Source organism: Amblyomma mixtum, chromosome 1 (genome assembly GCF_055824585.1).
Source record: "Amblyomma mixtum isolate Tamu chromosome 1, ASM5582458v1, whole genome shotgun sequence".
Lineage (NCBI taxonomy): Eukaryota > Metazoa > Arthropoda > Arachnida > Ixodida > Ixodidae > Amblyomma > Amblyomma mixtum.
The window spans coordinates 247,674,029-247,746,117 of NC_143012.1; positions in this window are offsets into that span (position 1 = coordinate 247,674,029).

Below are 72,089 nucleotides of genomic sequence, written 5' to 3' on the forward strand. Positions count from 1 at the left end.
CTCATTGACATCCACCCGAGCGCAGCCATACGGCTACAAAGGAAAGCTATACAGCTTTGTCAGAAACTTCGTAGTTGAAGAAAAATTCGTCCTGGTCCGGGGTTCGAACCCGGGACCACCGCTTCACCGGAGCAGTCGCTCTACCAACTGAGCTAACCGGGACAGCAAGTTTATGGTAGGGCGAGAGCGAATTGTAGCCGTATGGCTGCGCTTGGGTGAATGCCAATGAGTAATTACTCCCTTATTACAAATTTACTCCACCTTGGGGAATTCCCCTAAACATTTGACCAGGAAAGCAAAGACAGTAAAAAAAGAGCAAAAAGAAGAGAAAGTAGACCGATTTCATAAACTTGATTGCCGAATGAGGCAGATTTTCTCATTATGGCTGGGATATATTTTTGTCAAAAATATACTCCTTACCACAGCTCTAAATTATTGGAGGCATAACAGAAGTTCTCAGTAGAAATTCAGGATCCATGCACAGTGTTGGCGCAAGTACTTTAGCCAGATCGTATTAATGCGTGCGCATCCTTCGCACACACGGAAGTGTAGGTCCAACACAACGTGAGGAACAGACGCTGAAGAATAACGGTGCAAAGGATGGAAGACGTTGTTTGCACAAAATTCCTCGACATGCTTTTTGTTTATAAAACCTTAAAGCCGACATTTGCTGCTGCCTGCTTTAAGAGCCACTATTTAAAAAACCAGCGTGTCCGGTGGGACTTTCTCATAGCTGACGCTTTCAGTTATAATAATAAAAAAAAACAGCTGCAACAGAGAACTGGCACATTCAGCATTTCTATTCAGCCGAGTTGCTGTTCGCCGCCTCTCCCAATTAATAGAATCAGACCGTGCCAACTCCAGGTCCGAGTGGTCACGCAGGCGTTCCTGGCATCGATGCCCGAAAGTGCGCGTGTGAGAGATCAGAGCGGAAAATGAACGCCGATGAAGGCAATGCCAATGAAACAACACGTTATCTTATCAGTTTTTGAAATCACGAAAATGTCGTTCTCTAAAGCCTTCGTTTCTCTGATGATGATGGCGAAAGCAGCGGCTAGTCTATAAATGTGTTTTTAGAAATTTATGGCGTTGCTTCGAGGAGACTTTACTTAGCCTCCAATGTCTATAAACGGGTATCACCACTTTATTAGCGCTATATTTTTTGTTCACTTTCAGTGCCCTAAAGTGTACATGGTCTTTTCTTCTTGTATTCTTCACTTTCCTACTGAAGCCGCTGAACACCTCACGGCATACTCAATTAGTGCCGGCTCCAGCTCCGTGTCCAAGCCAATTACTCAAAGCTATGTCGTGATCCGCTTCCGTCAGCGATAACGTCCGCGCACCACTTACGTCTTTGGGCTTGAGACAAGACGTTAAAGCGGGGCGCACACGCTGATTACAGGATTTTCACCCATGCAATTTATCTAAGCCTTTCTTTTCAACACCTATGCTTCTTTCGTGGTCTTTGCGCAACACTTTTCCTCTTTAAAAGGTAGGACTGCGCGAATAAGACAGGTACAGGACACATAGGAACGAAAACAGCACCAATAGAGCAATCTTCCAACTATTAATTGATGAGTGCAAGCGAAAGCTATATATGCGCGGATCTGAGGCATGCAAAAAATTTTGTCTCACCTTGTTTGAGTAGCCTCGGAACTAGATGTCTGATTTTTTTGTTCGTTCACAACAGCATGTCTCCTCAGCCTTTATACAGCCCTGTAGAATGATCAGCCGATTTTTACTAATTACCCGGCAGTCGTGCCTCGTGGCAAGTTGTTCATCGTCTCCACGGTCCAGCCAGTAGAAACATGCATGCACTCATGTTTGCGCAATTTTTTTCGTTTTAAAACGGTAGTGTTGCACTTCGAGAAAGGTCTTATAATAACAAAAATTGTCGAATCCTCCTTCCTTCTTGTGTTTCGTTATTGCTGCTCAACTCTGGTGGAGTGGTACTGCATACTGCGATGTTTTAGATTTTGAACATATCGTTTCCCTCCCGCAGCAAGGCTTCTTCTTACTGGCCTTAGTAAAAGCTGCATTTTTGTTAAGTGTGCATGGCTTACTCTAATTGCTTCTTTTTTTCAGCATATTAGCAATTATTATCGTTCTTGGCAGAAACCGGCACAGATCTGGCCACTATGATCTGTTTCAAATAGGAACAAAGTTGTCCCATGTCATTTTGCTACGAAATGCAGCAGTAGGTCCTTGTTGGCTTTCTGATGTAGCGAAGAGTTTAAAAAGTCGTCATTGTTATTATTGCACTTATTGCAAAATGATAGGGTCTCGAAGCAAGCCTGACGGACACCCGCACACTTTTTCGATCAAGAGCAATACTCTTCGCATTCCTCTCCGTGTAAGCAAAAGAGCGCATGTGCGATTTGAACGTGTGCTGTGAGCAGCTAGTGTGGGCTCTTCTTTTCAGGAGAAGACATTTTATTACTATGAGCAAGCTTTATCATATACTATAGAAACTGGAGAGGCTAGTAAACCCGGGGCCCAGTATACCTGCTTCTCAAAAGGCACTTTCAGCAAAAAAAGCTGGAACCGTGGTTTGTGTAACCATTCATTTATTGTAGCAGGAATGGAATTGAGGAACTAAACCAGGGCAGGAGACTTTAGTATTAACAGGAGATAGTAGGTGGTCTGTTTCTGAAATAAAATTAACTCCAAAGGAAAGAACACTTAGCCAGATGGCGGCACTGTGGTGGACAGGAAACATCGAAAAAATTTGCTACTTATTCTGCCCACCCCTGGTGGATGACAGGAATAGTTGGGGATCATTTGTAGAGGTGTTTCTGATGATATTAGGAGAACGTTCATGCGGGCTAGTCAGTTCATGATTGAAAAAAGGAAAAACCACTCAAAGAGACAAAGACGTAAGGCAAGGGAAGGAACACAACACCACGGGCGCAGTGTGTTCGTTCCTTTGCCTTTCGTCCTTGTCATTTTGCGCGGTTTTTCCTTCCTTCAATTTCTGCTGAAGTCAACTGAGCCAAGGTCACGAGCAGTGTACTTATCCTAGGCATAATCATTTTGCTCACGAAAGCTTTTCTCATAAGTTTCGAACGTACTTGGGATACAGCTTTAAACCATAAGCATCTTGTTAGTTTCAAGAATATGAGCTGACCGCGGCTCTGGAGTCAAAAAGAGACAAGAATTAAAGTTGCACCCTCTGAAACCTTTTAGACCATTGGAATCTTGCCTGCCGTTAAAAGTGCCGTCGTTCTTTTGGTGACGCAAAGGGTATCCAGCGGTCCCTTTACCTGAAAGTAAAAACAACGTAATATGAGCCGCGCCGATCTCGGAAGCGCGTCGCTGACTGTTTTTCCTCTCACCGTAAGAGGAGGCAAACAAGAACGAAAAAAAAATTGAGGATGATCAGTCGTGCCGTGAAAAATCTTCGTTAGCCATATTGGTTTTACGCTTGAAGTTTGCAGTAATTGCTTTCCTTTTGGTTCTTTGAATTTCATTTCATCGTCGCTGCCTGGGCTCATACGGGGTGTAGGCCTATAGAGGCAGTCCGTGAGTAGAGGGTGTAGGACGGTGGTGGGTGCAGCTTCTTGAAGCTGGGGTAGGGCGGAGGCTGGCGAAGGATTGGTAGAGACTTCAGTTTACCGTCGATTAGTTTGCTTCTGGCAAGCTTCTGGAGATTTGTGCAAGGTGAAAATGGAAATGAGGGCGTGGTTGTGGCTAGACCATCTGGAGGAAGGTGGATGCAGGCTCGTAAATTGGAGGCGCCTTTCTGGCGGTTATTGGTCTGATGTGCACCCAACTGAGGCTGCTTACTTCTGAATGTGGTGCTTCCGGAAGGTGGAGACTTCACATACACACACATACACACACACACACACACACAGCGGCATATTCGCTGAAAACGGACAGTTCTGCTCATGCAGTCACAAAAAGTGATTCTGCACGTGTCACTTGTTTAGTCTTTTTCTTTATATGGTACGAACGAAGAAATTAATCATGGATAGGCAGACAAAAGAGTCTAATGTTTGCCCTTGGTGCACAATCAAGGGCTGTTTGTTGACTTTGAAAGAAAGCCGCAGGAAGCACGTGAACGAAACACCCATATAACTGTTGTTTCAATGTAGACACCTTTCGCTCGGCTGTAAAACTGTGCCAATAGTAAACAACGCTGAATTTGTGGGTCAGCAACAAAGACCTAGCATTCTCTTTTCCGTCTCTGTTTACTCGAAATCAAGTTGCTGGCTTACGGCTGGTGATCTACATGAGCTCATGCATCCGTGCATGTGTGCGTGCGTACACGTGGACACGAGTTTGTGTCCGTGTGTATGTATTCGTGTATGTTTTGCGTGTGCTGGTCGGAATGCACAAGAACCGAAATGCAGGTTTCATAGCCATCTGCATTTTTCTTCTTTTTATTTGTTTTCCTTTCACGGGGCCCAAAACCGCGAGCAATTTCTCTGAAATTGAAAAATCACCCACATATGCCGGCAGCACCGAAAATTGCTTGGCGTGGTTGAACACAGAACGACGAGGTTGGCTCCCGGCAACAGCTGCTGAACTTTGACGAGGAAAATACACGCATGCGTCAAGTACAAAGAACAAAAGAAGGTTAACCGACGTGCTTAAGATACTTTGCACTGCTGCATGCCACACGTTGCTTCATATGGGCTGTTTACTTCGCGTATCGTGTGCTGAGCGCAGCATTAATTAACACATAATTTGGTACTGGTTCAAAAAATTATTCCTTCTTTGGTCATACATGCTGTTCGTCCCAAAAGTATTCTTTCAACACCGCATTCCTTACCGCAGTTTCCTCATGCAAATGCATCAGACAGGAAGAGAAAATGCAAATTGCTGCTGAAACACCACGGACTCTTCTCAATAAAAGCCAGTAAAAACTCATCAAAGATTTATACAAGTGCAAAGAAAGTCGATATGTTATTAGTTCAACGATATACGGTGAAAACTCTCCAGGCAGGCAGTTTCTTCCTGAAAGCGCGAAGAGTGCATTTTGCTTTCAACAAAGAAGACATGAGCTCGCCCAAAACCCGAGAATTAAGGAGGCGACAGCGCGAAACCTCGAAAAAAAAAATGCGCTGACTCCAGCTGCCTCCCATACGAGGTTGAAAATTGCGTTCTTTTTTCTTACTGTTCAGTTTTTAACAGTTTCTGGCGGCCTGGAGTCCCTCTTTCTCATAATAGTTAATCTGAAGACATAAAGCCACGCAGGAGACAGGACACACAAAAGATGCAGACAGGACGAGCGTAGTCCTGTCTCCATTTCGCAGTCCTGTCTGCATTCATTTCTTCTACATGGGGCTCTGTTTTATGTCAATGTTCCTTCGAAAAGCAATGAAAATCTACGCTCGTCCTGTCTGCATCTTTTCTGTGTCCTGTCTCCTGCGTAGTTTTATGTCTTCAGAATGCCTTACCAACTAGCCTCTCATCGCACACTTCAAGAGTTAATCGTTCAAGGATTAACTCCTCCTCCTCCCAAATCTGTTTCATGGGCAACTGTGCATTTAACCCCACAACCCTTCGGATTCAGTTGATCGCGTTCAGGGAGTAAACAAATCAGAACAACAGTTTACTTTAATTCTCAGTGGATAACAGTTGTTCCGATGCACGTCGTTTGTTGAATTGTGCACGGTTTCTGCTGCTGCGAACTACCTGCACAACGTTTATGAGAGCCACGTTCTGACTTGGATTGCCTACAGCGCTTACAGAAACAGCATTCTATGTGAGCAGGGCAGTTTCCATAGTTGCTTGACTGGCATACCAATAAATCTAAAGCATGAATTATGGTTCATCATGTATAAGCAGTGAAGCGTTGCAGTCATGCAGTGAGCTCTCTGCTAAAGCGATCATTTGTTCTAGACCCAATGGCAAAAAAATTGGCAGTGCTGTAGCTCTGGTTAAACCTGGAGGATTGCGAAAGCAACGAGGAGAGAGACAGAGGCGATGGAGAGCGCGCGGCAGCGGCGGCGGCCCCGGCACGCTAGCTATGCGCCGCTAATGCGCAAGCGCAACTGGCTAGAGTGGTGGCGGCACCTTTGAGTCACCCACGCAGCGACGGCGGCGGCGCGCCAGCTGTGCGCCGTGTGACGTCGCTGCTCCTCGCGCATGCGCAGTATGGCCTGTCCTCTCCTCCGCGAAATGGTTCGGCGACTCGCGTAGTGTTGCTTTCGCAACAAAACCTCGCCCCTTTCAGCAGCTCAGCCCAAGATAGCGGGATGAAATCTCGGTGGTGTTTCGATCAAGGCAAATTGAAAAGGTCCCTGTGTGTTTTGCGAGAACCTCAGGCGACGAAATTTTTCCAGAGCCATCCACTTCGGCGTCTGTCACAGCTCACATGCGTTTTGAAGCGTTAAACCCTGCGTATCACTCCATACCATACCAATCAGACAAAAGACGCCATCCAGAGTAAAGGACACGCGCCCTCGCGCGCGCGCGCGTGTGTGTGTGTGTGTGTGTGTGTGTGTGTGTGTGTGTGTGTGTGTGTGTGTGTGTGTGTGTGTGTGTGTGTGTGTGTGTGTGTGTGTGTGCGTGTGCGTGCGTGTGCGTGTGCGTGCGTGCGTGCGCGTGCGTGCGTGCGCGTGCGTGCGTGTGCGTGTATGCGTGTGTGGGTGTGTGCGTGCGGGCGTGCGTGTGTGTGTGTGCATGTGCGTGTGTGTGTGTGTGTGTTTCGTGGGTCAAAAATTTTCAATATTGGAATATAGTAAGTAATGGTTATGGAAATATTCAAGGAAATGGTCCATTCAACTGATATGTTGCGAAATCTTTATTTTAAATGTTTCCAACGATCGTATCGAACAGGTAAGACTGCCAAAAAAACACTGGTGACCGCTTTTCGAAATAGCAAAATCCATTAATACAAAAGAATACAAGACTGCCATCGGGTTATGTGCGGATATGTTGTTTGCAATTGTGAAATCTAACATTATATGAAAAAATTTCGTTCATAAACGGCTTCCCGCTGAAAAAAGTTGGCAGTGGCGTAGCTCTGCTATGCCAGTAAATACGTAGAGTGAGCAGTGACACCACGTGCCTCTGCGCCGGCGGCACCAGCGGCAGTGGCGAGCGCGCGCGGGGAGGCGCGCCAGCTGTGCGCAGTGACGTCACACTCTCCTCGCGCATACGCAGTATGGTCGACGGAGTGAGTACGCGAAACTGCGATATTGTGGCCATTGTAGCTCGCACTACAAAATGCTTTTTTCCAAAATTGCTTGGTATGTCTTCGATCCTAACCAACGACTGGTTCTGTGCGAAACGTCTACTCAAAGCAAATCTCAGTCTATCTAAATCGTTTCTCATCCTCGAATTTCACCTCTAACGACCAATCACGATTATTTTCTGTGACACAGATATATGAACTTTTTTTCAATGAACGCTATTTAATCTTAGAAACAAGACCAGCTATTGCAACTCAGAATTTTCTATGAGGTGAACTACCAGTTTCACATAACAAGACTACTAACATAACTATTAGGAAGATGTGACATAAGAGCACATTTTTGTTTATTTCATTTTTCCAGCTCATTTTCTTTTTTTTGTTTTATCTTTTATTTGTTTTTACTTTTGTTTTCGTTGCTTTTTATTTTGTTGTTTTTGTTATTGTTTTTGTTTCTTTTTTTCCAAAAGAAAGGAGTGTTTAGCCAGTTTAGTCAATGTATGGATTTTTATACGGCTAGTGTTGGATTGGCTATGGATCGGTCTCGTTGGATGAAAGTCACTGATGAGCCAACAAATGCTTTCGCATTAAAATCCATCGAGTTTCCAGACTGCACAATTTTTGTCTGCGGCCGTGGGGCCCGAAGTTTCCTCACAAAGAATTTTTCTGCACCACATTGCAGCAGAGAGTGATTGGATGCCGGTGTGAGTTTGTAGGCTTCCAAACCTGCCTGCAAATTGATTCCAGCACAAGTGGGGCTGACTCATGTCGGATACAGGTGCGTGTATATGGATTCACCGTTCGCTGCCTATAACACATGTATCGGACTTCAGATATCACGTGCCAGCCACACTCGGTGTATCCGTAAAGGGACAAATCGATGACGGGTGCAATGATTTGGTACAAGACGCGGAGGATACTAGTTAAGGACATGACATGAAAGCGAAATAAAGTGCTCCCTCATGATTTTATAGCGGGCAGTTGTATGTTTTTACGTAATGCCGATTCTCCTTCCCCCCTTTGTTAAGGCTCACTACTAGAAGCCACGTCTCCCAAAAAACTCATCACCCCGTCCGGTCGATCTCGCGTGACCAACAACAGCATCTCGAGATCTATCCAACAAGCACATTACGCAAACACTGACTAACCAGCGAGGTTTTAGTTAGGCAGATTTCCTAAGAGGTTTCGGCAAATTGCGTAGGTATATTTTGCACATTTCTATCTTATATTTTTTTACTTATGATTCACAATCCCTGGCAAATAATTCATCAGTATTATATTGCACGCAAATTCCATTCAACAGTCTGTCATGAATGGATGCGTTATACGCCTCCGAAACTAAAATCACCTTCCCTCACTGTTCCTAGAACAGTGTGAGAGCTTGAAAGCCTGTGAGCGCGTCGATAAAGTTTACCTGTCGTAATTCTTTCGCGTATCACTGTTGAAGTAACGGCCATCTTATAACAACAAAACAGTTTAATCTCGATATTTTCAGATAATCAGCCGCAAATCAGTGATATTACAGATTTCTCTCTGAACCTTATGTGCTGTAATTCGCGATATTATATTCTGGCCCTGGAAATGCCGGATTTCAGATATTTTGCTCACTCTCAAATATCTTGAAACCATATGATACGAAACATTTTGGATCTTAAATGCAAGTCGCTACTGATTTCTGCAATATTGCTCTTAAGAACCATAGCGCCAACGTTTTCTATCACCTACTCCTTCCACGTAGCCCATTTCTACGGCGACCTCGACTTCCAAAATTCGTGCGTACCATGGGACACCACTTCCGTGTGTGATGACACATACTGCATTGCAAATGTTTCACTGGCTTGGCGTCCTGACGCAAAATTCCCATCATACATGGCGTGCTTGTGTGACTTTTTGTGCTTCATCTCTTTGGCTCGCCTGTAACGTCATTGTGCGCACGGAAGAGGTCACGACGGCACCAAAGTCGTTGCATCTCGCCGTGTAGCCAGAAGTGGCCCTCTAACAAGCGGCGAGGTCGCCGGACTGCAAAGTGCTTCGTTATTAGAGACGCCGCAGCATTATTACCTGCGACACCATAAAAAGAGCTGGAGGGAAGAGAGGTGGGGAACTTCGTGTATTGGAAGCTTCAAACCTCGTTCTCGTGCCAGTACAAATAAGCATAATTTTTTTTTCATAGCTGAACAAAAATCCAAAATAAAAAACGAGTGCATCGTTGGCATGCATGTGAAATTTTATTATGAACTCCACGCCACCTAAACAAACATATTTTTTGTTATTCCTGTTCCATACCCCTATGGAAAACCAAATAAATGTAACAAGAAAAATCTTGGCCTGTCGACTCAAAACATGCTTAATTTTCCTTGACGTGTTTTAGTGATGAGTAGTCTTTCATTTACACAAAGGCGTCCACCCAGGATGTGTGCACTGAATTTTTGTTTTAATTTATCTGTAGTCACAACGCATCGTTTCTTTTCAAACATTTCATGCTGAAAAACAGAAACCTTAGAAATTCCTAGTAGAGGAACGACGCGAAAAAAAAACGTCCTTTTTCTGGCACCCGTACTAAGAAGGGGGCCTTATGTAAGCAGGAAGCTATTAAGAAGAGTCGAAACAAATAAAACTTAGCATTAATTGCGCAGGGAATTCTTGTCAAAACTTCCTTTCTTATAATACCTCTCAAAAACACCCAGATAAAGTGTGGAAGGTTCCTAACCAAGCTCTAGCTAGGTAGAACACAAAAGACCACACGATGCACCTGACAGCAAAAAACAAGGTTCTTTGCGACGCATGTTTCACCGAACACTTGATTGCACACTGGGTGAATATGGTACGGCCCATAATTACTAACGCTCTTTTGTCACTTCATTACCAATGTCGAGCCAACCAATAAAACAAATTGTCGGATAATTACAAGTTCAAGAAAACAGCAACTCTACTGCTATTTGCAGCCTTCAGATGAGGCCCATGGTGTACGCAATGGGCGTTACTGCACCGTGCATTAAGTATATAATTAATCTGCTTCTGAATGGAGATTGTATCCCAGGTAAGGTCAAGAAGCGAAAGGTTTCCTTCATTTTTAAAGGTGGCGACAAAAATTACGTAAACGATTATACCAAATGGCGTAGCACTTCCGCTGGCCGCTATGCTGGCTTCATTAATGTGTTTCAGTTAACTAGATGCCTCACGGTCACAACGGACATCTGACTTTCTCTCCCCCTGCAGGCATAATTGATGTGCACAGGCGAATTTCATTCACTACTCAGTGCCGATTTTTCGGAAATCTAGAAAATTTCATTTCGATTCCCCTGTATATTGTCTTTAACGGCGTATAGCAAACCCACGCTGAAGTTTTATTGTACAAAGAGAGCGCCACGCTCCTACCTTAGCGACGAAATTCAACGGCGTTCATCGGGGTGCACGACGCCGCAGTGGCGCTTTGGGCCATGCCCAACGGCTGTAACATGAGCCGATGATGTTAATTAGTGGGCATTTTCAGCCACGACTGAAGAAGCGGCGAGGCTGCATAAAGGCGCAATGGCGTCTTGATTACATCATAGGCTTCCCTCACATGACGCATTCGCTTACAGGAGTGTGTGCTGCGAAAACAAATTCTACGCAGATGACAGAAATTGTACAATACAGTGAACAATCGTTGCGGTTAGATAGGGGGCTGCTGTAGTGATTAGAAAACGATAGGTATGACTGATCTTATGCGGAGACAGGAAGGAGTGTGCCGGTCGGCGTCTAAGATGTGCGCATTTACTCGGTCGGCGCCTTGAAAACGAGGTGGCAAACGCTATTCCAGACATTAAGTATCCATGTCTTGTACGCATGCATTAGCAGTGCGGCACTGCAGACTACAGCCCATACACTTTGCAGACACCTGCGCGGCCGCGCAATAGCGGTGCCCCAACGAGGCGCAGCAAAACTGTTGAGAGATGGTAGTTTGGGAGATTAATGTCCTGCGCCTTCTTGTATAGTGCGAAAAACACCAAATTATAGGGCTGCGGATTGACAGAGATATTTTAGAACACTGCGTACGGTAAATACGATGACTTCGGAGGCGCTCGGCTCCTGACTCGAAAGACGCGGGTTTGATCCCGGCCGCGGCGGTCGAATTTCGATGGAGGCGAATATCTAGAAGCCCGTATACTGTGCGATATCAGTGCACTTTAAAGAATCCCAGGTGGTCGAAATTTTCGTAGCCCTTCACTACGGCGTCCGTCATAGCATGAGTCGCTTTGGGACATTAAACCCCATAAACCATATATTCATACTGTACGCCTGTAGTGGCTAAGCAACCATGACAACGGTAGGAACGGCAGCCCGTTACCGTGTTGGCCATACCAGCAGTACAGCTGTGATGAAATAGTCTAGTTTCAAACCCCTGTGATTCAATAATGTGCACCGGCATCGCGAAATCTGCTTTCGTATTTCGTCCAAATCATAATGCGGCGAGATGGCTCCCGCGACAGAGGAATCAGCAGTCTTAGGATCAAACCCTTGTCAAAGCTGAAGACTCAGGGACAAAAACTTAAACTAAGCATAAAAGGAAACAAATTAACACGAGGTGTAAACAGCATACGCGGCGGAAGGAAGCAGTGCGGCCCGAGGCTGTACAATGTGAAAACGCCAAAAAACAAGAAGCGCGTTCACTTCGTACACAACATGATCATTCACCAACGGCAGAAAATTGTGCTTGACGAGAACGCCGCTCTTTTGCGTGTGGTTTGCTTAACGCCGCCCACACGAGCTGCCTTTCTCTATGTTTGCATCGAGAAAATTGCTGTATGGCTGACAGGAGCGCACACATAACCTTTCGGTCCGTTTGTCGATTACACACGCGGCTGAGTCCAAACGAGCGCGAGAAAGGCTCGGTCGAACGCTCGAAACAGGATTTATCCGCACGTGCGGAAACGTACGTGGACCCAGGGAAGTTCGTTGGCCTCCAACTGCTTCCCTGTTCGCTGGAGTCCGAGCGCCGCACTGAGAAGGCATTGGTCGCTAAAGAAGTTCTGTAACGCCGGAAGATGGCCAGCATCTTACAAACGCAGCGGCTACATGTTGCAGTTCCTTAAAAATAGGTTTCATTTTGTACTAAATGCATTTCCAGAACAAGGTGTCAACTTGACTACTGCTGCCAGAAAACAAATGCGCGTAATATGTTTAACTCATCACGTGCTTTATATTTCGGCCTGTTTAATTTGTTAGAGCCCATGCGGCTCACTAATGATACCTCAATGTGAAACATGTTTCATAGCGGTATCTATTAATTCTACTTGTTGCTTCCACTCTTGCTCTACGTACTCAAGAAACTGACTCTTTTTTTATGTGAAACAAAAATTGACTGCAGTGGTCTGATTATTGTCGTATTGTACGTTCCCCTGGCACTCTCAAACTCTTTCTCAACACTTTTTCGGCTGGGGACACCATTGATATGTTGGAAATAAAATCTATTTCTGTGTGTGTTCAACCATGCTTTCATATGCTTTACTGCGGCGAAACCTGCAGAGGTGGCTGGATTTTGCGTACAACGAACAACCGGCTGGTCAAATTATTCCTCACGCACTGCCTTAAGCATTTGTAGGCAGTAAGAAATTGTGAGCGTGACGCATCTGCGAGCACTCGCGGCGCCAGCATGTTTCTTATTTATGTTGAATGACCGTAATCCTCATTACGGTAAGTTCGCCATATAAGGGAACTTTTATTTCGTTTTTTTCGTTTCGAGCAGTTGATAACATTAAAATTTCAATCGCTCGGGAGCCTGCTTTACCAAATCAGACACAGGTTGCGAAGTCCGTCGGAACGATAAATGAAATTTATTACTGCGTGCTGTGACTTCCGCTTTGTAAATAACCATCCGCAACACCGCGCCACATTGTATAACCCTGCGGTTGTAATGAGGTACTTTTGGACGGGCTTACGCTGTCATCGCTGTTGATTTCTGTTGAGGGCGCTTTGTTACACTACCCGAGGAGCCACTCGTGTTTGCGCCGCTTATATGTTCGGTATGTTTTCGAAATATCGATGCCTGTACTTCAACTGTTCGGTGGAACATCCTCCCGCGCTCAGTCAAACTTTTCTTTCTTGGGGTCAGCCCGCGATTATTTGGTTATCGGTTGCCATCTCGGGTATGCTATTTTTCTGTAGACGTCAGGAAACCATAGACCATAAATTCTTGCGTAGGAACACCTTTTATTATTTGGATCCATGCAGCTACCGCAAGAATATCCTGGTGTCCCACTGATGTCAGATTCGTAACATAAAATGAATACGTTGGTTTTTTGAGACATCTTTGAAACCCAACGGCATAGCCTAGAGACACGTACGGTCGGTCGTAAATGTTCACAATCCACCGCTTCTCACGGATCAAATAAAACATTAACAAAGAACAGAGCCCCTATAAACGATTTTCCCATGATATACAAAGAACATTGGTCACAATCTTAGTTCAATAGTGGGGTGAACTGCAAGCTTTTGCAGCAGACGGAGCATGCATCCGCGCGAAGCAAAGAGGACTGCCAACACTTTTCTTGATAAAATTATGATCGGCGCCTGAAAATGTTTTGCAGACTGACGCACCCAGGAGGCTATTGATTCATATATTCTCGCCTCACATTTTGTGTTTGTTTGTTTGTTTATTGATACTGTTAACCCTATTGAAGGGTTATTACAGGAGTGGTGGGAAAAAAAAGAAAGCAAAAATACCAACAAATCTGTCATCAAGCGCATTGTACACGTAACAAGTTATTAAAGAGGACAAGAGAAGTGTACACAGTGCCCTATTGCATTGTAGAAGACAGCAACAAAAAACACAATCACGCACACTCAAGAGCATCTACACAGTAAAACACTATATAAAGACACGAAACACAATACACGGACTTAACCCAGTCATGTTAACACACCGCGCTCCCGGAATAAATAAAAGAGTCTAAATTAACCAAAAATGCACTGAGCGAATAAGATTGAACTACGGAATCGGGAAGCATGTTCCATTCTTTTATTGCTCTGGGAAAGAAACTGTATTTAAATGCATTGTTACGAGTTACTGGAGGCGGAATATACATGCTATGGCGATGTCTAGATGATTTATTAGAGCGAATGTCGAAATAATCGGTCCTATTGATTTCAGTTGCGTTACTGATAATAAGGAACAGAAACTTGAGCCTGTCAAATTTGGTCCTTAGTTCTAACTTGGGAAGGTCTGCAAGGTGACACAGCTCTGAATCACACTTGCTTTAATTCACCGAAACAGCGCCTTGGTAAGGCACCGCGGTGAATCATGCGGGCTGTAATGATGACTTTTCAGGTCTGAAGCGTTAACATGACGGAGGTGCTTATTTTGTATGTGTTTCACACGCCCTCACCTTGTTATATGAATTCGCAATCTTCCAACAGCCTCCCTTTCCTCTTGAGTGGCATAAATCTCTTTGTCGCCCGATATATTTTCTCGGTTTTTCGTGGTTCTTTTTATAAAATAAACACTTTACACTAATTTTTTATTTTAAATTTAAAAGAAAAATCATCAGCAAATGGCCGTAGCCCCCACCATTGATGAACGCTTTGCCCAAATGAAAAAACGAACTCTTGTAGAAATGCTGGCTAAGAACCTTGAGGCCCTCCTTCCTTATTCATTTTCTTTTGTCTTGTCCAGTAGCCCATCTTACTTCCCTCTGTCCGGCATCGTGCACCAGTCAGGCATGCACGGCAGGCATATGACATACGGTAATTTTAGTAGCTTTTTTGCAGATATTTCCCTAATGTTGTAAATCTCAAACTGGCGGCATGGACACAGAACAGAATCCATAGTTTGACAGTAAACAAATAACTTTTTTTAACCATCAATCTGGACTTTTAGAGAAGTTTTTCTATAAATGATGGCAGTGCATACCAGCTGATACGGTTTTCTTCCGTCATAATGCCTGAGATAGTTTCCATACCCTAAATAAATAAAAACCACAGTAGCTATTACTCATGAATTACAACCCGTTTATAGCCCTGGCACAAAGTAAATAGTACAAGTCGTTTCGCGGCAACGTATTTTATTTCGTAGGTTTAAATGCGTGGTATTCTTCCCTTCACGCACGCCTCGAGCCTCATCGTTCCTCATTCTCATGCTCACTTATACTTTATCGACTTTTCTGTTTTGCATTGATACTCCCAGTATACCTGACAGATGTGTGCACACAGTTGATGCCACTACTTCTTTTCTATTTTCTTCTTTATTGCCAGGTATCACTGACTGGGTAGCCCATGTTGTTTGTTTGAAATGTATGTAGTAGGTATCCCCCCTGCAATTATGCTGTTACGGCGCTGCAGGAAATTCAAATAAATAAATAAATAAATAAGCCCATGTGATATAACAAAGCTTGGTTGTCGCTATGTGTAAATGACCTATTTTTGCGCCCATTTTATCATAGAACACATTACCCCTGTTTGTTGCAAAACGCGTTCCTCATTCTTCATACCACGTGTTATACGAGTTAACAACAAAAGATATAGAGTCAGAATCCTCTCTTCAGGTGTAAATTTGGCACGACATACGTCTCTGGAGTTATTTCAAATGCCAGCCGAAAAACTTTAATCGAATCAACTTCGTAGCTGCTGCGCTTAAGCTTAAAGTGAAGAAAAAAAACATATAAGCCTGCGTCGTATTTTATACTGACATTATACAATGGCGCAACAGCCACAATAAAATATAAACATCGGCTCAGTTATAGCAACGGCACATTCTTCTTCTCCCTTTTATTTTCCTTTATTATTAGACTAAAGAACATACGTTCGCCTTCTCGCTCTGCCAGTGTGTGGTCTCCATGCTTCCATCTATGTCGCAACCAGGCCCACGCACATAATCGTAATACAGGATCGTGGAAGGCTCAAAGCGACATCTGTAGTTCACTACTTTTCCGGTCGACTTCCTTCAAATGGGGCACGTACGAAATGTCTCAGAAAATAGCGATGACAGGGGCGACCTTTGCCAGAGGAAGACTGAAAAAAAAAATAGAAACATCAAGAGCTAAGCTGAGAGACGCGGGTGGTTCTCGGAGCGGTGGGACGTGACAGTCGACTTTTTCTACCAGCTCCCGAAACTCAAGAAAAAAAAATGGTAGTTTAGGCTGCAGTTCACTGCAATAGCTTCTTTTTATTTTCTTCTGGTTTCAGTGTTTTCTGCGAAAGCCCTTATTTTTTGAAGCTTACTGTATCATGCCCAACTGCATAAACGTCACAAGTGTTTGAAAGCTGTGCTTCAGGAATTATTTCCAACAAAACGAGGAATAATTCATGTTCTATGAGAGAAGCCGAGTGCATCGAACAATGTAGCCACTCTGTAGGAGATTCTTTACTTCCTTGGTAAATGCAGAGAGCAGATGCTCCCGGCAACATTGGAGATACGCTCTCTGGAAGTGCTCCGTCCGTTACAAGGCGCGAAAACAGAAAGTCATGCTTTCGCAAGAAGGAAACCTGAAGCTGTGTCTCGTAGCAATGATTTTCCTGAATAATTCTCTCCTGCATTCTTGACTGGTGGGTGCCGGCTGTGACGTCGAAAGCTGTAGCTAGCAAGACGTGTCGTTTGCCTGTTGCTGCACCTGAAGCCGTTGCTGACCAGACAAGGACAGAAAGATTGCATGTACGACGAAAGAATGGAAGGAAGGCGCTTCCTTCGCTTCTAACCTATCGAAGGACGAAACACTTCGTTGCACTTGAAAAGAGAATCCGATACTGTGCCGAAGAATACACTCCAGTACATTTTTACGCGCGGAATAAAATAAAAGAGTAAAAAAGGCTAAGAAGAAAGAACCATGAGACTGAAACATAAAGAAAACAAATAAATTACTGAAGGCTGCATGCCTACACTCGCCACCGAAACGAGTACGCCAGGCCTCGGCGCTTTTTTTTCCCCGACTCTGTCTTTGACCTCGTAGGCACTCTTCTTCTTCGTTTGCCTTGCCCCTTTCCTGTCGACATTATCCCTTCGTGCATTGCCCCTCCTGCAATGGTGCTTGCTTGCGAGAAGTCTTCTTTAATGCTGGTCTTCAATGCCGGTTTCTGAACTTCTTATTTTGTCCCAGCTGTAGTCCTTCATCATTCTTACTTTAGGCAAAGCAAACGAGCAAAATCAGAGATATTCCTAGGGATGCACAGTTCGAAGCGACTTTGCACTTCGTTCACATCAAAACTTAGTATAGTGAAATAGTAAATGGGCACAGCTCTGTGTACAGTTTCAGCATAGCAAAACGATTGGACTTTATTTCGAACTTTACATCCTCCTAAGGCCATCTCTCCGATCGCTGCTATAAAAAGGGGTGAGGTAGCACTGTAACCTTTAAAAAAAGGAGGGAATGAAAGGAATTGGAGTAGCATCAGTTTAGTGTCTGGTCTCATTAGTTTTGACGACTTATCGGTTCGAGCATTTTGTTACAACCCAGCATCGACTTAAGGAACGCTCCTTCCAGAGAACGGAGCAGTGGACAGTTATTCCACTAATCTAGCGAACTCCACAAAAAGCAGTACTTTCAGCCTTCGTCCACTCAGCCTTTGCGCGCCCATCTGTTTTTTTTTTTTTTTTATTAGCAGCATGTCTTAACGTGCTTAACTTCGCTGCACAGAAGCCGCTGAACGCCACCTCATTCAGTAATATATGAATTTGGTGATTTTATCCCGTTTCTAATCTACTTTATTTTCTTTTGCTCTTCTTTATTGGCTGAAGCGACGCCACACCGTTGCAAACGTCAGAGTCACCCTGTAGACGCGGCGGACGATGATGGAACCGAAGGTGTGCGAAGCAACTGCAGTATGTTGTTGTCACCCTCAGTCGCGAAGCAGAGCGTTTGGCGTCTTATTAGACAAACCTGCATGCGCTAACCAGTCACAATACTAGAGTTAGTGCGCTAGCAAGTCCCCAACGTAGCTCAGAGAAGAACGCCTCTTCATATTTCACTAAAGATACGAGGCGGATAGCGCACGTGATAAAACCGCAATAAGCATTATATATGGGCGTTTCATCTAATTCGGGACAAGACTTTAAAAAACCTTGTGCACGCTACATACTTTAAATGATTCCATCAGCGTTGCTTGCCTGATGGAACAGCTTACAACACTTTTTTTGACGCGTCAAGTTGCCTAATTATAAGATATTAATTAGACAAAAGTGTAATTATTAATTCGTTGATTAATTACTCATCAAAAGGCTGTAGCCCGTGATGAGCGCCACAAAATCATGTCAGTGAAACCAACGTGAATTCCGTGTGATTAAATTTTGCTAATTTGCTAACTTCATTTGCAGCGCGCGAGGTTATTATTGCACTTGACTACGAACTACGGCGCTATGATTTGATTGCCCTCAAACACGGTTTGGATGAACCTGAACCTAATTCTAATCTTAATGGAGCAAAACAATGCAGCAATTGAGTTTTGTGTTTGTTTCTTTCATATCGATCGTCAAACATGGTGGGATGGCCGATGATGACGGAGAGAGAAATAAAGGGGAAGAGGGAAGACGGGGCGTTAATCAGAAGGATGTTCTCGTTGTCTACCCTGCACTGGAGAAGAGAGATGCGGGATAGAAAAGGGAAGCAGAGAAGGGCTGAGGGGCACAGTCGGGATAGAAAAGGGAAGCAGAGAAGGGCTGAGGGGCACAGTCACAACCGAATGACAGAAGACAGCGCTACGGGGACTATGAGTAGATGACTGTCACATTACTGACGGCTTTAAAGTTGGCCGAAATGTGAGGATGGACAGCAGGGGCCTCAGGGGCAACCGTGCCGGGAGTCATCTCACCGCGGTCTGCTTCGCTAAAATGAGCGAATCCAAGTGCGCCTCGTTCCCGACTCCTGGCATCTCTTGGGGACGACCTTAGAGCGCGTACTACTGAGACTACCTTTTTTCTCTGTTTTCTTAATGGCTAGGTCACTGGGCACATTTATTTATTTATTTATTTATTTCAAAACACTGCAGGCCTATGTGACCCTACTTGAGGAATGCTTCCCTTTACTGGGATGAACGGACCGTTCCCGCCTTTCCTTCATATTTTTTTTTCATGCGAACGGAATGAAGCTGCCGGCGGAGAACCGGTCAGGCGTTCATTTCTTTTTCATTTCTCCTCATTTCGTTTTTTTTTTAGACTCCCACTTGATTTCAACGCCGCAAGGGTACATATCGTGAAGCTCCGTTGGCGCGGAATGGGTTCCCGCAACGGCATCTTCAGATTAATGAAGAGAACAGTATAAAAGATACGGTTGTAATCTGACAATCGACTCACGACCCTGCACTCGCAGGTTGAGTGCAACAATAGCTTTGGGTAGCGCGCTAAAGGACTAGGGCAGCAGTGAAAACTTTTTCAATTTATTTCCTTTCCTCTGAAGGAAGTTTAGCAAGACGCTGGCTGGAATGTACGAACGCCTAGGATTTAGCCATTTCCTAAAATGGCACCTAAAAACACATCCAAGCTGAAAAGATTTTGCTTTACTGCTTGAAATGATTGAGATAGAGATTACAGTGTGCTGGAACGGAAGATTTGTTGCTAGTTTCTGCTCAGAGTTGATAGCGTAACTATAGACGTAGCTCAAGGTGTGTTTTGGACATAGCGCCGTGGAGTAAAATTCTGAAACATGGTGAATACAAACGCAAAAAAAAAATAAAATCCTCGTTTGTAGTGACCCAGTTCGTGCGCATCCTCGCAAATGCAAGGACGCACTTTTCGCCGTGTTAAACACTAGTCGGCGACGTCGGCTCTTTCGGGTTAGGATACATCAAGGTGAGCTAGCGAGCCCAGAGGCATTTTAGTTCATGAAGTGAACTTACTTATAGGCTGGCTAGATAATAGAATTGGTGGCGTCGGCAAGGCTCACGCGATGAAAAATAAGGCAAGAAATATTTATATTTATTTATAGGTACTGTCAGCCTTTCCTGGTTCAAACATGAGTGGGTCACAAGGGAAACAGCTCAATGGTCAAAGAAGAGCAGAAAATAAGACGCAGGTAGATAACTATTTCGTGGCAAAAATGGAAAAAAAACCAGGCATAACAACAGCGCAACGTGAAAAGTGTGACGCAGATAATGCAAGACGAGGGCCAAGAACAAGAAAGAAACAATCCCATTCAATAAATTATAGGCGGCAAAGATATAAAAGCAAACAGAAAAAGAGCGCAAAGACAGTACAAAGCAGATATTGCTGTGTGAAAGAGGCAACAACTGTGTTTCGACGGGGAACAAAAAAAGACCATACAAGTGTGGAAACGCAGGGAACAGAAAATCATCACAGGCAGGCCTACTCATGAAAAAGTGCGCTAAATTTAACTTGAATTGAACCAATTGAGCCAGCATTCACAATATGTCCTGGCGGACGGTTGAATGTTTAAATAGCGGAAGTAAAATAAATGATTATTTAAATTTGTCACAAAGCGAAGAAAAATGGCTGACGCACTTAAGATGATTAGTTCAGTCCAAATATTGGTAGGGTGGCGTGACATTGCGTTGTCTCTGCTTGTGTGACCGTGATCACTATTTCCTCGCTTCTCGTCTTGCTATTAATACAATGGTCGAATTTGGCAAAACCCGACCTTTGGCATTCAAGCTTCGCGTCGGGAAGTTTTACATATGTAAAAAGCGCTACACCGACTGTCCGCCTTATTGCGTGCATGAAATGATTAGCGCTTTCCCGCCACTCGTCGAATCCTCTGATTCCGTGCACGCACTCTCATCCGCGAGACCCGAAGAACCCACCACTGATAGAACTGAGCGAGGGGCAGTGTAATAAATTTTTCAGTCATTAGCCCAATTTCATTTTTTATTCAAAAATATTCAAAGCATAATTCCGAAACAGACAATCTTTCTTCAGTTATCGACGCTTGTGACTCCAACATATTGTCTTTCTGAAATCTATCTGCGAAGACTGATAGCAGTGACTTGTGCGAGTGAAAATAACAATGTAACGTTTATCGGTGCGACGGAAGTGTTCGGTGTGGCGGAGGCATGCTTATAGCCGTCTCTGGTGCTTTCTTTTCTTTTCTGATCCATTTTATGAATACTTTTGAACTAGTTTTGGTTGAAGTTCGCGCATGCTCCAGTTAATTGATATTGGGCGTTTGCTATCGCCCTCCGTCCTCTTCACTAACATTCGCCTGCGATCTTTAATATGTCGACCATATGACTGCAATCTGGAATTTAAAAAAAAAAACATTCATTTTGCTAAGTGACTTTACTCTTCCTAACACAGTATAGTCTAATACATTCCTGTTGCAACCCTTTTTCAGTGAAGGAAAAGATTTCTTAATTTGTGCAGTGATTTCAACTTGTCCAAACTTACAATGTAGATTACTATCATTACGTCTACAACTTCCTCTAACATCCTGGATTTAGTACTCATCACTTCACCTGTCTTTTAAAAAAGTCCCTCATAAAGACATTGTAGTAAAAGATGCTCACAAGCCCCGTTCTCCAACAGAGGGCGAAGAGGAAAAGAGAGAGTCAGGTATGCAATGAAGACAAGCATTTATTAGGAGTAGAAATTTAATGCCCATTTCTCTTTTTCTTTGACGCCACCCCTCGCTGGCGGCAACGCGGGCGTTTGCCGCGCGTCGCGTTTTTCGCTCGCGAAATACGCTCCATGCGGTTTCAGCTTTAGTCTTGCAAACACGGCCGCTTCGATTTCCACGCCTGATCCGCATGTGCTTGTCAAAACGGAGGAGGTGCATAACTCTTGATTACTGACGCACTTCACGCACATGTGAACTTGGTTCTTCACACACTGTTTCAGTGACCCGTCTTCAGAAATGCGCAAGATCACAGAAGGGAGTTGGTGCTCGCTATCGCAGCATCTCTACGCTGATTGATGCCCGGCTGCCTCTCCATCCTCTCAGAAGCAAACGCCAGTCTTCATGTCTTTCAGGGCACGCCACTCAACTTTCTCGAGACTTCCTTGCTGTAGCGAGAGTCAGCGTGTGGCTTGTTTTCTTTGTGCTAGAGGCGTGGGAAAATGGCAGATGGCCGCCCCGGGGATTATTACGCGCTTCGCTGGCCATTGAGACAGCCGCGTATCACGTTCGCGTTCTTTGCTTGAGCCTCTCGCTTCCAATGACACGCAGAGGCGCCGCTGTGTCTCGGCAGGGCTGTCACCGCCGATCTCCGCGATATGGCAATGTAGTTTGTCCGAAGATCAGTTTCAACTAAACATTCTTCAGGTGAAGAAGATCCCTCCTGTTAGAACAGCTTTTACTTCAGTATAATTCGCCATTAATTCGAACCGTCCACTGACAGGTATACGCTCGTTGTTTCTATGAATGGCCAGTCATAGTATGGCTTAGCCTCGTACGTTAATGTGATTAACCAGTCACGTAGAGTATCCCACCTTGTTGGTTGTTATGACTCGTCGGTAAGGACTCATCTGTCGTCTCACAGAATGTCGTGATTGGCCTGCGCTCGTGCTCCAGTAAATCATGTAGCTCTGCGGCGCAAGTAAAGGGTGTTGAGCAATACGTAAGAAAAGTATTAGTTAAAAAGCTTTCTGTTGTTTTTAGTACCGGTAAATTAGCAAACTGACTCGTTTGTTCAGTCATTCTTGATCACTTGCCTCAGTCGTGACGCTTTTGAGACTGTTGTTAGTAGCTTAGGGATCCCTGTATGAAATATTACTCTCCTAGATTTCGCACCTGAACTGCAGCCTCAAATCAATGAACCTGTATGGCCACGCTCAAGTTGAATCACTCAAACAAAGTCGGTGTCGAAATCACACGGGCTGCCGTAAGCGCAAAAGAGAGCAGACAGTAGACGACGAAGGCAGGCTACGCCGCGAAAGTGAATAATTGATTGCAACATGTTTGGTAGAAACGGACCAGTTCTCCAGAAGCTCAGGACGAAGATTATAGGGAGAACATTTGTGATGTAGGGTACCACCAGATCAATCTCTTCGCGATAGCAGGCAGACTTTGCATTTTGAAACTGTGTTAGCATTTTGGTGCACGCAAATTATACGCGTACATTGTAAAACTCCAATAAAATCACAGCCATCTTAATGAAAAGTGCTTCACTTTCAATGTCCAGCGTTGAAAAATCAACACTTGCAAAATATTGCCACCGAAAGACGAAAAACCTTTACCAAGTCAAGGTCTCAAAACACTTCACTCATTATTGCGGCGCTGGCCGCTACGCGTGATGTGCATAGTCCCAGTGCGCGAAACTATTTGCACTTTATCTCATCGTCGAGAGTATGTGTAAGCACAATATGCGTTGCCGCGGTGGCTCAGTGGTTATGGTGCTCGGCTACTGACCCGAAAGACGCGGGTTCGATCCCAGCCGCGGCGGCTGAATTTCATTGGAGGAGAAATTCTAGAGGCCCGTGTACTGTGCGATGTCAGTGCACGTTAAAGAACCCCAGGTGGTCGAAATTTCCCGAGCCCTCCACTACGGCGTCTCTCATATCCTTAGTCGCTTTGGGACGTTAAACCCTACAAAACCAAAATCAAACAAAAAATGCTTAGCACAATCTACGGCAGGCCCAAAGATGGTGCTAGCTAAGGTGTCCGAGATGACCGACCGCCTTGCCACGGCCGAAAAAAAGCTGGCGAAAGCTGCGGCACGTACTGTTGGCTTCGGCCTTCACTTCTGGCTTTTGTAGCTCTACGCGCCATCACCTTCGCCCGGTTATGTCATCTGAGCTGGGCAGCGCGGCTGGTCTCCCTGGCTGCTTTCGTAGTTTCTCGAGTGACTGCAACCAGCTGCTCATCTTCTTCCCGTAGCAGCCCGCTCGGCCGTTGATGCCTTGCGTGCCGCTGAGTTCTGCCGCTTGTCGTTTTTCTGCCGAACACCTCTTTTAGTGGCACTGAATGCTTTCGCAGCTTGACATGCCGCATCTATCGCTCGCTGCTTTGTCATGAACTTTTAGCTTTGTTCGTAGCACCTCTCCCTTAGGAGATAACTTTTTCATAGCACACACAGGATCGCTATAGCTTTGAAAGAGCTGTTAAGCGCATTTTCAGCACGGTAATTAAGCACTGTCAGTGGGAAGAGACCTCGTGAACGATCACACTGAGGCCTGTCAGCACCAACCGGCCAGTGATGGCCAGAGGTCACTAAAAACACTAAAATCGAACAAACATAATGAACTTAATTCACGGCCTAGGTTGGTGCGATCAAAAACGGAAACCACAGCTTTTCGTACCCGTTACACGCGAACAGTTGCTATCGTTTCTGACCTTGTCATCACGGTAGTCGCACCTGTCCATAAAAAAACTCTTGGTTGCGCAGCATCCATGGACATGTTCAGCTACCTTTTCCTTGCAACGGCTCGTTTTCACTGTAAGACCAACTCTTTGATTTCACACGCTCATAAAAAGTGGCTGTAGTGTGGTGAGCACAAATCGAAGACATCCGTCTCTCCTCTGAGAAGTCGGATCGCACCAGCTTAACAAAATTCCACTGAACACTATTCCTTCTCAACACTATTCGGGACGCTTCGGGCCAGGAGAGGAATAAAAAGGGAGGCAGGAGGACGGGGATGATAGCGTCGTGGCCAGGACGTGATTCTTCGGCGAAAGAAGGTATTGTACGCGTGGGCTGCCACTCTGAGTAACCATAGCGATGGTATCGTGGGGCGACGCTGGTCTTGCCACCATACTCTCCCTTCTTTTACATTATTACCAGTGCATCACTTACAAACAAGGGCAGCACGGTCGGCGGCATTGAAGCAAGGGTACGAAAGACAGCATTTTTGCTCACTTCGATTACGGAGTGGTTTTGCCATCGCCATCAGCAGAAGCCTAACTACGTCCACTACAGCAAGGACAAGGGCCTCTCTCATATCCCTCCAATTAACCCTGTTATGTGTCAGATGCGGTCACCTTATCCCCCAAAACTTCACAATCTCATCGGCCACCTAACTATCTAACGCCCCCTTCCCTTCTACCTTTGGCCTCGCATAGCATTCATTCCCTTACCTCAGAGGCCAGCGGACTCTACGGCCTGGCGCCAGCTTTACATGAACTCCTTCCCGAATCTCCACCACAAACCGCAAGCACACCTTTTTCTCCAAACAATACCCCTCACGATGGCTGTCACTAACAGCGCCCAATCCACAATATACCACTGCACGTGGAAGTGCCCGCACCCCGCCCTCTGGCGTCCCCTCTACACTACTCCACTACTACCGCATGGGAAGCTGCTCTGTTGACTGTTGACCAGAATGGCTAATCGCGCGAGCCCGCAGGATTGCAGAAGCTATTAGGACCCTGAACTGAGGACCTCGCCCACGAGGTGCAATCCTTCAGTTACATTCACTTTTCATGAAATAATTTTTTTTTGTCACCTCCAGCATTGGTTATCTTGCTTACCGCAATAATTCTCTGCCCATGCCCGTTTCCTCTTCTTGATTTCCGCTGAGATATCGTTAACTCACGCCAGTTCCCTAACCCATTCTGCTCTCTTCCTCTTTTTTAACATTACGCCTGTCATTTTCCTTTCCATAGATCGCTGAACTGTTTTTAACTTAAGTTCAGGAGTTTTCGTTAGCCCCTAAGTTCGCTACAATGCTTCAAGTCGCTTCGTATCTTGCATTAAATCTTCACTCACTCCCACAGCTAAACCCCGAAGCTGCAATGGCACTCATGCTAGTCACATCAAAAAATATCCATGCAACAAAAAGTCGTCACTTTCATAGAATGAGTGCAGAAATGAACATTAGGGCTCTGATGATGGCTTGCAGAATTCTTATTTGGAATAAAGCGGTAGCATCCTAATCAGTAGAATTTGATTCCTTTGCATTTATTGTGCTTCAAAGGGCATGTGTTTCAGCGAGCTGTCTAGTTGCCACCGCACACAAGCTATGTCGACGAGCTGACAACACTGATATTTGCACATGTCTGAACAAAGCCCGAAGTGGCTGACTTTCGAACTTTATGTGTACCATACACCTTGGAGTCGGTTTGGCGATGACATAGCCTCGGATATATAACGCGGAGGACGCGTAACGCACGTATAGTGCTTCGGTATGGAGGGAGACGAACCACACGACTTCACTGCTCAACACTGGGCTGCCGATCGAGCAGCGAAACCCTTAAGGACCCGGAGTTTCGTGTCACCAAGGTGGTGAGTGGGAGAGAACGCGATGAAAAATATGAGCACATTTGTCATAAGCGACAACCGATAGCGAATGACGTCGACTCCAATGCGAAGAGTCTATCGAGCCGATCGCTTGCTGGTCCGAGGCACCCTAAGGTAACCGCGATGACGCAAAATTGGTCACAATACATGCCTAAAAAGTTAACGACGTCTGCGCTTCCTTCGTAATTATTTCGGGGTGTTTCTCTGATTACACAGCGAGCTTCAGCATTGTTTTTTTTTTTTTGTAAGCGCAGCAAACGGTACCAAGGCTGCCACTTCAAAGTGCAACATCGCGGCAATTCTTTTCTTTTGAGACCAGAAAAATACAGAAACTGAAAAAGTTTCCTCTATCCTGCTACTATCTCTTTATTTTCGCTGTCGTACGCCTTTGCTGTCGACCTACAAAAAACGAATTCAACAATTTGTGCTGATAAAGTGTGAGGCTTCGCCAACACTGCGATTACGTGGTTTAACGCTCCCTGGCGCGCTGGTTTGTCGAAGGGGAATTTGATTCTATTAGAAACCGATAGGAAGATAATGAAACGAAAACAAAGCTTTAAAACCCGTTTAGGTATCGTCGGTGTCTCTTACCTCACCCCCCCCCCCCCCCCCTCCCCGTCTCTCCGTTATACCTTAAATTGTTGTTCTGGGAAACATGCTCATGTAGCATCGAAAGCAACCGGGAAGAGGCGGGGGAGGGAAGGTAGACAAAAGAAGAGGTTAAGGTGGCATTCAATTTCGCTTTTCTTGCGGTACTTATCAGCAAAGTGGTTCGACCACAGCACTCTTTTGCGGTATCAGCTTTTAAACAGAAGAAGTAAGAGATCTCTGAAGAGAGCAGCAGTTTTCTCTCTTACTTGTAACGGACAAAATCTTCTATTTCTTCCATATCTATCGCAGCATTTGCGAAATCTGTGTCCGCTGTGGATTTATTGCTGGCGTCGGAATTTACACGACCCTTTCATCCTTTTGCTTTTCCTCGTAACTGCAGTTGATATGGCGCTAAACGCAGTGGAGAACTCTATTTTGTGTCCCCCCAGTCGTTTTCTTACGTCGCTCTGCTTGATGGTAATCCAGACTCACGTATTACAGGACGGTTTCGTAAGTTTTGTTTCACTAGGCTGCAGATACGTGTGCTTTTTGTTTTCGTGCAAACTTTTTTTTGACAAACTCTACGTGTGCTGGGGAGGTTCCTAGGAAAAAATGGTACAGAAATGAGTGTACACCACCTTAACTTCGAACCCTCGTCAACATTGTCCTAATTTTCTTTATTTGGGCAGACAAAATCCAAACCTAAGCCCATTGTTACCAACACATCGCATGTAGCTCGCTGCGCTGCCCTTTTTTATTTCTTATATTATTTGCTCTTTACACGCCTTGTTTACTTTTGTTCTGGCCTTGAGATTCGCAGAACTTTCGTTCCCATACTGAACAGATACTGACACTCCGTGCCTTTTGGCTCTACTCAGTTGAGAAAGGAGAGCAAATCACTGAACGGAAACATGGCCACACCGCCTGAAGTTAGAAACGTATTCATTCATTTCTGACTTACCTAATTGGCATCGTGACTTAGCAGTGGTCCTCTTCATTTTACAAGGTGACTAATGATGGCTCTCTTGCTACTCAGGAAGCCAATGCACGTTCTCAACTATGCCTTTACGCTAAGCTTCTTCGATGGACAGCGAGAGAGAGAGACTCTTTAATGAAATACAGAGAATTTAGCCGGCGTTTAAAAATCGTTGACATGCTACTCTGCGTAGGGAGGGGAATTTGGGAGCTAAAGACAGAAGGCGAGCAGTGTGGAAGAGGTAAACGATAAAATGCGGCCATGGAATGGGTACTAAGGATGCAATGGCGAGTATTGATGTAACCTATGGAATGATGGAGTGCATAGTCCGACAAATGGGCTGACGATGTTGACTTCATGAAGAATGCATGAAGGTAACGTGCAAGTGAATTTAAAGCTTATCAAGATGTCCAATGTCTTTTAAATATGTAAATAGAAAGTTCATTACAAGTCTCTGTTGCCTAAGGCAGGCTAACGGACCTAAAACTTTGTCCATTGTTAGGGGCACCGGGCAGAGCTTCTGCATGCAATGTTCATAGTACGCACGCTCGTTAGCATACGCAGGGCACTCAAGCAAGATATGTTCCACAGTTTCTATCGAGGCACAGTTGTCACAATGCGGACTGTTCATTTGTCCAAAACGGTATCGCAAGCCGTTTGTATATGCAGCGTTCAGACGAAGTCGATGATAAAGTGTTTCCAGATGTCGAAGAATTCTGGGTGAGAGTCTTGATCTAAGATGTGGGTCGACTGAGTGAAGAAATTGGTACTGATGTGTCGGCAAACCCCAAAGCCGATACGTTTCTTCGGAAGCCGCTCCCACGTCGCATAGTCAAACCGTTTCACCAAAATAGGAGTTCGGATGAATACTGTTGTTGGTTGCAGGAAAAAAATTAATGGGGGTTTAACGTAGTTAAAGGAGTAGACGTGCAGACTCAGGTGTTCATTCTTCAGTTGGAGGAGAAATTTAAGTTCCGCCTTAAGGGTATGACGCGATTTATTTAGTGGGAAAAAGCCCATATATGCAGAATTGGTGATTCTTTACTTAATATTCACAGATGGGGGAGAGTCCTCATACGACTACCAGCGCAGTGCAGCAGCGGTTAAGCCATGTGCCACTGCACTGGCAGGTGGCTGTTTCTATCAGAGCCGCAGGTAGATTGTGCCGCCCATATTGCTCTTCCCGAGCAACCTCTCGCGTAGCTCGCGCGGCGCTCCTCCGAACTTACCCGAGCTTCCTCGCATCGGCTGCAGCTTGCGCGGTAGCATGCCCCGAACTTACCCGAGCTTACCCGAGTTACTACCCGAGCTTATCCGACATGACCTGGTGACAAGATTCTTGCTCGGGGTGGCACGACTGCAGTAGGGCTTTCGAACTAAAAGCGAAACTATCCGAAGTAAAAATGTGATTGCGGTCTTGTACTTGCGCCGCCCCAGTTGTGCAATCGACGCCGGAAGCATGCGCGTAATGGATTTTCGGAAGACAATACGCCAATGAAGATGGAGAGTGGCAAGAGGGCTAATCCTGCCAGAACAGATTCTAAGGGGTCTCCCGGTTTATTGGTCGCTTAGGCTGTCTGCACGTTACGCAAACATTAATGTGACCGACATGCCCTTAGAGATAAATCGCGTAGTGCACCACGCAAGTATGTGGGGCTAAAGCATAAGTTCCCGGCGAACCGCCATGTCTGAGCGCCATGAGAAATAACGTGGTAGCTCTGGGCACCTGAATCTTTACGAAAACTGCAAGCGCGGTCAAAATGAGCGAAAGGATATTAGCTGGACCTTTAAATACATGCGTGTGAAATTCAGCGATGCTTCAGTGGTGAGGATGGCAAGCTCAAGAAGTTGGAAGGAACGGGTAATATTGGCACATTTTTTGAACTTATTTAGTGGCCACTATGAGTAGTTCATTATTTGAGCTGACTAGTGCATGTCCAGTGACATCTGATCATTGCCCCGTTTAGAGCATAGCCACTCTCGGAACTTAAAGCCTAACGAGCCGTAACGGGACGATTTGGACGAAAGAGCGAACAGTTCAAGTGCGCTGTAAAAGTAAGTGTTGAATGTAAATGCTCTTGCAGTCCGTGCCAGCTGACGTAGACCATTCGCATTAAGAGTGCCGCTGAGTTGATCTCAGCCGGATGTGCCCAGGCGACACAATAAGTCTATTTGAAGAGAGACTGACGGAAAATTTTAAAACTCTACGAAACTACGAAAATGGACTCTCAACGTGTGAAGGAGTAACGCTCCTTAACAAGCTATGACATTTTAAAACAATTTTAGTTCTCTCCGAAAGAGTATACACATCTAACCTTACATCTGGCGCATGACAGCCCTAATCAGGAATGCGCCATAAAATGTAACACACATGCACGCACGCACACGCGCGCACACACGCAGACGAGCATGCACAGACACACGCACGCACGCGAACACACACTCACACACACAAACATCACGCATATCCATCTAACTGTTTTCTCTGCCTAGTCGAAGTCAAATGAAAACGCGTCACTATTCTGTGCTCTATTTTTGAGCCTAGTGTTTCTGTGTTCATTTCATTATCTTCCTGGAAATTGCCTTTTCCATTGTGCCGCAAGGCAGGAAGTATCCCTGCATGCAAATCTGAAAGGCACTGGCGATGCCCGGTGCCGTCCGGAAATTAAATCTCCACCAGTGCTTTTCTGCTGTATTCCCTCTAGAGCTACAAGTGCTGCACCTTCTCTGCGAAGCTTATTTTTGCGCGACCTCGGAGCAATAAGCTGCCAGCCAAGTTCGACTCTCATAGCACTAGAAAGATGCCTTCGGGTTGGGCTTTGCCGTAACGAAGAAGCGCCCTTGTTTCCTGCCATATGTTGCCCTTTCAGCTTTAGTACGGGCTACATCGAAGCCATAACAGCTTTGCATTCACTATATTTCTCTGCTTTTGGGCTATATTCTCACAAGAGCTTTCCTAAGAAATCGGTCATGCGTCTGTTACGGTTCGTAGTAGGTACCCTTAGCGGAAATTGAAAGGAAGAGCAGTATGTGCAGCTCTTGACGTCTGAATGCCCTTGACGCAATCTGCGGCGACATCTTGCAGAACTTTGCGTTTCCAGACAATAACCACCACAGGTGAAATGCAAATTTGATAAGCTTTCCGAGCGATATAGTATATTTCAACAAGCTGAAGCATATTGGATCTTATAGAATAAGCCTGCCGAAGTTCTTTTGTGTCTAGTAAAACCAGCTATCAAGAGTACAGTATACTCCGTACGCGGCAGGTATGCAATGATATTCAACAGTTTCTGTTCTCTGCTGTTCTCCGCGCTATTCTCCGCGTGGGTACGGCTCCTCTACCGTAGGCGAAGTTTAATGGTGCTCTCTGAGCTGTCCTTAGCCCGGCAGAGATGTAAGCGGACACCGCGTAAAGGGAGGTGACGTCCGGCGCACATTGAAAGCATGGCGCTCTATGAGGCGGACCGTATGTCTGTAGTTGGCAGTATAGTTCCACGAAGGCTTGTCTGTCTTGCGTAGTATTCTTTCACTGAGCTCGGTCATCGTGCTGAATACTTCACGGGCACCACAGCGTAGCAGGTGTGCTTGGTAGAAGCTTCGCAACCCCGGATGCACTACCCTTCGGTACTGCCTCAGCTTGTAGGTTGCGGGCCAGCAGTGCTTCCCTACTGTAGTCCAGGCGTTAGCAGAAGAGGACATCGCTAAAGGCCGGATACATGCGTTTTAATGATGACGACGACGATGATTGTGAAGTTTCGCGGCACAAGTGCAACTGTGGCCAAAGAGCGCCGAACACAATGTTGGTGGTCGAGGTTGGTGGTGATGAAAACGTTTCATGGGATGCAGTATGCGATTCTTCAATCATGCTTGCCTGCATGAAGGCAGTTTGCGTCACTGACACTTCCTGCGGGTCTTAATGTAGTATTTATTAGCTTTCGGCGGAGAGATGCGCCTAGGAATATTTATCTATATTCTGCCGAAACACGAGGTTATGGGTAAACCCGAGGTAGCCTTTTGTCAGAGTGTCGTCTGAATCAAGGAAGGGCTACGTACACCTGTACAATTTCTTCACCAAATATGTACGGATGAAAATAATTTTAAACCGTCCTGTTAGCCGTGAACTTCTTAAAGATATTCATCATTCTGTAAGGAGACTGCAATGATTGACCTCCGAACGCTAGTGGCGGTGTTTATTCGATGATGCATCGGAGATACGCGCCGCGACGCTGCTTTTCGGCGAAAGTACTGGCGCTGATGGTTTCCTAAAACAAGATTGTCCCTCTGTCCCGCGGCGAGTCGTTTCTAACTTTATGTTGTTGGTACGAAGGTTATAGCAACTTAAAAATCTCTGGACTTTTTCATTTCTGCAAACGTGCAAGTGACATGACGCTGTGCCGTACTGTCGCCCTGCCCTTCTCTCTTAATACTCCTGGTCTCAACACACCGAGACCACGTAACGAAATTTAAATCATTTTCGAAAGCCTTCATTTTACATACACTATATAAGTCATCTACCTTAATGCTGACGTCACCGTGGGCAACGTTATCGTCGGCAAGCAGTGAGAGGGAGCGGGGATAACAGTTTAGAAATACTATTTTTCTTAAATAACCTTCCTTATAAAGCTAGCGCTTTGAAAGTAATTTACCTTCACGTTGTATTTTCGAAGCGCAAGTACCTTACGAATTCTTGTCGCCCGTTCTCTATGTCGGACGCGGAAAAAATAGCTATCAACTGTTTGTAGCAACGTTCTCAATTCCGTACTGCTGCAAGTGGCCACTCCCAAGCCGCACAGCAAAGTCATTAGCACAACAATAGATCTCAAGCATGCGGATAGTTTCCAGCAGGTGTCTTCAGTGCACTTTTGATATGGGAATTTCGACAGATGCACTGGCTCGCAGCGCAGGCTTCGTGCGAGGCACCCAGAACAAGTGACACCACGTCCCATTCTGGCATTTCTCCTACTTGACTGAATTTTTCTTCACTTGTTTTGAGCCTATTCGCTTGGGGTATTTCAAAACATTCCGCACTTCCTTCCATACCTCGCTTTTACTTTAAACTCTCTTCAACCTTGGGTCCTATTTCTTTGCTGGCACTATGCTGCTATACGCACACAATATTCACAGCTTATTCCCGCAGACGTTCAACATAAAATAAAATAAAACGATCAAAGAGATTTTTTTTTCGAGTCATAATAACTCAGTTGGTGCAGTTCCATCTTATATAACAACCGCAAAACATGCCACTGGCGCGGAAAGTGGAAGTGGGGCGCATGCAAATGCTATCTACAGGAACATTTTTAACGTTTTATAGAATTTTGTTCCTCAGAATGTTTCTCCTGGTCCGTAATATATTTTATGCCATGTAATAAATATCGCTAGTACAGGAACGTGATGAAGAATCGTTGTCGCGTTCTGTGTTACTATGCCTTCATGTGCAGGTGCAAATAACTACAAATGATAAATAATCATCTGGAAATAAATACAGACGACAAAAGCTAATGTAACGGAAATAGTAAACATGCACTTGCCAACAATGTTCGCTCCTCCCCAGACGCTATTGCGTCAAACCCTGGATTATATAAAAGCTGGTGTACTTCCATTGCGCACTAACGGAATGAAAGAATATTCTAAATCACCAGCTTTCAAAAATAAAATACACTGAACTTTAACCAAAATATCGTCCATTGTCAGAAAGCAGCTGTACAAATGACGCTATTTCGGACGCTGTTGAGGGTCATATAAAGTTTCAGTTTCATTCAAGAAATTTGTCTTTTTTTCTTCAGACCTTACTGGAGCTGACAGCAAAGAGAGGTGCTAACAGGGACGCCGCATTTCACGTTGTGGATGCTGCAATCAAAAAGTATACCTTGCATTTTAACGGCTTGCAGTTAGTATTTCCAGAGACTACGCTGCAAGACGCGAAGAGGAACGCGGTTACGACCTCCGAAGCCTTCTGCTGACACAGAACCGGCAGCTCGAGATATTTATGATGGGTAGAGAGAAGTTAGTCAATTAAATTTTCATCTTTCGACTCGTTTCAAGTTGAATCTTGTCAACTGAAGGCATAGAAGAAGACCCTCGTTCCTACCTATGGACGCTACCTGTACATGCCGCAAAAAATGCAGCAGTCAGCAGGAGCAGCGCGCCGAGAGGTGTTGCCGAGGAAGGCAGAGAAACAAAATTTTATTACAGTGCAGCACGGAACGTTCAGTTGGTCTTTTTCTTGGATCACAAAGACCTTTTAGGCCACCAGCTAGTCCAGTGGGGTAACAATGTGGCTAGCATGCGCCAGGAAGGGTATGAGGACTCTCAAAGATCCATGACAGTAAAGTAAAGAATCACCTTCTGCATATCTGGGAATTAACCCTCTAAGCCGTCGCGCCATACACTTTGTATTGTACGCTAAAATTTTTAGCCTTAACGGCTTATACGATACTGCAGAGTCTTGGCGTACTATGTCCTTCGACTACCAGCCGACGCTGTGGCTCAGTGGTTATGGCATTCGGCTGCTGACCCGAAAGACGCGGGTTCGATTCCCACCGCGGCGGTCGCATTTCGCAGGAGGCGAAATGCTAGAACACGGTCTACTGTTCGATGTCAGTGCAAGTTAATGAATCCCAAGTGGACGAAATTATCCAAAAACCTCCCCTACGGCGCTCCTTATAGCCTGAGTCGCTTGGGGAATTAAACCCTGTAAAACCTAAACTAAACCTCCGACTACCCTCTCTTCCTTCGCATTTTGCCCTGTTTGATATCTGCGAAGCGTGTCCGGCTGCACTAGTTGGAATATCTTAGTTTGCTAGTACTACGCTGCTGAGAACAACACAAGATTGAGTACAGGCAAAGAGCGTAAATGCAATGGTATCTGGCAAGGAAAATGTGTCGGTGTATCTTATAAAGGGGCAGATGTGTCCGTCTCTCTTCTCAGGCTGCTGTAGCCATCCCCGAACCCGCGGCAGAACAATTTCAACGAGATAGGGTTAAGGTCTCTGTATTCGAGAAAAGCCGGAGTAGCCGTCGCTTTCCGGCAGCGAAAAATCCACGAGAAATCCCGAACAGCAAGCTAGGCAGCAGGTGGGCCACCTAGGCTACGTGACCTTGTGACGTCATGACAAACTGCCAACCATGTCAGGTGGCAGTTAATTTAATGATTTTTCGCGAGCGGTTGCAAGGGGAGGGAAACCTGGTTTGCACAAAGCTCACCGGAGGCAGCACCTGGCATCGCAGCGCAGTGGCGCGTCACTTAACCGCTCCACTACAGTGGTGGGAGAGGTATGAGGACTCCCAGGGGCCTATGAATACAAATTAGAGAATTACTAAAGCCGCATGTGTGGGTATTAACCAATGAACGCTATCGCGTTGTACCCTTAAGGGGGAGCTTAAGTATCCGCCCCAATTTTATAAGTGTAGTGTTTCATATGACGCAGTCCGCGGAATACATTCAGTTTATGTCTACTCGCTCCTAAGTTTATTGTTCACATCAGAACCAGAGACGAACGTAAATGCTCCATAAAACTTATTAATGAGTGAAAGATCCGCATCAACGTGAACCTATCTGCTAGTTTAAGGCCACCCTGACGAACTTATTTCGATGCAACAAAGTAATTTAAGATGTGCCGAGTGTCACATTTCAGGCGTGCTTACCTATACTGTCCTGTGCCTTAAGTCACAAACTTTTTAGGTCAGTTACAATGATCTGACGGTGTCATGCTCCTTGCAGTGTGACCTGCAGATGAATGGATGGACAAGCATTCGTGGAGACGGTTCCATGTAATGCGCGTGCTCAATTAGTGGCGCCCTACGGAATCACGCTGTCAATCTGCTGTCATTTCCCGGGGCTTGTAGGAAGCGAGACCTTTGCACATTTTTGCTAGGTCTCACTACTACGCCACTCATTTCTTCTAATGAAATAACACAAGCTTAATTTTTCCCTGTTTTTTTTTATTTTTATACTTGAATACCTGTATTTAATAAGAAGTTATTGAACTGGGTCATGTATGCACATAATATTAGAGCCTGTGCAAGTCTTTTGACTCAGAGCTAATATTTTCGGCCGAGGAAGTTTTCATAGATTAATGGAAACCTTGGGATGGTGCATTCAACTTTCTGTCTCCGGGACTAACGAAACTCTGCTCATTACTAAACCTCTGGAAAAATATAAAAAGCAATGTGAACGTCCGCTCGGCAGTTCAGATTTCGTCCGGTTCGAATTTCCTTTCTTATTTAGGAAATTCTCTCTCTCTCTTTTTTTTCTCTTGTCTTGATCACATATCGATGTCGTTCCAGCAGCAATGAACCAATGAAGACCACGTGCGAGTAAAATTTCTTGCTCTCGGCACTCCGAGCAAGGATATATTATAAGAAATCCCTTTCATTTCGCGTATAATGATCAGCGAATACGCAAGGGAGTTAATGACTGAGTGAAACTGCTTTCTTACCCTCCGCTTTTTTGCACAGCTGCCTCAAAAAAAGCGCCGTCAGATTGATTTCGCATTTCCAATTGCCGTGATGAAATATGCGAAGCAGAAACAAAACTGGCGGTGCATTTATTTTTATTTTATCTTTTGTCAGCCCACACACCTTCTCCCTTCCTTTGGAAAATAAGGCCCCGTGAAAAAGAACCTCTATAGCAAGTTGTTTTTCACAACCGATTATTTCGCTCTTTCTCTGCCTCCTAGATTTATCATTTTGTAGCTGAAAAAGCCGATGACGCAAAATTTTATTGGTCCCGGGGGTTCAGCGCACCTGGTTTAGTCGCTATCTTCAGTCCAGGCCACCGTTGGCCCATACTTTTCTCGGCCGTCGTTTTCATCGGTTGCTTCCGCAGCAGATATTTTTCACTGCTCCCAACAGATCCTCTGGAGACGCCTCCAGACCCGCTCTCTCTCATCCCTTCAGCTGCTATCTCACTACTGTGGCACCTCCCCTGCATGCTCCCTGTGCGGCGACCCTCACGCAAAACTCTGCCACGTCCTTTTCGGCTGCCCTGCTGATCCTCCCCCGCAGGGACAGCCCGCGTTATCAAGTTGGGAGGACTGGGAGGTCGTGCTCTCGTCTCTGGACCCGCCATCGCACCTTGCTGCGGTGCTTCGGGGTGCCGACGTCATGACCAAACACCACATGAACGTTCCGACGTTGAGTGAGACCGTGCGGTGGTCCAGAGACCCAAGGGGGGTCTAAACACACTTGCCATAATAAAGTTTCTCTCTCTCTCTCTCTCTCTCTCTCTCTCTCTCTCTCTCTCTCTCCAAAACCAACGTAGACATGCCACCCTATTTTTCTACAGACAGACGCTGGCCCTTTTTCTTTTCAGCACGCCCTCCTCAGTGCTGTACTTCTCCCTTTCCGCCTATCTTGAGGCTAGAACCTGCCTTTATTTCTCCATCAGCGTGCTACATTATGTTGCATAGACTTAGTGCAGGGCTCAATGTTTTCCAGCTGCTTCCATGATAAATGGCTAAAATGTGTCCCGTCGCTTCCTCAACCTAACAGATCAGTCCATATCTTTCTTTTAGAAGACCGATCTGTGCGTTTCTTAGAAACGAAAGAAAGCATGACCGAAGTTCATCCTCAAAAATTAGCTCTTTGTAGTTCTACAATGACGCGGTGGTTTCTGCCATGAGAATTCTCAAATGCCGTACCATGCGCTCGTAGGTTCGTGGGAACGTTCCTGTCGGTAAAATGCTAATTGCGCATGCACTGCTTCCGCTAATAAAGCGCACTTTTCAGACGGCAAACCACACGCATTCTCGCGTTCTGACCCGCCCTCTTCCACATACGTGCGAGAAGCAGTTGTAGGAAGGCTTCGCTTCCTCTATGTCTTGCATCGGATCTGCTCGGCTCGGCTCGTCTCAGCTACATATTTGTCTTCACGGCTGAATTCTGGTCGCGGCAAACCCGTGGTTCACGGTGCGGGGAGGCCATTCAGGGAGGTGGTACTGGCGCATATATCCCAATAAAACGCTCACACGACGGGTTTCTCCCGCCGTTAGGGGGCATACAAACAGCTAATAGGGTCCGGTTCACCCGCCTGTGTTTTTGTGAGTCTGGGCACTTAGCATTCTTCGTCGTTTGCCTGGCCTATCTCCCTGTTGTCACCCGTCCTACCTATAATGGTCTGGAAGCTCCTTTGTTCACATCCTGTCTTCGTACGCTGCTTCGATTGTTGCTCGGTCCGTCCATCGGATTGGAAGCAAATGATGTTGTTCGTTGTAAGACACCCTTTCGTAACTGTGCTCTGAAAGTCTAAACATGCTCCGGAATTTTCTTCATCTTGCACGGCCTTGTCCAGGGGTAACGGCAGAAACCCGTCACCAACGAGTCACCCGTCACCAATCCCTGTGGCCAACGAGTTAGTTACGGCCGCGGGACTTGAGCTGTATCTCATTCAGCTCATCACAACCCAGTAATAAAATATATGCTGGCGTCATAAAAGAGCTCCTTTCTGTTTTATTGCTAATTCCTTCTTTTTTTATCTACAATCGTGCAAATGACATTTTAGTGCATTGAGTGTGCGCGCGACATTTTAGTGTGCGCGCGTACGCGATTAATCCTGGGGTTATCTAAAGTGCGTGATATTATTTGAGAAAATAATATCGAGTAGCGCTGAAAGACAGACAGGAGAAGCTAAACACTCACGTCCGTGGCAATTTTACTTGCGTTCGTGCCAGGAAGTCGACGCATGACCACACGTGGAAGCAGTTTTAGCGTAAAAACACGGTGTACGTTAGTCTCTCATATAGGCGTGCCCACACAACCACGAAAAATTGTTTAGATTCATTCAACGACACACGCTGTCTGTGTGAAGAAAGTAGAAATAAATTGTCTTGTCGATGACTATGTTGCTGCATTTAGGTCGATAAGGCTGTCCTGTAGTTTTTGACAAATACAGCAGAATTTTTGCACTTGCGCGCATTATTTTGCAAAAATCAGCGTACGTAAATCCCTGTTCTGCCCAGTTTAGATTTTTATAGAGTTTCACATCTTGGACCTTAATTAAGAAAAAACGCACTGTAATAGGACAAATTTTGTTTAAGACATATGATCCGAGTGCTGCGCACGTGGAACACTAACTCTTCTTGCGATAGTAAGCTGAATTTTTGCACAAAGAAGTTCTTAAACTTTTAAAGTCGAGCTGAACTACGGGAAGACAGGGTTCGATACAATATAATACCCACGTGGGAGTTTATCAAGCCACTATAGAGTCACAACATTATAACAGTCAAATAATACCATAAAAAAGGCGCCACCGAAAGGAAAAAGAAGCTCGCATAGTAGCTCAATCTTTCCCTCACAGCAAGAACTATAAGTTCGGCCAAGACAGGACGAAAGGAGTTCAAACTCTGTATCTCAGAGCCCAACAAAAAATTCACTCCAATGGCCTAATTAACGAAGTTTTAAAAACATTACTCCACTTTTTCTCGATCATTTGCTCCCAGCCAATGTGGTCGGCGTCACTAGAAGCCGCAGTGAAGGGAAGACGTGTGTCTTTAAGCTTTATTTGGGAGGCGCGATCAACGCCCTCTCCACCCAGCTGGCTTTTAGAGCGACGGCGTCATGGCAAGCTTCAATGTCTCCCACTACAGTGAAACCGTAGCGGTGTGCACACGAGCCATCCTCCTTCCCAGTGGAGAGTGCCAGTAAAAAAACGCAGAAGAGCGAGGCACCAAACACCTCAACATTTGTTTCTTCTTAACACGCCATTACCGCACCTCTTTAATTCTCAGAGGTGTCACAAGAGGGGAAGTACCCAGTGAAGGTGCCCAACGCGCGCACAGAAACCGAAGCCTCTGGTTGGTGATTTAGCAAGAAGGACGAGCTCCTTGCTCTCCGGCCACTTTGTTCACGAGGTACTAAACGGAGCCCATAAACCAAGGAGACGGCTTTTCTGGAACAGCAAGGCATACATGGCTGCAACATTCGTGCTCAGCAACCTGGCGAAGTGAAGGCTGGCGGCACTTAAGTTTATTTCTTTTTTTTTTCATATATCTCCAATTTCAACGCACATTTTTCCAAGAGGCTTGCGTGTGAGTAGCTCACTTCCTGACCAGCAGTGGCAACGGCCTTGTATGCGTCGGACCCGCCTTCACGCATGAAGCTTTATATTTTTTTTCGCCTTGTTGACAACCTCACCCATCACGCCGGGGATTATGCGCAGTGTCCGGGTTTCCTGAGCAAGTTGTTGGCCATACTCCCCGCAAGTTTGAGGAAAGGAAATAGCCTTACCTGCCCACCCGGCCAGCTCTTTTAAGCCTCGCCCCCCCCCCCCCCCCCCCCTCCCTTTCTTCGTGTGTCCCGTCGTTAGGAAGTTTCGAGAGTGGCAGGCTCAAACGAGGAAAGGTAATAAAAATGACTGGTGATATTAAGGATCTGACCTCTTTTTTGAGCAGCAGAAGCATAAAATAGTGAGAGCAATAAGTGTTGACTGTAATGCATCATTAAAAGTTGGAGCCTGGCCATACACGAGTGTGGCAACACTCAGTAATTAAGACAAACCGTGCACCGGCAGATGTGTGCACCATATCTGCAACCTCTTAGCGCTAAGGCTTAATTCTCCATCCAAACAGCGCCAAATGTCTAATCCATTTTCAATGTGTACTATAGGCGCGCTCTTACCTGTCCCTCTGAAAAAAGCGCCACTCCCAGCTCAGGAGAGGAACGATGATCACATAATCAAGAGGCGAACGATGACCACATAACACCAAGAGTACTCTATGGGCGGTAAATTTCTGTATCACTGACGCGGTGTTTACGAATATTTCTGAAGTGCATGAAAGGCGGGCTTCACACACCGGAAACCATTTTTCAGAGGCTCACGGCGCTAAACATTTTTGCCGAACACGCTTTTCTAGGAGCTCCGTGGTTTACTGCATGTGTTTTCCGGCAGATAACTCAACAGTCGAGACCGCAATTGTAGCCGAGTGTTGCCGATCCCCTCGAAGATGCGGTGTTAGCACACTAAAAGACGCCACTGCGGAGGGCTTTGTTGGAATGTCTCATACTCCAGCCGGTCTTTGGAGAGCGACAGAGTACTTCAGAGCTCCACCTGCGTCGTCATTGCAGCCTCTACTTCGTTTGTAAGTCAAGCAACGAGTCACCTGAAAAATTTACTACAGAGCTGAACTGAAACGCAAACTGTTATGTACAGCATTTTTGTACTGTGCAGCAATTCATTCCTTTGCAACTGGTTTACTAATGTAGATTTCGCTGGTTCCGTTGCACACAAACTTGAACCGCACCAGTTGTATTCAATAGCTAAAAGTATAAAGGCAGATTATTTTTTCATTATCAGAGGCTGTGTTCACGTTCCCTTTTGGCCTGACAGTGCAACTGGCGGAGAAATTCTGAACAGCTGTGCAAATACTTCACTCTCTTTACAAGGCTGCTCAGCATTCCACAGTTAACTCCGGCGTCAGGGAACTAGTCGCGTATCCGCAAAAATGTTTGCACGTTTTAATACGAATTATTGGGCTTAAATCTGGAGAAACAGTGCAAAAGACACGGACAATTATGTACATTGGACGAGAGCTCTCTATGAACTCAAAGATTTATTCGAGCAAAGCACATAAATGCAGAATGTTTCAAGATAACAAACCAAACACTGAAATTCATTTAAATTGAAATTTCTGCATGAACCTGTAAAACTTAATAGCTTGGCTACTTATCTGCGAGCATGCGCTCCTTGTTTCTGGAGCATTTTGTATTTGTGCTCAGCTGGAATAAATTCTTCAGTTGATATCACTCGTCTTTGTCTACTTGCCTTGCTCCTGTCTTTTGCATTGTTTCTACAAATTTGTATGCTTTCATACATGAGCCCCAGTCCGTGACCGTTAGCTATTGTAGCTCGCCTGCGCATTGCCCCATCCAAAATGCGAACAATGCACAAACAGAGACCAAGCACGAGGGAAGAGACGCTGTCCTTTGTAAAACATCGCTGCCTCTCCCGGCTCTTATTTAGTCGTCCTTACGCAGGTGCGCTCTTTCAGCCTTATTATGTAACATCAACTTGCCCATCAGTCTGCATTGTTGCAACCAGCGATGCGTGAGAAGGCGCTGTGTATTGTCACTTACCGATGGCGACAGAAAGGGACGGCGACGACGACCGTGATCAGCGTTGGGCAGTCAGGCCTGAAACTCAAACCCTTTAGTGGCTGAACTTAAGTCCACAATGCAGGCTACTCGGTGTGAGCGATAGCAACAAGTGCACTCGCAATGATTAATCAATGCCCCCTGCCTCGTTCCTAATTAAAGATTACGGCGAACTTTCGAGGTAGTGCGAAGAGCATCATTAGTGCATAACCTGGAGGATTTTAGAAGCTCCCGAGTGTGTTGACAATCTTTCTTGAATGTGTCTAGTGAGAGTCTGAGAACTTTGCAATTTATGAAAACATTGGGATCAGCCATGTGCCAGCGCTGATATCCAAAGCATCCCTGAACAAGAAGCACAAGTAAGCGCCACGGCAGTATGACGAAATTTTCTCTCAGCATACGTATCAGCAATACGCATTAGGATCCTGCTAGTCGAATTCACACAGCAAGCCTTTCACTTCTCCGAGGCGCCATCAACCGCGGTATTCTCGCATTTTAATGTTAAACTTGGTCTACTTTTATTCCAAAGTAATCAATTTTGTCTTTCATGTCCAACTTTCTCGAACAAGAGTTTTGAAAATTAGAAAATTGTACGGTACTCTTTTCGAAATATTGAAGCTGACGGCCCATCCTTCTAATATGTGTCAGAATCTTTCTGTCAGAGTGTTTCCATCGATCGCATCGAACAGTTAAGACTGCCATAGGAAACCAATGGGGAACGTTTTTTTACGATAGCAAAAATGTTAATGGAAAAAAATGCAAGGCTTCCGTTGGGTGATCTGCGGATACATTGATTGTTATAGTGAAATCTTACATTATATGCAAAAAACTGTGTTCATAAACAGTTTCCCGCACAAAAATGCTTTCTTCTAGAATTGTTGGGTATGTTCGAAGCGTTGTCTTCCCCAATTGCTCAGTTTCCAGCGACAATTCAACTCCAAATAAGCGGTCATGAAAGCTTTTTTACTGTCACGCCTTTCAAAATGTCATGCGATTTTTTGTCGTCTTCAATACCAACAAAAGTCTGCTTTTTTTTAAGCAGTTTTTTCATTCGAAGGATGAAAATAATATCGTCCCTTAGGTTTTTGCCAGTTGGGTGAGGGAACTCGGCGCTGGATAGTTCTACACTTGTAGGAGGCTTGCTCACAGTGCACAACGAAAGGGCAAATATGTTCCCATTATATTAAACCCCTGTTTTGTTGTTTTACGTCTTGTATCGCTCCTACCCAGTCTGTTCGCTGTGATATCCCTGAAAGATTGAAGTAGAACAGGTCGTCTACAAGTTGCTTTCATTCCCAGGGCACATTGCTTATGGACCGACTGCCTGATGACAGATGGACATGCAGTTACGTCAGTGATGTCAGTTAAAAGGAGTCCGGAGCGTTCACACACCTTCTATTCACAGTCGGTCGTGTTTAAAGAATTTCTACACGCAGCATGTTTTGTGGTAAAAAGGCATGCTTCGTGTGACGTTTGCGGCACACTATTGTTTTTTTTTATTTCTTTTTAATAAGCCGGTAACTCTGGTAAGCGTGTTCCTCACCATAATTCGTTGTTAAATATCTTCCGTTACGAATATGAATGGATATCATTTTTCTACTAAGCGAATGATAATGATCTGCCTTTTATATCCCTGTGTTATAAAGGAGTTTATTTTTTTAGTTTCAAGTAAAAAAAGCATTCGCGAAAAAGCTGCTTCGAAGATTAGCTAGACATCGCGGCTGCCCCCTATCTGCAACCTTTCCTTGTTATAGCGTCTTCAGGGTATAAAGGCAGTTATATAAATTAGATTAAATGAAACGAATAAATACTGACTGCTTGATGGTCCATGCTCTCAGCCATGAGCGCATACAATTGCGAAATACTTCAGACGTTATTTAAGCTTTCGTTAAATCGATTGTCTAAAGACAGCATTCCTAGCTATTTAGTAAACAAAGAATAAAAAAGTAATATGTGAGAGAATAAAAAAAAAAGCATTAACCAATATTTTTACATAAAAAAAACTCACTTCTTTGCCATAAATTCTGAAAGTATTCATGCCTCCACTATTTGCCTTAGTTTTATTGCAATCTCCTTCGTGATAGCGACAGAAAACGTACAAGTTGTGGCGAGTACCTTACAGCAAATTCTAACAAGGCGAATGTGTGCCAAGACCTCTTGCACGAATGTGAAGTGCCTAAAGGCGTCGCAACCAAACGGAATGTTTGCACTTCATGATATGGCAATGTACAGTCGTACCAGAACTTCGTGGAAGCCACAAAAAAATGCATCTACAAATGCGCGACGTCTTGCGCCGCGTGGCAGCGACACATCGTAAATCATTGCTCAGCCTTCATTTTCGTGTAGCCGACACAAAGAAGCGGCCTTCTGATACAACCTCTTGCCAGTAAAGTGAAGGAGAGCATTAAATAAATTGGCGTCCAAGAAGCGATGTTAGGAGCATTCATTTACTGTCGGCATGTATTTACTTCTAGAAGCCGTTTTCTGCTCTTAATGTTGGCCGTAAAAAGCCAATGTTAGACCACTTTTTTCTAATGGTTATCATACGTATCATAATGCTCCCCGAGAGGCCCTGTGGGCAGCAAACGTGAATAACGATGCACTTTTTTCAAAGCTGCATCAAAGATGCAGCTATACTTGTCTACAAATCGAATCAAGAGCCAACGCCGGCTTTGGGCAGGCGGCCTGAAATAGTTGAATTAACAACAATGGTTAGCACATGCCAACTCGGATCCGAATCCCTACTCAGGAAAACCTAAAGCAAAGTTTGCTGAATGAAGCTTAAAGTATCATCAAGAGGTTCCGACTCTACAAACTAAGAAGACTGAACACAAAGAATCCCCGAAAGAATCATCACTTCCAAAAAATTTGTTCTCATTAACGTATTTTCAAAATGTGGCCCCACCCCTAGTAAACAATCGATATCGAAGAATTTCGATTAGAAAACTATTAGTGACCAAGGCACAAGTGGCACTTAAATGCGGAAACCACAACGAGGTTCCTCCTGAGTAGCGCAGGCACTTACACCTGGCTATATATACATTTTTTTTTTCTTTTTCATTTCTAAAGAGTGTGCTTGCTTCGCGTCCCGTTTTTTCATTAGAGCAGTGACCAGGCCGATTGTCCAAAGTCTCACTTTTCCCAAAGCCTGTTTTTTTTTTAAGTCCCGTCTAACGAGCACCGCGCTAAAAAACCGCTTAGCAAAGGAGCAATCTGTTACCTGCTCTTCCTGCCGTGTCGCCCTCGTTTCGAGTAATTAGTTAGACGTTAAAGCAAAGGTTCCAGGAATAGTTTCTGGTTTGTATAAAACTTTCTATTTGAGTCTTTCCTGACGTGACAGCTGTCGTTATGACCCGTGCAAAGATGTTTTGTTCAGTGCCGCACTTTGCTTAAATTCGTTTCCATTTCGTTTTTCTTTTTTCATTCGCTCGAGAACTCACTAAGTGCGCCCTACGCACACGGTGTGACGTTGGCTGCATGCTCGTTTTGTTATTCTCTTAATCTTGTTTTTTTCTCGCGGTGCGTTTGGGTGGCGTCTGATTTTTATGCGAGAAGTATTTGGAGTCCGCGCTGAATGCGTACCGACCACAAGTGGACCAATGATGAGCCGATTTACCTGAGAGCATCAAGACTTCTGGATGCATATTTTACTCGCCCCAAAAAGTCATCGCCTTGAAAGACTGGTTTATAATAATATTTTCTTCTCTAATACAGCATTAAAAAGCCATACCATCCTAGGTCATTTGTGCCCGCCGTGCGAAGTTAAAAAACGGCGCAAACAAAAAGGTGACGAATAAACAAGAGTCTTTCTTCCGAGTAGAACCAAAGGCTAAGATAAAATATGACCGTTTTTACGCATCAGTGACAGTCAAAAAACAAGATAGTAATTACCAGCCATTGTTCATGTATTAGGCAAAAAGATAACGGCACAACAAAACAAAATATGCCATCTTTGCCACTTATGATGCCGCATATGTCCACAGCGAGTAGCGGTCACTAACGCGTCCTTCCCAGTGTGCATATACCGGCAAAAATAGTGGTGATACAAATTTCACTTACACACCATTTGGATAACTGCCGACTTCTTTCGATACGAAGAGTATAGCTGTGTCGATTTTGAAGAAATCAGATGACTCATCAGCGGCTTACCTTGCTACAAAAGGAGAGAGACTGAGCGACACTATGTCCAAAAAATCATACTTGTGTCTATCTATTTCCGGTTATAGCAAAGATTTCGGAGCATACTGCATTGCATGGTATTTTCGCCGCGGTAATTTTACATCGTTAGTGCCCTATTCCCGATAATAATGAGCACTTTATTGGCATCTTTTTCATTGCTCCTTTTTTTTTATGAGCTTGATTTATTGCTTTTGAAGGTGCTGGAGCATCGGCGACACACGAACGCAAATAAAACCATATTTCTTTCCTTTCCACTCGCAACAAACAACATATCCGTTAGGTCGGTTTGTGTACCTTAATTACCCGCCCGCGCACTTTCTAAAACCAACGATAGCTTTATAAAGGGCGTTTTTAATTTATGCCATCTTGAAGCTCACACAATAATAACAAGATCCCCTTCAACATTTTATTAGAAGCAATGTACGGCCCATGTACCGCCCACGTTCGGCCTGCGCAACGTACACACTGGGTTCTTCCCCAGAATCTTTGCTTGCAGTGCCCAATTCTTTTTTAAAGGTACCGGCTGCATGAGGCATGAGTTGAGTTATAGTCTTTTCATAGGCGTTAAGGGAAGTGGCTGCGGAGCAAGGAAGGGGAACTTTCCTCTCTTGCTGGCTTGTGCTACGGAAGAAAGGCGGGCTGTGAGTGTGCTGCCGTGGGTTTGTAACCTAGTTGTTTTCTTTCTGTTACACGGCATCTTACCCAAAAAACATTGCATATATAGGCTGCAGATTAGTACTTGAACAGGGTCCGCTTACTCGGATTTTAGGACAAAAAAAATTAATCGTCGCTCTAAGCTATTTGCCGCGGCTCTACTACTTTTCCAGTGTTGTCGCTTTATTCAGAGAGTGCTGCATAGTCAGGTATTAAAAAAAGCGCACAGCGGCTTTCATCTGAATGATTCCTATCGGAAGCACTAGTATGCTCCACGGTTGAGCTAGAAATGTGGCAGGGAATTATTTTCATCCCACCTTTGTGCAGAGCATCTCCTGTACGATGAAGCACGAACATGGCGAATTCGAGGCGTACAGTCGTGGCCATAGTAATATGAAGCACGCTTCGGCGATAAAGCTCCTCTGTCGCCCAACCAAGAGAAAATTAGGAGCAGCTTAATACTTATGCTAGCGAACGCGTTTGGTGCGCGCATTATCCCAGGCAACAATCATATTTTATCAACGGAACGCGTGAGAAAAGAGCCCACGTTAAGCATGCTCCGTAATATTTTCTCTGCACATACACAAAATGTGTTCAGGAGGGAAGTTTTTAAATGTGATGTACAAACTTGAGTCTTGCTGATGTGCAGCATTTGCCAGAGGCTGATTCGTTTGTAGCTTCTCTATATGTATCAGCAGAAGCACTAGATAGCGAAAGTGCAAGCCACGTTAAGAATAAGCTGAGTGCAGATTAGACTTGCAATGCAAAATTACGCGCAAGTATTTTCAAGTGTGCGGGTAGCATTTTTAGAACTTTTTCGTACTGTTAATCGCTCATCCAGGGCGCCCTGTATTTAAGGCTGCTGAAGTGCAACTATGTCGAGGTAGTACGGTCATTTGTGCTCTTTCTACAGTACAAACAGCTTGCTTTCCAACCACGACATTTATTGATACTTAGGAGACATTGTTTGCCCGAAGCACTTTTGACGTGGGCACAGGCACTTCGGACCAGAGATTGCCGCGCTAGATAAGAGCTGTCACAGCTGCGAATTCTGCGTATAATCAATTTTCTTCGTTAAAAAGGTACCGTCCAGGAAATAAACTGTCTAATATACTATTACACAGCGCAGTTAGCGACTGTTCTTGCTCGGCCAAAAGCAGCTGCGACCGGCCCCACAATTTAGCATGAATGTAATGCCCCGCTATTAACTACATGCCGGTACTCCTCTAATGTGACGGCGCCAATTAGGAAATTTTGTACAATCTGAGCGTTGAACGAAACTTTTATTTTTTATTTTTTAGGAATATAGCCGCATTGTTTACGATATATGACGCAAGAAAAACCGCTGCCACGCCAACGTGCCCAAGTAAATGTCTAGCAGAGCCAAAAGGTTTACTCCAAGAAAGGCTTTACGAATTCTTTACCATCCCTTTTGTACGCGCATTTATAAAGCAGCTCATAGTTCTAGCCAAGCAGAGGGAATTAAACAAATTTATGAAATAATGAGGAATGTTTTGTAGGATTTGACAATTTTCGTATTTGGGGTAAATAATTTTTCTTACATTTAGTAGGTCGTTACGTATAGTTTTCAATAACAGAAACTTCACATATTTAAAGGATTAATATTTGAAACTACATCAGGCACACGGAGATTTTGGATCGTGGCTTCGCTCTACGGATACGACATATCTTTCCGCAAGCTTCGCGGTTTTCAGCCCTTATGTTAAGCGCCCCATACCCCCATATACGCTTTTTTTTTTTCAAGGTTTCAATATTAACACATCCACGCATTAAGCTCCTTTTGTGGCCTTGAAACAATTTGGTGTGTTGTCACAAGAAAACGTCATGAAGAGCAGGGGCTGAGCTAGATTGCAGAATCCACTTGCTATTGAAAGCATCTCTGCACTAAAACCTGATTTTACTTTTTTAGTTTTTATTAAGGGTGATGAGATGGTCATTGGGCCAGTGTATTTCCAAAGTGTTCGGTTAGAGGGACTGGGTAAAGGCTTACCTCACCCAAGGTCTGTCGCAGCCATCAAAGCAAATAATAACCAATCAGTACTTCTCGTAAAATTCAACTTCGAAGGCCGCAGCCACAATAGGATAGGCCATGTTGCAAGTTCTGCACGGAGTTGTGATCATGATACGAAACGCTCGGCCGTGGCAAACCATTTAGACCGTCTAGACAGCTCTACCTGTTTCTTATTTATTTCTTGCATAAGGTTTCACACTGACAAATGCGCAGCGGCATCCACCGTTTTTTCGCCCCATGTACGACTGCACAACGATTATTGAGCTCTTTGGCACCCTCACTTTGTCGTGGAAGTTTATCACGCGAAGTCTCTAGGCCCAAGAAAAAGTGGCTGAATTTTCTTCGTCCGTAAAACTTTTTTTCGTTTGCATGCCAGCGATATTGAAACGCCGGCTAAATTCTCTGCATTTCATTAAAGAGTCTCTCTCTCTTCGTTTGCAATTTTGCAACAGAATCTAATCAATCTAAACCAGCGCTTATCTCTATCAAGCATCGCCAAATAAGGTAAATCTATTCACGAAACAAAATAGAGCAATTATATTTAGTTCAGACCTGAAAATGTGAATGTTTTGTTCTGCCTTTAAAACGACATTTTTTTTATCATTAAGTGCTCAAACTTTGCGCTCCAGACCAGCCTATGTACGATTTCAAAAGTACAAAGTAGCGCTGTAACGTGGTTTCTTCTTCGCTGTCTCGAATGACTGGAATGTGTTTTCTGCAGGCCAAACTTTTTTCTACCTACACAGAAAGTCCAAAAATCTTTACGAAAGCGAATACACGAGTCTTCGCGGCGCCTACGTGACAATTTCGTTCAGAAGATTTGTGAACGGCAAAAATATCTCGTGTCTGCCCTTTCCTTTAAAGTGCACACATTCTTCCTCCATCGGAGTAGCCGCAGAATGGAAAAAGAACACGAGGTTCTGCGCGTCAGTTCTTCAAGATTGTAGGAGCAGCTGCTGGAGAAAGCCGCGACAGGAAACAGTTTGGCGAGCAAGCTGTTCAACGGCATGCCTGCGTCCTTTAGACGTCCTCAATACGTTTCTGAATAGACTTCGTCCGACGTGCTCGCGAATTTGCTATTCAATTGTGCGGTCTTGCATTTGTGCAACACTTGGGAGTACCAGTCACAAACCCAACTCTTCCAAATCCACTCTACGCCGACGCGCAAAACATCGTTTTACTTTTTCGGAAAACCTACGCGTCATATTCAAGCGTCATCGCAATGTTTTCGAAAGTATTAAATTTAGATATAAAAATGACATGCGCGAGACGCGAAAACTTGTGTCCTTGAAAAGACGCAGTCTAGTCATTCCCAAGTAAAGTACTTTGCGCTCTTGAACGTTCATAATAAAATAAAGTGGTATCTCGCTGAAAGAGAAGTCAACATGTGGCACAGGAACTCTTGTCTACCTACAGTTCTAATCAAATTTGGAATGTTTAATTTATTCAAGCCTAATCATGAACCAAAGGAGCCCGTTTCTAAGGGTCTGAACTACGTTGTTTTTTTTCTGTGAAGCTGGAATAAACGCGTTCCTTCGTCATGTGAATCAGCAAGGCTCGGTGCCATTACAAGAGCATACAAAGTACGTGACCCTTCGGATAAGTAAACAGTTCAAGGGGCTTCATTACAGGCCAAGCCATGTGGCTCATTATGCATCACCAGAGTTCCAAACCTTTTGAAAGGGAGAGGCACCATTATCCTCTCCGCTCCGAAAGTTAGCGCTCCTGAGGATGCTACAGGTGCCCCTCTGCAGGACTTGAAAGCCATCCGCATGGGCTGCTTCTTTTTGAAGAAGGCAACGAATGACAGCCGCTTTCTCAGTGCCTCCTTTTCATGCTTTAATGGGCTGTACTGCGCTAAGATGTCTGCTGTAATTTACCTTAATCCGGGAATTTTTAGTCGTATAGTCGACTTTAAAAGCTTTAAAGCGTGGGATTTTTGTGAAGGTCACTAAAGGCCTTCCTGAAGCAATCATGCACACCTGACTTTTCACGCTTCCCGCATCTTCAGGGGCTTTAAGCTCAATCATAGCTCCAACGCCAGTCACGCCACAACGGCTGAAACCTAGCTCTTCCGACGGACGAGAAAAGCTTGCACCGCAAGGCCCGCTGACACACGGACAGTTAGTATTCAGGTCGTGCGTACTTGCCCCAGGCACCGCTTCCACTAATTCAAAATAACCAAAAGTGTTTGCGTCCTGCTAAACAGACCATTCTCTAAGTAAACCTCGTATAACAGTTATTTCGAAAGGGTGCTTTGTTGCACCCAAGAGTTTGTTTGATCTACTCTCGTTTTTTTTTTTCGTTTTAGTTTAGACCTAATATATGAAAGGCTTCGTTTCAATTAAATAAATTGCTCAATAAACGTTGCTCAATATTCATATTATTCTATTTGTTTTTGTGTTCTAAACATGTAGCTGCATCCGTCGATGTCTTTGTTCTAATTTTATTCTGCTTTCTTAAATTGTCAACTAGGAAGCGTCGAAGAAGCGACATCCCATCCGCGACTTCTCACAATCGCCGATTAAATGAGACCTCTCTGTCTCTTTCTCTTCTCTAGTAAAACCCAAACGAGGAAACATGAGATAGAAAACAGTACGGAGAGAATTCGTCACCACCTCAGAATGCTCGAGACAGACGCCACCCAAGGGAAATGGTGTGCCACCTTTCTTCGGTGTGCTTTGGTGGCACACAAAGAGAAGCATAGTCAGCACAATACGGCGACTTTCGAGGGCTGTTAAGACACGCCCTGCGATAGCACGTGGTGGAGGAGCAACGACCAGCTGGAAGCGTGCTCGGCCCAGTGGGCGTTTGATTGGCTAGTCACGCGAGGCACCTATGGGCGACGAGTGAAGCTGTTTGGAAATTCCAGAAGCGGCGACCAGGACAACCGACACGTGAAAAATTCTTCGCGCGACGGGTGTCTCTCGTGGTTCATCGCTTGGGCAAAGCGTGCAAGAAGTAAGACTAAATTGTCTAACAAGAATTTCATCACCTCGATCCGGTATCATAATCCAAGTAGAAAGGAACATGTTCGCTGGAGATGCTTCCACGAGAATCCCCTGCTTCTGCAACATCGCTGAGTTGAGGTGCGTCTTTCCTGAGTGTGTTGCACAAAAGGCAAACATAACAGGAAATCAAGAGAATAATTATGTTCGCTAATTTAAAACAAAAAAGTCACGCCTTTGTGTCTCCACGAGAAGCCTCAGAAAAGACTCTGCTCTGAGCGTTTTGGTGGTATTTTATTTTTTTTTTACTGCGGCTGTTTTCAATGCGGCTGTTTACAACAGCCCTCATTAACGGCAACGGCAGAGCAATGGGGCGTGCCTCGCCAAAAACAACCTCACGTTGCGGCGTTGCCTCCCTACGCTAATTAGAAGCAGCATGGGTGCAATACGCCGCTAAGTCCTTGCATTGTGCAGGTGTGCGCGAGTCTTGATGCTATTTTGTCTTGTTGCCACAGGCCGTCACCGTAACTCCGCAGCTGTGGCGTTGTGTTAGCGCGGGAAGTATCGTGAGTTCGAGCCGTGCTGCGGCGACCGCACTTTAGCGGATGTGAATGCAAGAACGTTCGTGTTGAGATATATTAAAGCGTCTAAATACCCTGCTTAGCAGAAAAGCCGCCCACGGCTCCCCTAGGACTCTACTACTGAGTTCCTTATTCCCGCCCCAGCGGTTCTATCATGTAGAAGGAGGGACACAAAGAGCAATGAGGTGTATTTCCGTTTTCCGCAGACACCCTGAAGTCAGATATCAATCACACGCCTCAGGAAGGAAGTTCACTGATACAGCTGAGTAATTATTGTGAGAACTACGAAGGGCACAGAGACAAGCGAAGTGTCGTACAAAGAGCTCTCCACCACTAGGAATAAACATGTCGCGACCGACTCGCTCCTCCTTCCTTCGGTAAAAACGCGGTGAACAGTCATCTGCCTTTCATCCCTTGTTCTTGCAATCCGTACATCGACACCGGTTAAGATTCAAAAACGTCCTACAGGCACACTAAGGGAAAATATTAGTTGGCCTTTTTCAACGGGGTGCTCTGTTCTAATCACAGAGAGCCCATACTCAACGAAAACGGAGCGTTTTTAAAGCTGTAAAAGACAAATAAACGAAGTACAGGTGTCGCCACCATCGGCCGATTTGGAATGTAAAATGCGCCCGCGACACCGATCTTTGGGAAAGGATCCCAGAGGCTGCATTACACTGCCATTCACTTCAAAACAGTGGCAACCAGTCCTCATCGGCAAAGGCGTCATAAATTTAAACCTGTGAGCGGGGAATTTTTAAAATCAATTTTCTCTGCGATGAATACATTTTTTTCTGCTGCACAAATGTTAACATAGTCAGAAACGACCAGAGAATCAATTTTTATTTGAAACAATAACTGGATGCAGTTGTCGTCAGTGGCCCTTTAATGGAGCGTATAGACTATAGAAGACAATCAGGAAGGATGTCAATCAGGGACACACGATCTCTCTGGTACTACCCACAGTGTGTTTATAGGAGCAATTCAAATATGTTGACTGGCAAGAGCTGTTGATAAAAGTTTAAAAAGTTAAAGGAGAATACCTTGGTAATTTCCGATCCACTGATGATATTGTCTTCGTCAGTAACTCACGATACGAAATGCAAAGCATGATCGACAACCTAGGCAGGTAAAGCAGAATGATGGGTCTAAAAGTGAAAGAGCCACTGTGAATAACTCCATACAAATATTTTTCTTAGTAAAACTTGAATCACGTAGTTTTTCTGGCTGTGCTGACGTTTGTCCAGCAGCAAACGAGAGATTTATCTATTAGAAATCGGAACATTTCTTCCCTTTTCCTTCCCCTTCCTTCCTCGCTCGCTCCCTCCTCCCGAACGCCTGCCATCCCTTGCCTCGTTAATTTCTATTTTTTGATTATTTTCTTTTATTCCTCCCTCATTATTTTTTTGCTCTGTTGGTTAAGATTATCCCTGCACCTCGTATACGCTTAAAAACTGTCTCTTATGAATGTTGTACTGCACGTTAAAAAAAACCTGTTGCTCGAGCTGAAACGTCGTACAATAAAAGCTATTTTTTTCTTTTCCTATAATTAATACATTTTTCTTCGTGCCCCTTCAAAAAAGATTAACCTTTCGCTTTACTTCACTAATAGCATGTTTTCAGCGCATAATAATATATAATACTGTGTGTGTTATCGTTTGAAGTTCATTCATACCCCTTGAAAGCTTTCATCGCACGCTTGGGTGTGTCTTAGCGGGGCATACAACATTAGGCGCAGCATATACGAGTATATACTAGCTCAGTTGGGGAACCGGCGCAAGCAAAATGATTATATCGTGGGTTCAATCCCCAGGCAATGTGTGCTTGCACAATATGGCAAGTTCTCTGGCACATCGATTATTTCTCAAATAATGCAATTACAAGAATTATTTTTCCATCCTCTACTTGCTTTCAGTGGTTGATGGCTTCTCCGTAAAAAGCCTGGGAGCCAATTAAACGTTCTGTTCTCGTCGTATCATACCACAACAAAAGCCACATTTCTGGTCGGTCCTAAATGGCTCACTTTAGATTCTTTTGCCAATGCGTAAGTAAGAAAAATAAACGGCCTTTTCTTCTTCCTTTTACTCCGGACACCTTTGCCAGATTGTTCGCAGCAGGTTATTCGGATCATTTTTTAGTGTCAAGTGTCGCATTTTGCAAGTATAACCTTTCTAAAATTCCTAACTCGCTGGCATTGTGAATGCCACCACTTAGTTAAGAAAGCCGATATGGTTTTGTTTATTAAAATGAGCTATGAAAGCTGATTTGCACTTTCTAACTGTGATATTACTGCTCGAATCAAGCAATGATTCCGAATAAAGTTACCACGGTTTCTCTCTTCTTTCAATGCACGTATCCACTCTCCATAAAAATATAGGACCTACTATGAATTCAGAAGAATGTCCTGAGGGGCGAGTTGGTGCATGACGGTGTCCCCTCTCTTGTTAAGTGTCCTTGTTGCGCCGCCGTTCATTTCATTTCTACTATGAATTCTATGGAACATCATGGGCTTACGGGCCTCTCATGCTTAGAAATTCTTAACAAGAGTATTTCTTCAACAGGAGTTTGTTTACGAATGCAATATTTTCCTTTGCATATTGTAAGACTGCACCATAGCAATCAGTATATCTGCAAATCCCTCCTCGAGATGTTTGCAGTGTTCTTTTACTTATTGTCAAAAATGCACCCCATTGGTTTTTCTATGGCAGTCCTGCCTACTGGGAATGAGCGCGGGACAAACTTGAAAATCAAGATTTTGCCACGCATTGGAAGGTTAGACCATTCCCATAGATATGGTTATAACAGCAGAATATTCCACATGTGGCTGACAAAAAAAGAACGATATCAAAGAAAGCTTTACTTGATTCCAAATTTTATTCTTCATTTCGGCATTTTAACTCTGTCAAAGACGAGCGACAGGAAAATAAAATCGGGTAAAAAAAAAAGAATACTGACCGGAAATCATCAAAGCCACATATTTCACTGGGTACGCATCTGGAATAACGACGGCCGATGGCCACAACCTCATTACCGCCCTTATTACCGGCGCACTGGCCGAAGGAGTCCCCGCTGTGTCCTACCAAGAAGGGAGTCACCTGCAACCCTAACAAGCTAGCTGAGGAGATGAAGCGGGTTCCTCATCCCCAATCACGCCCGGGACATGCACGGCCACTCGGATCATTCCAGCCTTGGCAGCAACACCGTAGAAAGAGGCGTATCGCGCTGAGCGGCTTCTTGTGACAGGGCGCTAGCTCAACGGCTGTTAGGCGGATGTCTCTCATTGTTGCCGACTCTTTCCTCCTTGTTGTTGCCGCTGCATTGTTGCCTTGTGCAATCCCAGTACCGCCACGTTCGCTGTCTAAATCGTGCAGTGTGTCATTGTATCCGGTGCCAAATCGCAAGAAAAAAACACCACACGCGCAGAAGTTCTAAAAAAAAGGAACAAATATATAAAGGAGCACAATAACAGAGCACTCTGTCCGACTTGTAAAGTTTCGCCGTCTTTTTTGTTCAGAGTTTTAAGCGACGCAAACGTCATTCTTTAGGCAACCCCCCGTAAAGAGTGATGGCTGATCGAAGTGTTTCACTGTAAGCCGAGCCTTGAGTATCCAGAAACCACAGTTTAGTTAGTTCTTTGCATCAGAATGCCGGTGGAAGTCCGTAACTGGAGGGCGATGGCAGGAGACGCTGACTGCCTGATGATCGCCACATTCAACACGTGATTAACACGTGTTTAAGTGGACGGCATCTTTGCCCGTGAGCAATGGCTGGCGCCTTCACGAAGAAGCTTTTAGCGCAAGAAGCATGAATTGGTAACAATTCAGAAAGAACAGCTTCACGCGCTGTTCCCACCTAAGGCATAATGTGGTAAAAAAAAACAGTTATATCAGCTGAAACTTGCTATTCAAATTAGGAATGAAATCATGCGAAATCCATCAGTGTTAACCAACTTGCGCCTTACCAGTACTACACGGTATAACTTTCGAAAAAACTTCTTTCGACTACGTGCCATAAAAATGAGCTATGGTACACAAACACTGACGTACTTAACCCTTAATTTTCTGAATACACACCCATCTTTTCTTGACATATCGCAGCAATGAAGAGCATTTAAAAGCTTCAAAAATGCCTTCAGAACGTGCATACTGTCCAATTCAAAGCATTAAGCATACATGTTTTGAAAACCAACTAAACTTTGCATTGGATGTCTTTTTTATTATTATTATTATTGCGTTAGCACTTGTATAATGTTGTATAATGTTGTAATCCTTTGTGCATGTGTGAGCAATGTATGGGTGACAGGGCCCTCGTCAGACAGAGAGCATCTGCCTTTAACCCTGTTATCCTAGACCATTTTTGTCTGAAGGAATGCTCCAAATAAATAAATAAAAAATTGTGGTCTGCCTGCGCTCCAAACAGTATTGCGCCAAACAGTACAAAATTTGCTGTTTTTAGCCTATTCACCCCTTGACTCACTCAGGACACCCGGCGCTACGTCTTAATGACAAAGGTGGCGTGCATTCTTTTCCGCGTAACTTCGGATTAGTGTGCTTCGGAAATTATAAGACGCTTCAACGACCGAGTAAAAGATGATTAAACAGGAACAGAGCTGACAAAGAGAACCTGGCGATGCATTGTCGCAATTAAGATTCTGTCGAGTTTCAGCCGTTCATCCATTTGTTGAGGCATCTTTTGATTTGATTTGTCCAAATTGCGCTGGTGCACCTGTCTTCTATCGCTGTTGCTTTGTTAACAGACATCGCAGTCAGGTCGTCATAGATTTGAATGAAATGGCCTAGTATTCACGCCTTGGAGACCAAAGTGTCTGAATCTCCTTTTTTCCTTTAACCTTTTAACACATTATTACACGGAGCTTGCATACAAAGTTTCATCCCAATGTGTTGTCAATAGTCAACGCTTTCTGATGAAGGCGCTTGCAGTCACTGTAGGAAACTGTGTGGAGAAAATGGGGACCCGAATGCGTGACTTCCAGCCAAAGTTCAACGAATCCTCTTCTCTCACTTAGAAATTTAGCGAGAAGGATAGGAAACATTTGTCGGGTAAAAATTTTCCAACTGTCCTTGGCCCTCGAGTTTGTTCGAGGACTTTAATTTGGTATATTCCAGAACTTATACTAGCTGCAGAAAATGGACCAAATTCCCATTATTCCGGATTCGCGATATACCGATTGCCGGCGGTAACTAAATTTTTTATATCGGCATTTCAATATCAATGCATTAGTTAGCTTAATGTGGAGGGGACTAATGTTTTTTATTCCTTCATAATTTCAGCCTCATACAGGTCACAAGCACTAAACTGCGGGTTGTGGAAGCATTGATCAGGACTGCTTCCTATATCTTGACAAAGAGTGTGGTGTATGTTTCTACTTAAAAAGCTATTGTGTGTCGAATAAAAACTAAATTGCAGGTCAGATATTGCGTTCAGCAGTCCTTATCGTCACTTCTTTGATTTTGCGCAGTCTTTTATTATCTTAATGTGCAGGCGTCTGACAAGTAGAGTCTTTTCATTAAATACGTCACAGCGGCTTAGCCAAGGAAATGCAAACGTAATGAGCCTACTAAGACAGTTGCACGCCTCCAGAAGCTCTTAGCTATATTAAACCACAACACAATTGGCTACAATTGGCTGTGGTTTAGCTCTGGTTAACCCTAGTTGAATTGCGAAAGCAATTGAGCGCGTTGTCTCTTCCTCGTTTCGTTCTTTCGGTGTTGCCTCTCTTTAGCGCTCTCCATAATGACTAGAACCCACTAAGGCGAAGCGCATATGTATATATATATATATATATATATATATATATATATATATATATATATATATATATATACATATATATACCCCGCGAGGCGACGCCTCCTCTCCCTCTACCCCAGCGAAGCACATCTGGTGGAGCGACGGCAGCGGCGTCGACGGCGGCGCCATCTGTCGGAGCGTGGCTGCGGCGTTGCTAGGCAGCGGCGGCTCAAGGTTGTTCGTGGGCCAGGGCATACGGCTGAAGTGTGACCACGCGACGAGCCGAGCTGGCTGGCGTAGCGTTGCTTTCGCCACAAAAACTGTCTCTGAGAGACCACAGTGGTGAGCAGAAGAACATGTGTGGTGGGTTCAAATCAGATCACAAAAAACTGAGGACACGAAGAAAAGGTGCTGTTATATTCAAAGGCCTCCACTGGCTTCATCTTACCTTTTTTGTCGCATACGATTCCCCTGAGCCCCATAGAAATTACGACAGCGTAAATTTTATTAGCCATATTTATAAATTTGTTCCCCACGACAGAATTGCGCAACAGGCTGTAAACAAGCGTTGCTGAATCTTGAGAACCGCAGTAAAACATCGAAGGCCTTACGGGCAACGGGAAAAGCTCTGCTGAGTTTTAAGAAGCACAATTAACGTTTTGCAAATTACGCCTCATTCCGGTAAAACATGACTGCTTCATCATTTGTCCAACCAGTAGTAATTGCTAAATGTTACCGATAGGTGAATATTCATCATTCAATATACAAATCTCCAATGTTTTTCTTATATTTCTATTTTCACCGAAAATAATTATTTTATTTTTTATGCCTGTTAATATATATTCGTAGAGATTACCCTGCGTCGCCAAGGTGCAGTTTAATATTCGGAACTAGTCCCCAGATATATTGTCGGAATTACCAGAATTACCGGAATCTTCCAATGTTTTTTCTGCTCCCGAAAATTTTCCTTGAGTTTTATAAGGGTCAGCGCCGGCCTCTAGAAGCGTCTCGTGCATCGAAAATACCGCGTGTGCACTTTTTTGGTACTTTTTAATATGCTGCACGGGTCAAGGAAGACTGCCGGATTGCAAAAACGACCTTCGGACTGGAAGCGGGAGCAATATGGAAGTGTATTGTGCGCCTCAAAAACACTCCATTCCTGCCTTAGACCAGTGAGAGATATTAAAAACGTACAAAAAAAAAAGGCGCACATGCGAGCTTTCTGAGGCATTGTGCATATACATCATTGGCCAAGATATTGTCAGTTCCCCTTCAACCGCACTGCACGAGAAGGAACTTGCTTACATTGACGACGATTTTCATCCGTGTTGATCGGCCCCATATTCATAGCCACTGTTGGCCGTTATTTTCCAGCACGATGGGCGAGTCTTTCCTATTTCATTTTTTTTTTTCGTGACAGATGTCAGGCTTAAGTTCGCTCACACACGCGTTCTGCCTCGTTGAAAAATCCACTCATGCCTTTTATCATATTGGTAATAGCCCAAATCATGCTTTTTGTTTTCTTTATGCGACCTAAAATTCCCTCTTTGTTTTTACCATAGGTGGTAAACCTCTGTAGTAAGTTCAGCATTTGTGTAATCCTGTCACGTCCCGGTCGTTTGCGCTGTTTCCCTCACATAATCCACATCCAGTTCCACACTCTGCCATAATGAGATAATTGTTGCTCTCAGGGTAGCAAAGCTTTTGTTTAACCTTCTCTCTTTCCCCACTTTCCTGCGGTTCTCGCAAGTGCGCTTCGGTGTACATGTATTTAAGAGCGATGTTACAAGGCTTAAAAAATGCCAGCCAAATTTGTTATAGGTTTTGTACTATCTGCAGTTCGTGCACTGAAATTCAGAAAAAAAGAAATACTCAGCATTCAGTTTAGTTTAAGAGGCTTGTTTGATTTTTTCTAATATTTCTTTTTTTCTAATCGCACCTTTTCCTGTCCTCGCTTATTGCATAAAAACAGTGGTGCTAGGTCGCCAAGAAACAGCTGAAAAGCGGTCTCACGTTTTTTTGTTTTTTTTTTGTCTCAAATCTCGGACCAGAAAAGTGGTGCATGGAAAGAACTATAGCATTTATGGACTCAAATTTTCCTGTTTAGAAGCTTGATAATGCAGGCCCTTCAATGAAAATGCAATATTTTCACTTGCGCCAGTTTTCTTCACATCCGACAGAGCTATCGTATTCTTTATTCACTTTGCTCTTTTCTTCCCTCCATGTAGGAGTCTTCATCAAAGCAGCTCCGTTCTCATCTGGACGACCACGTCCTAGCGCCCTCGAATCAGGCTTCCTTGTCATAAATTTAGCGCTCCAAGAGCGAGAAGAAAATGAGAAACTCTAAAGCACAACTTCTTCCCTGACAGTTTGTGTTACTGCGAATGTTTTCAGAGCCCGCGGTGAACAATTCAATCATGCCTCTCGGCCTTCCTACTGTCGGTCGTAAATTCGAGGCGACGCATGTCTGTTGCTCTATTGTGAAGGTTACAAACGACAGAAAAAAACTAAAATGTGATGCTTAACGCAAGAATAAGCGCGAGATCTCTTCGTTCTTGTTTCTTCCACGTCCGTGGAAGAAACAAGATTCTGACACCACTTCTTACATCCCCTTTACTACGTGTTGTTAGGATCTCCCCTCACGATCCTTCCGAACTACGTACGGGCGGTTCCTATCGCTTGTTCTGGATCGCAAGTAACGTAGTTACCATGGCAAGCCTTCGGCGTTCCTTTACTACTGGCGCGAACTGGAAGCGCGTGAACTGTCCAGACAGACAGGAAACAAAAATAAAACGCGCATACCCTCCCTCTAACAGTGGACAGAAACATAGGAAAGTTAAACATAACAAAAACTAAAAAGAGCAACGGACACACCAGTCAGCCCGGAATGCAAGTTGCCTATTTGCGTCCACTCGGAAAGTAGTAGAGTGAGTGCACACAGAGGCGGAGCCTTGTTGCTCTACGGACTCTCTCCTCGCCAGAGTTTCCCGGCGTCGTTGGAATAGGGCGGTAAAGCCCGTACGTGCTTTTACGGGCCCTCATCACGCGAGTTAACGTCACGCCTCTGAGTACTCAGATCGGCAATCGATACCCTTGCTCGACTGCTTGATAGAAACTATTTACGTTGCGAGGAAAGACAGACGGGTGCATCTGCAGCAGTGCCTTGTTTACTTGCACGGCACGCTACATTCACCCATGAGGGCCTGTGTGCGCCGTCGGATAAGTTCAGGTCCCCTCCAACGGTTCTCCGTAGTCTTGGCGAAAGGACGGTTGCATGCCTTTTCAAAATAAAACAAAACAAAGAAGAGTTTGAGTTTACTTTTCCGAGTGTCAGACAAGGTCGAAGGCCATTGAACGTCCTTGGATACGTTTGTATATTTATTACTCATCTAGAGGATGGGGCACGTGGGGATTAACAAAGTTGCAGCCTGCCTAAAAAGCGGTGTAATAAGACTGCATTCATAGGTTCCTGTTCCGCGTCTGCCAGGCGAATACGCATTGTTTCGAGTGCATTTCCTAGGTGCTCTGAGGTAATGAAAGCCACCATGCCCATGTCACTTAAAGAAAACAATGTACTATTTAGTAGGGCTGAGATCTGGGCGAGTTGGTATGTATTCATACTGGTGAAAAGCGCAAAAAAGGCGGGACAACGACAAGACAAGCGCTGACTATCAACTGGGTTTATTGAAGGACGGAAGGGTATATACACGAAAACACAACACAAAGAAGTAAGAAGATAGTGTAAAAGGGCCGTGAAAATCAAAACCTATGTCACATGTGAAGTGATGTATGCTAATTCCTTGTTGCTAAGTGTCACGGAAGGACTGCTGATGCATTCGTCACCTTGCCTGTGGATGTGATGCGCTTCCATTATTTCGCGCGTGAGCTTATCTTTATGGCGGAACAGAACTTCGGTTTTCTTGTACTCAGGTGCGCACTTGCACTTTTTGCAGCGGAACTTTGTGCGCGGAAGCCCGCCATCTTGTTCCGATTTCCTTTCTTGCTCCCTTTCATGTTGGCATTTGCACTTTTCACAATGAGCGGCAACGTGGCTAAGACGGTCACTTTTCCTTGTGTTCTCATGCTCCATGAGCCTTTTGTTTAAGCATCTGCCGGTCTGCCCGACGTAAACAGCACCGCAAGAGAAGGGAATTTGGTACACCACGTTTTCTGCACATGGTACAGAGGGTGAAACATGGCGTACCTGGCAGCCTTCCTTCTTTTCTTCCTTTGCCTGTGCAACCTGCTTGCACATGGAGCTCAGTTTGCGGGGAGCAGAAAACACAACATCGACATCATACCTGCCGGCAACCTTCTTGAGACCGTGAGACAAGCCGTGTGTGTAAGGAACCACCGCTGGTCTTTTCACCTTCTTCCCTTCATTGGGTCGGCCATTTTTTTACAAATTTTATCAGCTTTTCGGAAGCCCTGGAAATTATTTCATCCGGATAACCATTTGCGCGTAATCTGCAGACCTGCATTGTAATGCCATCAGCAGTCCTCTCATGGCACGACTTTTTCAGAGCGGATTTCAGGCACGATACCGCTATACCTTGTTTTATAAGTTTGGAGTGACACGATGAAAAATTCAACAGTGGTTTTTCAGACCTCGGGCAATAATACTATTTGTATCATGCCAGCGCTCATATATCGTGCTTAAACGTACATATCAATGAAATGACATTAAAAAATTAACGACAGTACACCAAACCATGAAATCGAAACGAAAAATAACTAGACCAAAGACAAATGAAAGAAAGAGAGCCGCGTGAGTGGGACAAGAAACTCAAGGTAATCCTTATGAAAATCGAAAGGAGACTTCTACGAGTCATTCAATGCGGAAAATAAATAACTCATGGTTTGCCAAGGAGACACAACAGACTTAAACGGAAGGGCCTGGGCGGAAGACCATGGCATGGTGAGTTATGAGATAAGGAAATGAGTTAGAACACGGCGCAGATTTGTCAAGGTATCGCGAATTGGTCATCAAGGGGAAGCTTTTTTTTATCCTGCAGTTAATCTTTGTAATGGCTCTGATGAAAGTAAAAATGGTGATGATGATTTCCGCTGTCTCAGAATGTGCCCTGGTTTTGAGGAAAGGAAAAATAAACCATTATTTTAACACTCCAAACGCGCATCTGTACCTAGAGAACCATACAGTTTACATGTGCCAGTGGCATCCTATATTTTTTATTCTAGTACAGAGGTCTTTTCTTATTTTTTGCTTCCACGTGCACGCTTAAGTTGTACGATCTTCTAGCAGGAATTACAAAGCCATGCAAATGCAGGGAGTATAAAACGCCACCATTTTGAAATCAGACAGTGCTAAGGTTTGACTGGCAAAGTTCAGGAGCTTCTCACATCATCTTGGGGCTGTCGTCTAACTTAATAATAGCAGCTCCGCGGCTGCCAGTCTACGTAACGTTCTCAGCACAATCGCCCTACTCCGTGGGTCTAAGTCGCTTTACGGAAATGTCGCCTCTTTAAATGTCTTGTACTCTGCTTATAGAATACTTTGTTTTCGAAAAGCAAGGAAACACTGATTGGGATCATTTCTAGCACGCAGCTGTTCGCAATGCGGCTTTACTTTCACGACTGTAGCTTCTAATTGAAAGGCATTTCGAGTTCTGTTCGCACCAAGTCAATACGCCATCGAAAACGTGGTATTCAAGCCCAGCGACAAAGTGAAGAACGCTGTAAACGCTGTAGTTTACACTAAACAAAATCCGCTTTGAATTCAGAAGAAAATGCTGGTTAACAGCCCGCATTGATGGTGGCAGCTTGCAATGCGGCTTATCGGCCCTCTGTATATAACCGGCGTATTAGCTGCATATACAAACGGCTTACGATACCGTTTTAGACAAATGGACAGTCCGCACTGTGACAACTGTGCCGCGATAGAAACTGTGGAGCATATCTTGCTTGAGTGCCCTGCATATGCCAACGAGCGTGCGTACTATGAACATTGCATGCAGAAGCTCTGCTCAGTGCCCCTTACAATGGACAAAGTTGTAGGTTCCTTAGCCTGCCTTAGGCAACAGAGACTTGCAATGACTTTTCTATTCACATATTTAAAAGACATTGGACATCTTGATAAGCTTTAAACTCACTTGCACGTCACCTTCATGCATTCTTCATGCAGTGAACTTCGTCAGCCCATTTGACGGACTATGCACTCCATCACTCCATAGGTTACATCAATTCTCGCCATTGCATCCTTAGTACCCATTTCATGGCCGCATTTTATCTTCGTTTTTTTACCTCTTCCACTCTGCTCTCCTTCTGTCTTTATCTCCCAAATTCTCCTCCCTACGCAGAGTAGCATGCCAGGGATTTTTAAGCGCCGGCTAAATTCTCTGCTCTTCATTAAAGAGTCTCTCTCTCTCGCAGTCGTGTTTTCCCACCTTTGTTGCGATTAGAATTTCACCGAGAGTCCATCACAATTTTCATGCCCCTCTTGGGGGTAATCACACCGTAGGTCACATTACACACTCAAGCAAGGCATGTGCACACACCAATTTCTCGCTCTTCTTAAAGAATCCGTTAGCTGCTTGTGCGTGCTTGGTGCATTGCACACCGGTGCTTTTTTTTAAGATAGCTGAATCTAAAACTCAGCGCATGGATATCGCGAAGGGTCGTTGCTTCATTTCGGTCACAAGCTCGACTGTTGCTTATTGAATCTAGGTATTCGCTGGCGGCAAAGCAACGAATGAGGGAAGAAAGAGGCGGTTTTGCTTTGAAGAACTGGGAGAAAATTGGTGTAAGCGGGAACAAATTACATCAACCTAATTGCAGTGCTCACGTTTCAACAAAGTCAGGGCAATTTTTTCTGACACAGCTGCATGCAAAATAAGAAAGAACAAAACTAGCCTTCATGCCTCCATCGATTACGAAACGTCAAACCGATCGAAAGAACGATTTCTCAATCAGTGGAAGAACTTGGTCCTGTGAGAGCGTGCTCTGAAAATGAGTGGATGTTTCGCTTCTCCTCCAAGTTGGCGGAATTAATTTAAAACTAATTTTTTGGTGTTTCTTCGCATATTTCACGTGGGCTATGTCTCTAGCTGCTGAATTTTGCCTCGTAGAGTAAAACTTCAGTCACGACCCGGTTGGATTTCAAGTTTCAGAAGGTTCTATGTACCGCTTGGTTTCAATTTTCCTCACTGAACATGTATTGCGGAGTTCGCAATGTAATCAGCGTTAATGGGTTAGTGCCCATACATACGGAATTGGTCATTCTTTACATTCATAGATGGCTGGGAGCCTTCATTTTCACTCCTGGCGCAGAGGTTTAGCGATATTGCGCCACAGCCCTGCGATGGCTCGTGCTGCCGTCGGTGGGGTTTGGGAAACCCAGGTTGCTCTTCCCAAGCAACCTCTCGCGAACAATCATTAACAGAAATGCCACCTGCTTTAGTGGGCAGCTTGCTCACACTTCGTTGGGAAGGTTGAGATGATGTCACAAGATCAGGTGACCTAGGTGTCCCACCTCCCAGCTAGGAAGGCCGCCTGTGTGGAAAGTAGGCCACCTAGAGCTTGCCTCGATGCTAAGGCAAGCGACTCTGCGCCATTTTTCTTATTTCAATTCGAGCTTTTCAGCTCGCAAGACGCAGCTCCCGCCTTGCACCATTCGCACGCTTCAAGCTATAAATGCGCAGTTCTGAGCGAGCAGTCATGGAGACAGCTCTTCAATTAATACTCTGCGTGAACACAGTGATCCTTTACTGAAGTTCCAATGATGGTGGCACGCTAGTGCCGTTCGCACAAAATGTCGTCTTTAGCACGCAAAGCGTTGCATAAGGCCTCAAGTTATCGGGCTCGGTGAGGAAAGGTAGCGAAATTTCGTGGGATATTCGGGCGCAACGAGGCATTTCATAACAAGTCGAACAATGCAATATGTCTGCAGCCTTCACTTCTGCATCTGTAGGCTTCAGCGGAGCGACGTCAGCATCACGCAAAAGATTGTTACGCAACAACAGAGTGACATCAGTATCATGCGAGTGATTAGCATAGGTGAGTTCCACAGGTAAGTGACCTTGAGCAATGAGCGACATTAGCCTTGGACCACGTACCACAACAGCTGCTGTGTGACCCCCTGAGCGAGCGTATGTGCAGGAGGAGGAGGAGGATATAGAAGAGGAAAGGCAGGGAGGTTAACCGAAATAATAATCGGTTTGCTACCCTACACGGGGGGAAGGGGGTGAGGGGATAAAAAAAAGAAAGAGAAAGGAGAGTAACAGAAAATTGAAGTCACTATAAAACGTCACTGTTCGTTAAAGTCACAGCCTATCGTGCAGGCCAGAAGTTCTCAAGAAGCGGAGCAGTGCCTTGCAGGCCTTCTCCGCCGACGACCGCCGCGGCAAATGCATGCAAATGCATGGCATCTACGTGAAGACGACCTTCATACAGGGCAAAAACTTAAACGGCGAGAGAATGGTGGTATGCGAGCTCCTTGCTCCCAAAGACAGCGGACCCAGGATAAGTAAGTAAGCGCCCGCGAGGCCGAACATAGATGATGCCACTCGGGCACTTGCATTGTCTTGTGTACTTCTCCTTGTGAACGCGTCCTTTCCGCTGGTGGTTAGCTCAAAGTCAACCCCGACGGCTTTGAGTGTTCGGTCTCCGACAAGCTCTCAAATATGCTGGGAATTTCAACCAGCTGCTCCCTTAACCACCTCATTCATCCCTGACATCATAGGGTGAGAGGTCTAACAGAACAGTTAGAGCTGAAGTTTGCAGCTTGCTTCATGAATACCTTGTCGTTTTTGTTGCTCAAGAGCGCGAATTGTGCCTCGTTCACTCTTCAGAGATAAAAAATAGTCACTTTCCTTCACGGAGCTCGCAACGGTCAAGCTGGAATACTGCAGAACGGAATTCTAGATTTGGCATGATCCGATACTTCGCAAATTTTTTTTTTTTAAGTTGGTTTTGCGGAAAGGAAAAACGCAGTTACTGACTAACTCTTTTTGAGCACCGGAATCAGGCCATAGGGAAAACGATGAACGAAGAATTCAAATACAAGAACAGAGAAAGAGACGACATTAGTGGAGTTCTATAGACTAATAACGGCTATCCAGGGTTCTTCAACGTGCAATGCTTGCTTTGCACGCCGCATTCATCAATTTGCAGTGCCCACACGGCAGGGATTTGGTCTCAGCTTCTCGTTTTCACGCTGTCTGCCCTGCGCGGGTAATCTTCCCCAATTCCCATGAGTGTAGCAGTCGGAAAGCTTAAGCGTGAACGAGGGGGATGGAGGGGACATCGCAGATTGGTAAGGCTCCCCAAATGGCACCCACTGCTGCCGGTGCACGGAGGATCATCGTTTGTCCACATCGATCCCCGATGAGGCACCCTTTACGTCCCTGACCCATCTTCTTCCGCCTCCTTCGGAAAGACCTTCTCTCCCCCCCCCCCCCCTCTCCTCCTCAGAGACACGCACCGCCTCATTCGCACGAGGCATTTTCCGGTGCCAAGCAGGAAGCGAGAAGCCTGTCTTCGATGCCTCAGACGCGTGGGAATAGCGCAGGAGTGCGCTCGATGTTATTACTCGCATCACTGCCTTACAATCATCTGGCTCTCTACAGTTCGCGACCTCCCTCGGACCGCCGCCACCTTGTCGCGCTGCGTCCTTCTATCCGGGCTTTGTGTGAACGAGCGTCAGCTTAGCCTGTCCTACGTGACTGGTAGAGGAGAAGGGCCTGGCATATACTGTCACCATATCTCTGAACTCGAGGTAGTTTCTCTAAGCAAAACGCGCAGAAATGTTGCCAAACACGCGCGGGAGGTGGCAGTCTTGAAGACTGGGTCCAATCCTGGTTATCTACGAAACAACTGAAGTTAATATGTCACATTAATAAATAAACGAACTTATCCCACATTAGCGTTCATTTCAACCATCCGTTGATCTTCAACATTCAGAAAGCAGCAGTTTGCGAACACTTTCTTTTTTATTGGGTGAGGGAGGCGGGTTGAATTGCATTCGTGGAGACTTGGCCCCCTCTTGTAGCGATCGTACAATCTCCTGCTTTTACACTTACCTTCTAACTGATTGTTTTCAACCACTGTCAACAAGCCAAATCCTTGGCATATTTAGGAAAATTTTGACTTCCTGGGGCACACCCGAGGCGCGTAAAGAATTAAGGACCAGACACTAAGCACCTTTTTATTGCGAAAGCAGTACTACTCGCACTTTCAAGCCTTCGCGTGACCCGGCCGCAGTCACGTTTGACTTTTAGCGGAGTGAATATGGGCGACCAACTCGCTCCTTCCGATAGCCCGGCTGCAGTTACGCCGCGCCGCGCACCTGTGGCGCTACTGCCGCTGTGACGTCATACCAGCTGTAGATTATGGGCGACCAACTCGCTCCTTCAGAGAGCCCGGCTGCAATTACGGTGTGTGTTTTTTCCTTAACAACCCTCCTCCCCCCTCTCCACCGTTCCTTCCTAAAGAAGACATTGTGGTATATTTAATGCGAGAGCGTTAAAGGCCCCGCTGCCCAGAAAAATCCGGCGTCGGTGTCGGCGTAGGCGTTCTGAGCAATAAATCGCGAGCATGGCTCTGGCAGGTGTTCCGCTGAGAGCTACTTAGGAGGCAGGTGGAATTTTTTTTCCTAGCTCACCAGTGAAAGGCTTTTCTGGGCATAATACTCAATGTAAACTTCCGGAGTGCATCTATCAGCCTACTCTATGTTACCTGTAATTAATGAGCTTCCGATTCAGCGTGCCAAATATAAGCGCTGAAAAAATTTACTTAGGTCGAAGTAACAAGTTCGCCTCAGGCTCTTTCATTCAAATTAAGCGTGTCCTTGCATCTTCAATTTTGTTTCAATGTTTCTCAATATAGCTTACCGCGGTGCCTTTAAATTAATTAAAATCTTTGCGTTGAAAAACAGCAGCATGCGGAGCTCACTCCGCCCGTACTAAGCTGAATTTAACTCCTGAAATGCACGATCCGTTGCGAGCCGATACCCCAACTTTGCCGCGTAATTTGTAGCACTTGGCTCTTTTTAATATCGCTTCTTCTTCTTCGCTTCGGAAATGAGCCGGTCGGGAGTTCCGAGGTAGCATGAGAACCGTAGTTGCTTTAGCTTTTTAACTGCACTGCGCGAGGTGGTGCTTTTTTTTGCGCGATGTTTTCTTTAAACGTTAAATTAATCGGTGCGAAGCGCTTCCGACACAGATTACTGCAAAATTAATGATGCTGAACGCACAGCAGCTATCATGACGCCCTTAGCTTTCCAAGTTCTTGTTTGGTTTTCTTGATTATACTTTCAACATAAGAGAAGGCACACATACACAACATACACGCACACTGGATCTGAAATTAGAAATGCTTTGAGCTGCGGAAAACATTGCCGCGTATCAGTAGCAAGAGTTACATGGTAGAGCACAGCTTTTTTTTAATTTTCAGCTTTGTTCATGGCTTCAGCTTTTTGTAATGCGTTTAGCCAACAGCTTCAAGTCATTCATTTATCACAGACCAAACATACGTCTGCTTTTGCACATTCTGGGTTGTCATCTGTGTATGGAGATTTGTCGCATGCATCTTCAGTTATAATGATCGTATTTGTGGTGTGAGACAGTTATTACCTGAAAGCAGCACCGTGTAGTCCTCAGCCCTTTCTTTGAAGTATTCCCAAACATTCGGCAGAAAGTTCTTTAGTCGCTGCCGTGTAAGCTGGCAATGGCGTTAACATGGCAGTTGAAAGACGCGAGCTTATTTTCTGCAATTGATATCGGTCTAATAAAGCGCGCACCTTTCACAAAAACTCTCTTCAGACGCGGCCTGACACAGACGCCATGTTTAAAAAATGAAGGGACATTGTGATGACAGCGCAGCGTAATAAATGGCAACGATAGGAACTCTGGAGAATGCTCCGCTTCGACACGTGGACGCGGTCGGAGGTTCCACAAGAGTCATGAAAGCAGATTTTCGAAAGCGGTTGAAGTTGTTTTCAACGTGTCCTGAGGTAAAATTACCTATGATGCTTTTATAAAAATTATCGAACCAACATCTCCAAGGATTTCGCTCCCTATGCTCTTCAAATTACTCGTAGCCAGTTAGTTACAAAGCTAAAGCAGGAAATGTAGCACGCGTTCGCGGGCAATTTGACCAAAGCAAATACAAAACAGCTCAACGGAAACGTTCAAAAGGACATAATTGCATCGTTGCAGCCCACTTTTATCGTGAAAACTTGATAGTTTCAGCCTAACAGCAAAATTGTAAGCTGCACAGGTTCGACGCAGAAGAAGGAAGTTTATTTTTATTTTCTCTCAAAAACCAAATTAACAATGCACTGTCACTGGGAAACTGACAAGCCACAGCCCACAGCATGAAACCCACCAACATGATGAGCCTCACAAACACAAGATAAGAACAGCATCAGCCACTTTGAGCCTGTTTCGAACAGAGCTGTCTTTGGTACATTTTTTGAAGATCTAGCTACATGGGCACTTTTATTTGCTAGAACAAATTTATATGTTCACCACTTTGTCAGTGAGAATGTTGTCCAGGTGTGCCAATATTAAGTGGACCCGTGTGAATGTGGAGCAGCTACGCATATCAATGCGCATCGGAGGAGGACAAACGGTCCTGCCGCCTCAGTCCGCCGGCTACAAAAGTCCAAGGAAAGAAAAGACACCGATTCTACCAAGTCATAGCTTCGTTGTGGTGACGAGACGAATGTCTCCGCTTCTTGTACGTCGGCACACTTCGGAACGAGTCCCTCGGTGTGGTCATTGCGGACCGCTACGATGTTCGGCCACTGTGTCGATATAAGGGGTGCGACTACAAAGAGTCGGAAGGAAAACGGAAGAAACGCGGACAAAGAAGAAAGAACGTTGCTGACCGGGGCGACTCTATTGAGGGCTGGTGCATACATTATCGTCCGCCGCCTTACGACACAACAATGGAGCTTGTTAAGGACGGGATCGAAATGACAAGGTCTATAGACTCTTTCGCTTGTAGTCGGCAAAATTTTATCATTGTGGTAACAATTTTATTCTCGGTGCGCTGATTGGTTTTCTTGCTAACGTTCAATCGTATTATGCGCATGAGTATCCATTTCCTGTTTTTGATGTAGAACGACGTAATAAAATAATTCCATTTCGCGGCGCCGCAGTTTCATCCCAAGCTTCTCCGTAGGAATAGGAAGCATGGCTCACAAGCTGCCTGAAACGACGTCTTCTACAATGCAATAATTTTATTATGTTGCAACTTAGGAAACTAAATATTCGTGCAGAAATATGTCGCAGGGCCGAATATTCTACCTGAGGGTAGAATCTCGAGCTGGTAGAATCTAAGAACTTCATTGCATTTCTCTCTTTTCAATCCATGTGATTGACTCAAGTGACGCCACGCGACCGACGTGACCAAGATTACGCCAGTGACGAAAAACAGAAAACATTGAAGGAGTCGATGAATACCATTTCAACACATTCTCTCGAGCGTACTGTTGTATGATATAATGTACTGCAGTACAGTACAGTACACAATACTGCAGAAATGATAGTATACCATAGCCTAAAATAGTATAGTATAGTATAATATAGTTTAATATGATATAGTACAGTATGGTAGAGTATAGTGTAGTATCACTAAATAAAATATTAAATAAACATAATAAATAAATAAAATAGTCTAATAGTATAGTATAGTATAGTATAGTATAGTATAGTATAGTATAGTATAGTATAGTATAGTATAGTATAGTATAGTATAGTGTAATGTAGTTGAGTACAGTACAGTGCCTTTTTCTTCAGCTTTATTGACGTGATAATGCGCGGTGTTTTGCATTCTCCTATGCCAAAATTTGCTCGTAAAGCATTGCTTGCATTTCCCCACTGCCATAATAGCCCCGTAGAGGCGCTATCATGTAATTACGTAGGGCGCCTTGGTGAGCCACTGGCCAAAGGATCATCACCATCGGTTTATAAATTGCACTAAATGCATGTTTTTTAATTATTCCTACTGTTTTTCTGTATGAGGCAAAATATAACATTTCTTCCAAAAATAGCCTAGTTACCGAATGGCTCAGGAATCCTGTTTCAATACT